Below are 72,089 nucleotides of genomic sequence, written 5' to 3'. Positions count from 1 at the left end.
ACTCGATGGGATTTTGAATAAAGCAAAGTAGAATTTTCCCTTGATTTACATGAATGAGAGTTGTGCTCTTGGAAAATGCACTGCCCATGGAAAGCTGGAGAAAACATTTTGTGTTGAGTATGGAAAATGAAGTTAGGTTGTGGTTTCAGAGAAACAGGCTTTTAACCTACAGGAGTGTCCTGTCGGGCATTCCTAAATCTCTCAGGATGAAGGATAACTATTGTGTGAGACTTTCATATGCTGCAGCATGCCCAGCACGCCCTCCCTAATGGCAGCAGGTCCCGCATGTTATTATGACAAGACACAAATACCCCACATTCACCCAGGAGGTCCCCAGGTCCCATGCCATTACAACTGAGGACCACGGTTTACTTCTGCCAGGAGAGGTCCGTGGGTTATTTCTGCCATATCGGAAGTCGCGTCTAAGTAAATCCCTCCCAACTCTAACATGCAGCAAGCCCGTGATTAAATCTCAAGGCCATTACCTGTTCCCTTCTGAAATGTTACAATTTTTTTCTCCATTGATATTCAAGAAGATACTCAACTTTATTCCAATACTTAAAAGCCATGTTAGCCAGGACACTTGTAGCTTCAAATCATAAGAAACCAACATAAACGTGTGTCGGTTCACACACAGTAGAGGAATTGACTCTCTTTACTTGGAAACCCAAGTGTGGCACTGACTCCAAAACAACTGGATCCAAGAATTCAATTCAGGTTTTGAAGACCCCTTCCCAGTCCCTCCCTCCCTCCCTCCCTCCCTTCCTTCCTTCTCTCTTTCTTTCTCTTCTCCCTCCCACCCTCTCTCCTTCTCTCTCTCTCCCTGTGGGATGAATTCAGGCTCTCTCCTGGTGATGGGCAGATGGCTATTGACCATCCTCCATTCACATCCTATCCACCCTGTGAAAGGTCTCTGCATCTCCTCTCCTCTCTGCACCATGCCCTGCAGTTGTGGGAGGCACCTACAACTGTGAAAAAGTTACTGTCAGGATTAGCTATTTAATGCCGGGGTTCCCTAATAACACGTAAGATCTGTGAAGACGGGACCTTGTCTTTCCTACACATCGCTATACCCACATAGCACTGCCCATTTGGGTCACTGAAAAAAATGCTCCCTGCTAGAATAAAACTGCTCAGTTGGAGCTAAAGGTTGCCCAGCTTTCAGTACTGGTATTTCTCTACAAGACTCTACAAGACTTTCGTAGACATTTTGATGACATGGGCAAAAGGCAGCAAGAGGTGTGTCTTCTGTAATCAGACATCAGGCTGACTTACGGTACTGAGATGTGGAAACAGAATGGAGAAATCCAGTGGGAAGATGCTCTTGCTCCAGATCCACCCAGGGTCTTCTTCACCTGGAATCAGGTAAATTCATCCCCCTCTCGGATTAGTCTCAGGACCATTCTTAGAAGACTGAAGTCAGCATTAAAGAAATGGACTGATTGATTCAATTAGTATATTGCTGAAATAATTTCAATTCATTAGGCCACTTTAAAATTTCATTGTGGTTCCGTGTACACTTTTCATAGTTCTTTGGAATGCCCTAATAGAATTAGGCACTGCACTGAATGGCGGTTAAAGAGCTCTCCTGAATCATAGACTTCAATGCCAGTCTCTACTCTGAGAGCCACTCTGCCACACTTAAAAGCATTATCAACTATTTTGCACATCTTCCAAGCAATAGGGGTTTCTTGTCTTCCTCATGTGGAATAAAAAAAAAAAAAAACAACTTAAGTCTGATTGTACCTAAAATTGAAGCTGCACTGGGTGGGTCAGAATTGCTAGTGTTTAAAAAATGTGAACAACATCCTTAATATAGTTACTGGTGACTAACCCAGTGGGTGTGCCACTCAAGGGAAAACAGCAAGTTCACTTATCATGACTTTGAAAAGCTAGACTTTAGGACTCTGTGCTATTTTCCAACATAAAAATTGTTCAAGGAATTACCCAGAATTTTGTTTAAGAGATTTTTTTAATAATGGAAAATTAGGCATTTAAAGACTTGAGTGGAAAAAAAGTTTAACGAACAAATCAGAAGAATGCAATCTATGCCTCTCTCCCAAATGCCATGTCTTTAAAAGACTGTACCTTTTGCTCACAATCGCACTTTATTGCAATTACTATGGTCAGTACAATGTATACCCAACAGCAAAATAAAGGCCCTATTCATTTCATATTTATTGCAAAACTGGTCTCATAGTTATAACCCATAGGTACACTTTATAAGAATCGCTGAAGTAGAACAAATAGATTAACCCATTGATCATTAGGTGCCTGATCATACCAGGCACTTTGTAAGCATTTTATCAACATCACACTTAATTCACACAACAAATTGCTTGACTGGCATTTTTATCACGCCCATTTTAGAGTTGAAAACACAGAGACTTGGAGAAGCTAAATATCCAGTCCAAAGTCACACAGCTGATAAGGGTGGAGACGGGATTAAAACTTGGTCTGGCTGACTCTTAATCACAGCTCTGAGCTGCCTCTTAGCACCCATGCGGTGTGTTTCACCATACTTAAAGGACAGGGTAGAACTGAGACAACTATGCAACTCTCTTCCTAATAATCCATCTTCTCAATACAATCAAAAAGTTACCCTATTCAGTGACTGCTAGCCTCACCACTATAGCAATGAGTAAAATGGCTGAAAATACATCCTAAACCCAAAGATAAATTTGAGACATGAACGTATAACCTACCCAGATAGAAATGACCCAAAAACTACTTACATGTTTGCTTCTTTGGGCTTCTGAATCTTGATTCTCCTAATGAGACAAGGCCCAGCCTACTTAAGAAATGGAGGAGAAAAAAAGTATGAGAATGCCTACATTAACTCTATTTTCTTATTTACCATATTCTTGCTGCTCTGGCATTGGGGTCCTTGCTGACTGAAGAAGGACTGCCCACCCCAGGGTTCACTAATTTCTAGAGATACCAGACAACTCAGGGACTGTTTCCATTTGACTGCATTAAGGACTCAGGGCAATTACTGCTTCGCTGCCAGGCACTCTGTTAAGTGGGTCCGAAGCATCAAAATCTATCAGAAGAAAATGAAACCAGGTGGTTCCCAAGGAACCAGGTAGTCCACGACAGCCATCTTTCCAGCACTAGAGTAGACGTGAGGAACCTGGGATCATGCTCCTTGACTCTTACATGGCATTTTTGTAACTGAACAGACTAGTTGAAACTTGGGGCATTATCATTTATCTCATCTGAACAAGTGGCAAATGTGTGACATGCATTCAACTTGTTCGTTAATCAGCTATAGTTGTATCTGAAAGCAAAATGTGAAACAAAAGGAATAATTAAGATTTCCAAATTCTACCTTGTTGCTAAGGACAAAACAAAGTTTCTAGGTCAGGATTTCTCAACTTGTACACGACTTCTGTGTTTTGAAGCTGAGAGCTAATCCAAATCTCTATTCTTCTTCAACTTCATAGTCCGTTTTGGATTTTGAAAAAATATATTATGTTGAAACAAACAAAGATAATGGATATGATAAGATGAAGGTTCATACAGTTAAAATAACCGCTTGTGTAATTGTATCAGTGATTTGGGATTCTTTTCAATGGAATATTTATCATTAGTGATTGAAAAAAAAAAGAAAGTCAATTTACTAGCTGGATTTAACATAGCCTTAATGTGGTCTTAAACACAGTAACTGTGAAACAATACTTGATTTGGATTTTTATAGTCAGAATAAAGCAGACAGAATTTAACAAATAAATTTTCCTAAAACCAACCAGTAGATGTCACTGTTGAAATGTACTGGCAACACTTTTCCTACAGTTTTCAGAAGTCCGATAGAAAATTATCAAACAAGTTTGAATAACTTACAACTAGTTCAAACCCACATTAAGAATGCTTATAAATCCACCCTCTTAATTTATAATTCAAAGTAGTCACTTAATTTCTTATTGTTAAAATAATCATTGCAAAATCATTCTAAGCTTAGTGGTACTGTACTTACAAGTGATTCAAATTTAAATGCAAAATAATTTTAAGAATTTTGAAAATATAGTTTAATAAGTCTCCTTTTCAAGGAAAAGATTCTATTTTTTTGTTTTTTTAATATATTTTATTGATTATGCTATTACAGTTGTCCCAGTCCCTCCCCCCCTTTATTCTCTTCCACCCTGCAACCCCCTCCCACCAGCATTCCCTCCCTTTAGTTCATGTTCATGGGTCGTACATATAAGTTCTTTGGCTGCTACATTGCCTATACTATTCTTAACCTCCCCTGTCTATTTTGTAGACCATTTATGCTTCTTATTCCCTGTAACTCCCTCCCCCCACCATATTCTGCCCTCCCCCTCCCCGCTGATAACCCTCCATGTGATCTCCATTTCTGTGATTCTGTTCCTGTTCTAGTTGTTTGCTTAGTTTGTTTTTGTTTTTATTTTTCTAGGTTTGGTTGTTGATAGCTGTGAGTTTGTTGTAATTTTACTGTTGGTATTTTTTGTCTTCTTCTTTTTCTTACATAAGTCCCTTTAACACTTCATATAATAAGGGCTCAGTAATGATGAACTCCTTGAACTTGAGCTTATCTGGGAAGCACTTTGTCTACCCTTCCATTCCAAATGCTAGCTTTGCTGGATAGAGTAATCTTGGATGTAGGGCCTTGCCTTTCCATGACTTAGAATACTTCTTTTCAGCCCCTTTTTGCCCATAAGATTTCTTTTGAGAAATCAGCTAATAGTCTAAAGAGAACTTCTTTGAAGGTAACTGTCTCCTTTTCTCTTGCTGCTTTTAAGATTCTCTCCTTATCTTTAATCTTGGGTAATGTAATTATGATGTGCCTTGCTGTGTGCTTCCTTGGGTCCAACTTCTTTGGGACCCTCTGAGCTTCCTCTGGACTTCCTGAAAGTTTATTTCCTTTGCCAGAATGGGGAAGTTCTCCTTTATTTTTTCAAGTAAGTTTCAGTTTCTTGTTCTTCCTCTTCTTCTGGCATCCCTACAATTAGGATATTGGAACGTTTAAAGTTGCCCCAGAGGTTTCTAAGCCTCTCCTCACGTTTCTGAATTCTTGTTTCTTTATTCTGTTCTGGTTGAATGTCTCTGGTTGAATGTCTCTTTCTTCCTTCTGCTTCAAACTATTGATTTGAGTCCCATTTCCTTCTCATCAATATTGGTTCCCTGTACATTTTCCTTTATTTCACTTTTCATAGCCTTCACTTTTTCCTCTATTTTGCAACCATACTCAAACAATTCTGTGAGCATCCTGATTACCAGTGTTTTGATTGTACATCTGATAGGCTGGCTAATCCTTCGACACTTAGTTGTATTTTTTTCTGAAGCTTTGATCCATTCTTTCATTTGGACCTTTTTTTTTTTTTTTTTGTCTCAGCCTGCCAGTTACATAGTGAGGGGCGGAGCCTTAGGTGTTCACCAGGATGGGGCAACCCAGTTGCTAGGCTGTAACGCTGTATGTGGGGCGGGGTCCAAGAGGGAACAATGGCACTTGCTCAGCTCTCTGCCAGATTTCAGTCCCTTCCCCCACTTCCCACAAGCAAATTGGGCCCCTCTGGTGCTGATTCCCATGTGGGTGGGTTTGTGTACATTCTAGGACCCTGTGAGTCTCTCCAATGAACTCTCTGTGAGCCTGGTAGTTTCTCCCACCGCCACAACCCCCACAGGTGTTTACAGTCAGAGGTTTTGAGGCCTTATTTCCTTGCGCTGGGACGGGGGTTGTGTGGTCTGTCTCGCTCCCAGTTGTTCCTCCCAGTTTACCCACAGGCAGATGTGGGACTGCCCACTGTGCCAGCCACACCTTGCCTTGAGTCCTCTCCACCCCTCCTGCCAGTCTAGATGAATGTTTCTTCTTTAACTCCTTGGTTGTCAGACTGCCATACAGTTCGATTTTCTGTCAGTTCTGGTTGTTTTTTGTTTTTAAATTTGTTGTTGCCCTTCTTTTGGTTGTGCAAGGAGGCACAGTGTATCTACCTACGCCTCCATCTTGGCCAGAAGTCAAGATTCTATTTTTAACATATCAGTTTTTAAGAACTAATACCCTCTAGCTCTATAGATGTCATTTTAAGTGAAAAAAATACTACTTTTAAAGTTTTCTAAGGAAAATTATGTCTAATTGTACCCACCACCTAGGTATAATTAGTGTGGGTGCATGCTCTGATCTGCGAAAGGAGACTGTGAATGTAAGAATGTTTTGAAAATTGCAAATTGGTCTACCGAAGGTGATTTCTTTCTACATGCACAATTTTGTTCTACTTCCCATAAAGAAATGGCTCCAAAAAAGGGAAGGGAACTGAGTTATGAAACACTTTTACGAGAAGAGTGTCACAGCCTTGTCATCACTCCGTGGAGGTAAATATCATTTTGCTACTTGCAAATGACTGGTAACCTGGGAAAACTGGTAAGTCTGACCCCACAGCCCGAGTTCTTTCTACTGAATCACCTTTGATTTAAATGATTTAAACTTTTATAAACTGGATATCTTATATGTTGCTACATTAAATTAAATTCACTGGGATTCAGAGAATCCCATCAATCAGACAAAACTGATAACACATTTTTGTAGAGAAGGATATAATAAAGCAAAAGATCTCATCTAAATTATCTTAAGATTGTAGGTAAGTAGGCCCTAAAAGGATAAGCCAAATGCAAGTTAGAGTTCATCTTTGGATTCTATGATGCATACTCTCTTGGCCTTCACGTTTCTAGAAGAATTGTATGCATATAATTAATTTTGGTGAAAAAAAGAATGGGAGAAGGAAGAGGAGGGAGGAAGAACAGGGAGGAGGAGGGGGAGGGGAGGAGGGAGGAGGAGGGGGAGGGGAGGAGGGTGGAGGAGGGAGGAAGAACAAGGAGGAGGGGGGAGAGGAGGGGGTACGGGAGGGGGGAGGGGAGGAAGGAGATGGGGGAGATGGGGGAAAGGAGGGGGGAAGGGGAGGAGGAGGGGGTAGAAGGAGGGGAGGAGAAAGAAGAAGGAAAAGAAGAAGTAGAAAAAGAGGAAGAAGAGAAAAGAAAGAAAAAGGCCGCGCTGCCACATCACAAGTGCCCTTCCTGCCCAGGCCGAGGCACCAGCCCTACAGCGAAAGAGCACCGCCCGCTGCAAGGGCCGCCGAGTCCCGGTGCTGCCCAGGCCAGCGAGCACCCTGGGCCCGGTGAGGCGCCTGTCGGGAACCAGGGCGGCCACCGCCGGCGCCTCACTTCCAGCCCGCTTGCCGCGAGGTGTAAGGCCTGGAGGAAGCCAGCCGCACATTGTGAGGATTCTACCTATCCCAGCCAGAATACCGAGTTCCTGAGTCCAAAGGGAGGTGTGCCATGTGAAATTTATATTTTTAAAAAAAGAAAAGGAAAATCAAACGCAACTACCAGGAGTGGGGTTCGAACCCACGCGGACATATGTCCATTGGATCTTAAGTCCAACGCCTTAACCACTCGGCCATCCTGGTACAGACGAACGGTGTCGCTTTCGCTCTTCCTACAAGCTTTATTCCACCGTCCTCCTCCCTCCCTCCCGTAGGAATGTCTCGCCGCCACTTTTTCAGCTCTCCGAGCCGGCGCTGGGACGGCCTTCCCGCCACAGCTAGGTTTCCCGCCGCTGCAGCTCTCGGTTGCCCCCGGCTGCCGGGGCCGAACGCAACCGCGGCGGAGAAGGCGCGCTCGGCAGCGGCGGCGCCGGGCGCCTCGTTCAGGTCCCGACCGGTTATGCTTCCGGTTTCGAGGTGCGCCGGCGCGGGAAACAAACACGAAATAAACTTCTGCGTCCCCAGGAACTCGTTCCCGGGGTGCCCCAGACCGGTGGTGCAGGGACCCGGCCCGAGCGTGGTGTTTGGTTTGATTTACTCGCAATAGTATATAGAAATCAGTTGCATGGGCACCAGGGGAGTTCTCGGGGCCCCTGCCGGTAGGTCACTTTAGCGTGTGCCACAAGTAAGGTGGGAAGAGAGCTTTTGTAGAAAATGTGTGCTTGGACAAATGCAGGGTGGCGTCACCCCACTGGTCCCCTGCTGGCCGCAGCGGCACACCTCACTGGCCCTGCGGTGGCCTCCTTCTCCTTTCCCACGAGCCAGCCGCGCATAGACGTTTAGGTTCTCGGAACTGCTCTCCGATGTGCGCCTTCCTGTGCGTAGGAGTTTCAGTTTGCCCTGGCGACTCCTTCTCCAGGGCTCCCACTCCATTTCTCACCACCAGAGCCTCCAGTCCATCAGGGAGTCAAGGATTCTGTGTTCTAGAGCATCAGGGAGCTTGGAGGCTGAAGCAGGACCTGGCAGCCACACCCTTGTCTGTACATCCCGGACTCTTGTGACCGAGAACTTCTATCATCCTGGACACTGCACACATTCACCTCACTCTGCTGGGGCCTCACCAACTGGCTCCTCGCCCACTGGGTCACATTGTAAGAAAGCCTTTGGCCTGCCAGCTTCTAGAAGTCCAGTGATCCCTAGGAATATTGCCACGACCTGTGGAGGCGGTCCCACAGACTGCTGCCCTGGTTCTCCAACCAAGAACGCTGACTGCCCCATAATAACTGGTGACATGGCCCCGACTCACTTTGCCACATTACATTTTGAGACATCAGTGGCTTGCTTGCGTCTGTGTCTTATCCTCAACAGTAACCTCTCCAACTGAGTGTCTGCTGCCCTGGCACTGCAGAGCACATAGACAAGAGAGCGTTCCTTTGTCCTCATTATGCCCTGGTGAGAGAAAAAGGGGAACTCGGGCTCTGCTGGGATCCAGAGGCACCCAAGGGGTGATAACACAAGGGTCACCATTCACCACCCAGCATTTTATTGCACTAAATTGTCACAGGCCTCAGATTTCAGAGTTCAGCTCTCAAGGTACTTACTATAATGGTAATAATAAAAATATATGTTGAGCACTCACAATGTAACAATTATTGCTCTAAGCTCTTTACACACATTATTTAATTTAATGCTCTTAACAACCCTGTGAAGTATTGCGTTCATATCTCCACTTTGAAGTTCAGGCAACAGAAGCCCAGTTACAAACTCAAATACAAGAAGCAGCCTCCTAGCTGTGTGCTCCCCCACCTGGGAGCATTAGCACCCATCGACCTGTTGGATTCTCCATGATCTTCTGGAACACGGCAACACCATATTTGAATGATATTCTCATTTAACCTCCAACAACCAACAAGCCCCTGGTGTATGACTGTTCTGAGCAACACAACCACCTCATAGGGCACCCCTTCACCGTGAGTCTGCAGAAGCCTCAGGATTGTATTCAGCTTCTCCGGCGGCTGTTAAGAATGGGCCTATAGTGCAAGTTAGTCTAATCAGAGTTACAGGTGGTTCCAAACCAGCGGAGAAGAGACGATGTCAATCCGCCGTGTGGCAGATTATATTTTCCCAAAGAGGAAACCATAACAGTAACTCTCATCCCTATTGCTCTTCTTCCACTGTGACTTTGACACCTCTACCATCAGTAGATGAGGTGGGGGGGGGCGATCTGTGTTCCCCCTCACTGATATCACAAGGCTTGTCTCTGTGGCAACATAATGCTATGTGACTTGCAAATCTAGGTCATAAGAGGTGCTATGCTTTGCCTTGTTCTCTTGGGGTGCTTGATCTGGAAACCCAGCCACCACACTGTGAGAAGCCCAAGTAGCTATATGTTTTCATTCAAGCTGACAGCTCCAGCCAACAGTCAGTACTAACTGCTACAGGTACCAGAGAATGAGCCTTCAGCTGCTTCTGGTCCCTAGACATCAAGGGACACCTCCCGCCAATATGGCTTTCCAGCTAAGTACCCAGATATCATGGAATAGGAACATGCTGTCCCTACTGTATATTTTTCTAATTCCTAACTCACAGAATCTATGGGCAGTCCAGAATGTTACTGTTTTGTACTGCTAAGGTTTTGTTTGTTTTTTTAAACGAATCAATACATGAAATTTCTGAGACTGACAAACTGGAATACCATACTGGAGCCCTGGGAGTACCACCCGGAGACTGCCTACCTGAGAATAAAGCCAACATGGGGAAAGCAGAGCCCTGCGGTGAAGAGCCCAAGATCTGGTTCCGCCAGTGACTGCAGTTTTTTCCTCTATTTTTCCTGGATTCTGGGTCAAACTACTATTTTCCAAATTCACTTCTTACATGGGACTAACTGAAAGGATGCAAGGTCTAGATCCTAGCTGCAAGGGAGGCTAGGAGGCAAGCCTCAAAATGGAGGAAATGTCCACAACATAGGAATCAAAAGATGCTGGCAATTGCAAGACATGACAAATATCCATTAAAGTGTTGGAACAAAATGTGAAAAGCACTGCACAATGACATTTGTTATAACTGACAATATTAAGACAGATTTTGTAACACTGAAAGAGCTTCATGTTCAGGAATCACATTTAACATACTTCTTACAGAAAGTACGTCACTCTATCCTTCACTCTGTGTGTGTTTATTTAAACCATGATATTCTGTATGCATTCTGTAGCGGTTTAAAAAACATATCCATAAATGCTTTGTACTCCTCCCTTTAAGAGATGGAGCCTAATTCCCTTCCCCTTCCATGTGGGGCGGACCTAGTGACTCATTTCTAATGAATAATATAAAGCAGAAGAGATGGCATGAAACTTGGTATGAGTTGCATACTATCATATCATCACCCGAGTTGCATCATACCATCATCTGTTTTTCCCAGAACCTCTGACATGCACGGGGCTTCTACATTTACTTTTCCTCTTTTTTTTTTTTATCTTTTCAGAATGAAAATGTCTTTACTAAAACAGATTCAAGTTTAAAGCTTGTATAAAATTCAAACAATATAGAAATGAATAAAGTAGAATGTGAAACCCCATAACTGTAGACCCCTTGACCCTTGGAGATGCTCTCTCACCATCTGAGTTGCTCTCTCTCTTGGATCATGCCCTCTGGAGGAAACCAGCTGTCATGTCATGAGCAGCTATTTGACAAGCCTGTGTGAAGACCAACCACCACACCCTGATTTCCTGACCTAGGAAACTATGTGAGATAATAAATACTTATTGTTTTAAGATGCTAAGTTCTGAGTTACTTTTGTGCAGCTGTAGATAAGTAATATACACACTGGCCAAAGTTAGTTTCTCTAGCTTTGTTGATATATTCACAGGCATACATTTCGTTCCCACACGTATGTATTAAAAGAATGACCTTGCTGACCCTTGATTTGTTAACTTTCCTTCTTCCGTTTGCCTTCAAACTCCTGAATGGATTGCCCATAGTTTCCCAATCCACTCACTTTCCGTTTGTCCCAGAACCTCTGACACAGGGCTTCTACACTTACTTTTCCTCTTTTTTATCTTTTCAGAATGAAAATGTCTTTACTAAAACAGATTCAAGTTTAAAGCTTCTATAAAATTCAAACAATATAGAAATGAATAAAGTACAATGTGAAACCCCATAAATGCAGACCCCTTGACCCTTGGAGATGCTCTCTCACCATCTGAGTTGCCCTCTCTCTTGGATCATGCCCTCTGGAGGAAACCAGCTGTCATGTCATGAGCAGCTATTTGACAAGCCTGTGTGAAGACCAACCACCACACCCTGATTTCCTGACCTAGGAAACTATGTGAGCTAGTAAATATTTATTGTATTAAGATGCGAAGTCTTGAGTTACTTTTGTGCAGCTGTAGATAAATAATATACACACTGGCCAAAGTTAGTTTCTCTAGCTTTGTTGATATATTCACAGGCATACATTTTGTTCCCACACGTATGTATTAAAAGAATAACCTTGCTGACCCTTGCTTTGTTAACTTTCCTTCTTCCGTTTGCCTTCAAACTCTTGAATGGATTGCCCATAGTTTCCCAATCCACTCACTTTCCGTTTTTCCCAGAACCTCTGACAAGGGGCTTCTATACTTACTTTTCCTCTTTTTTTTTTTATCTTTTCAGCATGAAAATGTCTTTACTAAAACAGATTTAAGTTTAAAACTTGTATAAAATTCAAACAATATAGAAATGAATAATGAATAAAGTAAATGAATAAAGTAAAATGTGAAGCCCCATAAATGTAGACCCCTCATCCCTTGGAGATGCTAAGCCATTTTCTGCCCCTCCCCTGCCTTCTCCATGCTACTTTTCTCCGCCTAACTCTCCGCCAAAGTCCAGCATAAATCCGACTGTCCCACCACACATATAAATGTAAAGTAAAATGAGTAAATATAAGTTACACTTACCTGTGTTGCAGAAAATAACTCACACTTGGGGGAGATGGCAAAGCACGATCCTTTATTACGTGCGGGCTCAGAGGGGAATCCCCAATTCTGAGCAACGAGCTCAAGCTGGAGTTTCTTTTATATGCTTGTTCAAGGCAAAAAGGGAAGGGGGAACAACTGCTAAAAGCAAGCAGACAGAAGCAGAAGTGAAGGTCAGTGTTTTGGCCTTGAGACAACTGCTTATCGGGGAAAGGCTGCTGCCTGGGAACAGCTGCTGGTCAGCTCCTACTTAAGAATAGCTACTGCTCAGCTATGTCCCGTCACATTCCCCCCTTTGATGCTATAAGGTGTGTTATCCCTTTGGCATCACTATATACCTGGCTATATGGCTGAGGTCCTTGGGAGGGTTGCAACTGCTGATACTGGTGTTGGTACCACTGGAGGGCTAGCACTTTGGCGGCTGCCCTACGAGTCACTGTGGCCTCAGGTGCTGGACCAAGTTCCGGAGGATGCAGGGTCCCATATGCCTGACACTTCTGGGTCTGGTATTCTATGGTCCTGGATGTTACTCCAGTCCGGTATACCTTCCCTCCCCAAGTGCAGAGGGATTGCTGTGGCTGAACGCAACCTGATGGCATGTCAGTGGAGGAGCTGAAAGCTGACCTTGGGAGATAGTAAGAGACCACTCTGCTGCTGAGCATAATCCTATGCCCGGGGGTATTACATTTGCAGGCTGGGGCTGAGACAGGGGCCGCATTTGTTAAGCAAAGCATACAATAAATCCAAATGCAGAGACCAAGCAGAGATAAACTATTCCTAGGGTGACCTGCTCTGGGGGGATTTCATTCCGCAGGGGCCACAGTCACCAGTCCAATTGTCAATGCTCCTGCGAAGGTGCCAATTAAAGTCAGGTACCCATTAAAGTCAGGTACCCTGCAGAACAATGGTCCATTTCTTGGTGTCTTTTTTACTGGCTGGCATCCTCCGGTGCCTCAGCGTGGGCATTCTAGGCTCAGGCCTAGTCCTTGGGTCCTCGGGATCTGCTGCTGTTTTGGCCCAGCTGTAGTGGATCCAAAGGGTGACTGCTGCAACCTAGGCAATGCTAGTGGCAGTAAGTCTGTCCAGGGCAGTCCAGTTTCCTGATCTGCGTACCCAGCGACTCTCCTGCCCTTAACCATATAGCTGCTTCCATCCATATAGTGGGTGACATTGGGTTGGGCCAGGGGCTTGTCCTGGAGGTCTGGCCGGCAGGCATGGACCTCTTCGGTTACTTTAAGACAGCTCTCCAAGTTCTGCCAGTAAGTAGGTGGCTGGATTGACTTGTTTCATGGTCTTAACATGCACCCTCGGGTTTCCTTGGAGGATTCCCTGGTACTGAGTCAGTCTAGGGTTCGACAGCCACTATGCCCCTGCCCAGCAAGGAGGCTGTTCACTGCGTGTGGTACATGAAGATTGACTTCTTGGCCTAGAGTTAACTTGTCTGCTTCTTGCAAGAGGGTTACGGCAGCAGTGACTGCCCTCAGACAAGGTGGCCAGACGGTAGCGACATGGTCCAACTGCTTAGACAGGTGAGCCACTGGGTGTTGCCATGGTCTGGCAGGCTGGGTCAGGACCCAGGGACTACCTTGTCTCTCTTGTGGGTATACAGATCAAAAGGCCACCCTGGCTCTGACAGTCCAAGGGCAGGAACATTACTGAGTCACCCCCTGATATCTTGGAAGACTTTCTCTTCATTTCCTCCCCATTCTAGGGGCGTAAGGTCCGGACCCTTTAAAGCCTGGTAGTAGGGCCGAGTTCTATAGCAGCAGGGTGTAGGCTGGCTTTTTCTCAGGAGAACGAGCATTTTTCTCAGAAATCAGACAAGGTTCTGGAGGGCATTGACAAATCTGCCATTTTCTGTCCCCGCCCCTGATTACACTGTGAGTACTTCCCACAAGCCTGGTTGCTGAGCTCTGTGCCTGGCGACACTGCTGGAGCCCCAAGGGAGCTTGCCGGCCACTGGGGCAGGCGAACCCGAGGGAGCAACGTGAAGGGCCATGACAGAGGACTTCGCGGATGGCTGTGGGGGCACTTCAGATACACAGCGCGTGCCCTCTGCAACTCAACGTGAAGAGCAGGAGTGTGTTCGGGATGTGCTTCTGGTGTTCTTTCCTTAATTCAGCCAGGCGCTTCAGCAGCGTGTGCGTTCCCTCCCGGCACCGTTCCTGGGATGGGCCACCAGGAGGAGGTCGTCCATGTACTGCAGAATTGTCAGGTCCGTCCCTCCCCTTAACGAGGGGCTTCAGGTCTCCTGCTAGGCTTCCCCAAATAAGGCTGAGAAGTTCTTAAACCCCTGGGGCAGTTTAGTCCAGGTCAACTGAGTCCTGACCACTGTGTTCGGATCTTTCCATTTAAAGGCAAAAATGGGTTGGCTGGAAGGTGCCACAGGAATGCAGGAGAAGGCATCCTTCAGATCAAGGCAGGTAAACCACGTTGGGGGAAGCTGGCTCAGGAGGGTGTACGTGTTCGGGACCACCGGGTGGCAGGTGATGGCTGCTTTATAGACGGCCCGCAGATCCTGGACTGTCTGGTACCCGCTCCCGTCTGGCTGCCATTATGGGTCTGGGCAGGTGTGGCCCTGTGTTATGGAGCCAATCTTCTCTAAGCTCTCACGCAGGTGCTGTAACTCGGGGGACCTGCCTCCCAGTCACATTTTGGGCGGGGGAGTCTTTCTTTATCTCTCTGGCCCAGAGCATGGCCACAGCTATTCAGCATATCTAAGTGACTGGCCGAAGGCTATAGGTATGTCAAATGACTATGCCATGGATTAGCTGTCAAGCTGTTGCTGTACAAAACAGCCCTGCGTGTTCTTGCTCTGTGTGTCCCTCCCCCAACTCACACCTGTGGGGGAAGGGGTGAAGACATCTTAAAATCTCCTGGATGCCTTGAGTTCTGGACCCCATTTCAAATGCCCATTTGGGGTCCTCTCTCTTGGCTACACCCTGTAACAATTTCTCATTTTAGATATATACCCACTTTAAATTTTTAAAGGACAATGGACGAAGGTCTCATCTTCTTGTAACTGCTTCCAGCTGGACATGGACGTTGTTCTACCTACCCGGGGGTCAGGGGTGCCCTGAAGGGGGGAGGGGTGCAGCATGGAGGGAGTCCTTCCTGTAAGGGGAAGGACCTTACAGAATCCTGGTCAGTTGGCTGTCACCAGAAAGTCGCAGGCTTTGCATTACTGGACCATTGGCATCCTGGTCATATTCTGGAGATGACAGATTTGGAAAGAGTTGGAAGGCACAATTAAATCATAACTACTAAATGACAAAGGCAGGAACTTAAGTGAAGAATGGCTTATCTAGAGGAAGGTGTACAAGGTATGCTACACCTATCCAAAACTCTTGTGGCCCATTATACTTTACTTGGGCTGAGGGGAATATATTATGATTTCCCTCCTTTCAGATATCTGAACCCTTTCTGTCCAAGCCATCAAGACAGAAAAGGGAAAATCAGTTCTAAAGTGAAGCCCACAGATCACCCAAACTGCTTACCAACCCAACCACTTAGTTCAGCCAAACCATTGAGTTTCAGGGGGCGATGATGAAGAATGGGCTCCTTAAGTGAGGCCTATATTGCAACCAATTACTCAGGTAATGAAGTCATAGGCGTACGTCTTATGAAAACAGAAGAGCACACAGGTTAATTCACACAATAGTCCCCAAACCAGTCTCTGTGCCTGTGAGACCGTCTTTTGGGAAGACATTCAGTTGCGAGGTCTTTCCTGCAATGACATTCAGCAATGGCAATTTGACAGGTCCTACATACCTGTAAATTGTACATCTTTGATGATATTATAAAACCAGTTTTAACTTTTAAACAAAAAGATGCTTTTAAGACAGTTAGCCGTGTCATTCTGATATTTAATACTGAGCACTGTGATTTTCCTTGAACCACAATTTTTCTCCTTAAGATCACCCTCACTGTTATTAAAGGGACTACTTTGAGTTCCGCTTTTTATTTTGACTGTTTGTTTGCATAAACACACCAAGAGCAGCCTGGATCACTTATGATCTTTAAGTCTGCTTTGCTGGAACTCACACAGGGAACCTTTAGATTGACTTCTCAGTCCACCCCTTGAGGCACAGAAGCAGAGCCACACATCCGCCATCTGGCTTTGCCTGTACCAGTTGTTTTACTCAGATCCTTGGGGCTTCCATTGTGCCCACAGGTTTCTTTTTGGTCATCTTTCATGAAAACCACCTTCATTCCTTCCCTGGAAAGATTGCCATGAACTACACAACCAACCAAAGTACCAGGCTTTTCTCGTAGGCTTACACTAGCTTCACAAGTCAATCCCAGTTCCTCAGGGCTTTTTGGTAATGACTAGAACCCATACATGCCTCCTTCAGATGTGACATTCCAGTCAAAGTCCTGGTTAACAAAACCACTATTAATGACTGGTCTTATTGGTTTTATGCAAAGAAACCTTATGTCTTTACTCACTCCTTCAGAATGCCAAATTCTGGAGGGATCAGGTAGGGAGAAAAATAAAAAGCATGAAGGAAAATCTTTTTCCTTCTGATATTCACTGGGCTTTTCAAAACCTTTACTTTTACAGACTTTCTAAAACATTTACAAACCCTTTATTCTTTCTTTCATACAGCTTCTGATATCCACTGAGATTGTATCTCCATGCCTTATACCTTCTATTACTAACTAACACCACATAATTCCTTTCTAAAACTTTTACTTTTCTATTTATCTTTGCAGTTTCATACAGACCTTCTTCATATATATATATATTTTATTATTATTATTTACTTTCCTACAGAGTGTGAAGTTTCAACCTTTCCTGGTATCCTTAATTTCCTTTTTAGAGCAGATACAGAGCAAAATCCAAAACACAGAGTTCCAGAACAATACACAGGTAGGGGCATTCTCTTGCACCAATGTGTCCATTGGTGCCTCACAGAGACATGCTGCTTTGCCTCTGGCTGAAGCACTCATCAGCCCCAAATGACCCTTCCTGGGTCCCGAGTGGCAAAGGCATTCTCCCCAACTGGTTACAGGCGACCTTTCTTAGGTCTTACAGGTGACCTTAAACAGGTTTTTAAGTGCAGAAGTTTCTGATCAGAAACAACACCAATGTTAGAAATTTGCTCTTTTCCCACAAAACCAGAAAACAAATAGTTGAGGTTTCCTTTACTCCAGGTTTAAAACTTTCACATTCTTTATACATAATTTTACTCATTCAGATTTAACCATCATTTTCTTTTAATCCTGGTTCCTTTCCCACTCTGGGAAGGACTATACTTAAACACAGCATGTGGCAGCCAAAAGTCCCTGGCACTGCAGGTACCTTCCACTAAAATTCCCTACATTTGCAGGGACATCCTGCAGTTTTCTGAAGCTCAGACCCTGCAAACACCCTATAGGTCAGATGTTCCCCCTTGGACCTCAGTTCATGTCCTTCAGAACCAGAGCCATTATTATCAGAACCAGTTACACTGAGAACCAGACTGATGCAGTGCCCACACAGTAGCAGCATACAGCCTATAATCTGAAGAGAGCCCTTAGTCTTGCACCTTGCCCAGTTCCAAGATGGAGGGGCTCTCACGTGACCCATCATCCAAGATGACGACAACCATGCACGCTCCACCCTCCATGGTGGGGCACTCACGTGGCTCGTCCTCCATTTTACCCAAAATGGTGGCGCACCCACATGGCTTGCTGTCCGATCTCCAACATACATGCAATATAGTACTGTGGCAGAACCCCCACCCCCACGATGAATTCTCCCAATCAGCACAGACAAACAAAGGAAAAGGGGATCTTTCGCATGCCTGCCGCAAGTGAGGGCCCAATCAGACTCCGTAAGCCTGGCCGGCTTGTGGAGTCACAGATACATTCACACACACAGTCACACAGAGTTTACAACTTTTCCTCCCCCAGGTAGGAGTCCGATGGTCTGAGCCTTGGCCCAGACTCCTGAATTTTTCTGGTTGAGAGGTGATCAGCCTCTCTCTGGTCTCAGGTCCGGTCCCTGGGGCACTTACCGATTCCGATTGGTGCCTCCAACAATTCATGGTTCGTCTCTCCCCCTCCGCCTGGGTCTTAGAGCGGTCGGGGACTCGCTCAGGAGTCTCCACCCCAGGTAGCCCAAAACAACCGGGGCGTGCGCTCCTTCCCCTTCGGCGGGGCTCCCCCACCCGGTCGCCTTCACCTAAGGCAAAATGCCTGCTCGAGTGAGTGTTGTCCGGTCAGGGAACCAAAATGTTGCAGAAAATAACTCACACTCGGGGGAGATGGGGAAGCACGATCCTTTATTACGCGTGGGCTCAGAGGGGAATCCCCAATTCTGAGTAACGAGCTCAAGCTGGAGTTTCTTTTATATGCTTGTTACAAGGCAAAAAGGGAGGGGGGAACAACTGCTAAAAGCAAGCAGACAGAAGCAGAAGTGAAGGTCAGTGTTTTGGCCTTGAGACAAGTGCTTATAGGGAAAAGGCTGCTGCCTGGGAACAGCTGCTGGTCAGCTCCTACTTAAGAATAGCTACTGCTCAGCTATGTCCTATCACAGCTGCAGATATGAATATGAGTGTAGAAAACTCAGGGAGTTCCAAATAAGACTTTAGAAGTGTCCTCACTCTATATGTTCTCATTTGTTATAATAAAAATTAAGGTATGTGATATTATTAAGAATGTAATATTCTTGGTGACAGCATTTTTGGTCAAAGTACTTACACCATTTAATTTTTGTGTGAAATGTCATGAACTGTAGAACACATATATCCTATATAGTATGCAGAAAATAAATTAATCTTTTTGTTCTTAACTAAGGGTTGCCATTATGATAGCACCAATCTTTCTGAACTGTAGCTACAAGGGGCAGCAGGACATCAAAGTATAAAGGGACAGGCATGTGCCTTTTCTTATGCTTCGTCCACGGCACTACACAGATGCTGTGTGGTTTTTGTTTGTTTATTTGTTTTTGTTTTTTGTTTGAAAATTGAGGACGAGACTCTCCGCCAGCAAAAAGATTAGGACTCACTTTACTGCCATGGTCTAGAGCAGAAACCACACATTCTCACTGTCTCAGAGGTATGCCTGTATCGTTTAGATTGTAGAGTCAATAGACCTAGTTCAAATTCTAATTTTTTTGAGCTACGTAGGCAGTGTGCTCCTCAAGTCTGAGTTTCCTCATCCCTAAAGTAGCAACAGTGATACCTACTTCAGAGAAACGTGAGAAGTGAATAAGGTATGTAAAATATCTAGCAGAGTGCCTGGCTCAAGGTAAGTTCCCATGGTAGTCAATATCTGCTCCTTTTCCAACAGCCACTCCTAATTTGATTTCAGGAAAACTTGCTTCCTCCCCTTTAGCCAGAGGATTAATCATTATTGGTCTAAACCAATAATTTTCATTTCGCCTCTCTCACAGCCATTCAAGGCTGGGGAGGTTCACCCTGGATTCGGGCCGATGGAAGAAAATTCACAGAGCCGTGAGGATGTCTGACACGCCTTTATTCCAGGGTAGGGCGACCCACACACTCTGCAAGCCGCATGTCACCCCGTGGGAAGCCTCTTACATACTAAATGCACACAAAGCCGGCAAGGTGCCAATACTGACCTTCAGCTATATAACAGAGCACCACCCTATGCATGGGGACCCCTGCTCAAGGCCACACAAACACTGCCAAGCCACAGTCACTGAGATGTCCCGAGTGAGGGAGCCTGGCTGACTCTATTTTCCCTACATCGTCTGTTGTGCCAATAATTGGTCTAAGGTGGAGATAAGGAGAAGAGCGGGTGGGGTGTGACCCAGTTTTGGCCAATGAAAGATAAGGGAAGGTTGGCAGAGAGTTCTGGGAACATTTTCCTTTCTGAATTAAAAAAAAAAAAACAGAGCCTCAGGAGTTTGTGCGATTCCTCCCCTCTTTCTTCTTGTGTTCAATGAGATAGTGTGAAATGTAATTGTCAGAGTGCTTAGCCATCCTATGACCATGAGGGAACAAGCCTATGGCTAAGGAGCTAATCCCCAAAGATGTCAAACAGTAAACTAGAAAGAGACTCTACCCTTAGTCACCTCCGTGAAGACCTTAGTGAGCCTCAGCTGACCAGAAGCCACCTACCTCTAACGTGCTTATTTTATGAGATAATTAACATGCCTTGAAATATACGCCAGTGATCTGAAAACATCAGGATTACCTGGGAACTTGTTGGAAATGCAAATCCTTGAGCCCAGCTCCAACTTCTTGCATCCTCCTCGCCTGAGCTGATGGTTCCGAGGCATGCTCAAGTATCAGAGTCCCTGTCATCGCAGCGGGCTTTCTGCACGCCTTACTGAGTGCTCATTCACTGTATGCAGAAGGGACAAAGGGCTCCACAGTGTCCCCTAGAGGTCGCTTCCTCAGTGAACCCCCACGATTGGCTCGATTTCTTATTGTTTACCTCTTTGTCCTATGTAAGCCTGTCTTCTGTGGGCGCACTTGCTATCTTTCTGTTATAAATAGATACATAACTATTGTGTGAAACCCCAAAGCTGCCTTTTCCTGAGGTGTGTCCTGTTCTTGACAGAATCTTCACTTTCACTTTACCGGCAATCTGTCACTTCCAGGCATCGTTCTAACACCCTTTTATTTCAACATCGGCCCAAAGCTTCAACTTCCGGGTTAATTTTAAACCCATGCTTATCTCAGTTCTACTATGAAGAAGTGTGGCCAGTTCATAGTTTTTCACAATTTTATCACTAGACACCATCAACACTAGAACATACTTTCTCACCCCAAGGAGAGAATGGGAAGCCATCTGGTTTTGGTGTGTGTGTGTGCGTGCGCGTGTGTGTATATTTTCACACTGAGGGTTCCAAACACTCTCCAGCACTTCTAGATACCTGGTTGTGCTATTCTGGATTCCAAAAAACAGAGCTGGTGGCTGAGGTCGATCAAGCCATCTTCAGCAGAAGATGACTTTCTGCTGAAATTTGTGGTGAGGCTCTTTCAGAGAGTGCTGGGTCACAGGCCCCACAAAGAGCTGCAAGGTTACTGGGGACATGGACAAGGACCCAGGGCAGGGGGCAAGGGACAAGGTTTACACACCCCGTGCCTGTCCTTTCCCAGCAACGCAGAACTCAGCTACAGAGAAGTCTAAGTGGCAGTGTTGCCAAGAGCTCTTGGACTGTTTGCTGCAGGGCTCTCTACTGCTCCTTGATTTGGCCCTCGACTTCTGTTTTCCAACTTTATTAAAGACATATTTGGTTTTATGAAGCAGCGTTTCAGTATCACTTTACAGGTATTATCTCATTTAATTCATTTAATCCCATTTCCCCCATTTCTCTTTTAGTGTTCTACCTCTATCCCGGTTTCCTCTGTGGGCAGTAAAGGGGCTGCATGCTGAACCCAACAGGGTCGGGGGGGCCTGCGTGGTGGCCTTACCAACTCAGAGACCTCAGTGAGCACTCGGGATGGTCTGCAATTAGACCTCTCCCACTGAAAGCTGGCCATGGCGGGTACTTGTGGCGGGCTGTGAAGTCCTAGGCCGGCATCTTCCCCGACAAAGATCATTCTACACTTTAACTGAGCCTGTCTGTTGTCTTTTTGCATCAACAATAACATACTTTTGGAATGTCTGAGTAATTTCCTTTTTTCCAGACCCCTCACTGCACAGGGCAGAGACCAGAAAACCCCGCACTGTTATTGTTATCATGTCAATTGTTAACTGTTAACTATCCTATACCCACAAATGTATGTGTCTGTTCATTTTACTTCGTATTCAGTCCCAGAGATTTTCCTGCTTTGCTTTCTTCTGCCTCCCTAATCTATGACCAAAGAAACTTCATGTAACCCCCTTATGCCTTCTGCTTTGATTCTGATGTGTAAAATAAGTGGTAAAACTGCCATTTTCCAGAGCATCTTCTCAATCCGATGAGCCTTTGCCTCCTGGCAATTGTCGTGAGTTTGGTTCAAATAAACTCATAAAAAATATTTACAAGTATGAATGTCTCTTATTGTTGACAACTTACTTTATCTTTATTTGTATTTAAAAACTAGATACTATTACTCATATCTTATTGAAGCTATATTTATTCTTAGTTTAACTCAGAATTTTTCTTAATCTATGTTGTTTTTATTTTCACATATGGTAGCTTTTTATTTTAATTTTGCAATTAAATATAATTATTTTATCTCATAATAGTTCACTTTTCATTACATTTCTATTTGAACCCCTTTTTATTTCAATGTTTTAGTTTTCCTTAATTTTCTCTCTTCCTGGTGTTATTTTACTTTAATTTTTTTCTTTTTTTTCTTAGACATATTCATCGGATTTTGTGTTTTTGGTGAGTAAGAAATATGGCCTTGGGAAGTGGCAATGAAAAAAGAATGGCCACATCCTCTGTTCCCACAGCCTTCACCCCGAGGAGGGAGAGGGACAGTCTAACGAGAGGCAGGGTTGTCCTGCAGCCACTCAGCATGGGGCCCAGATGCAGTTAGCTCAGTCATGAAGGGAGAGGTGAGCTTAGACAATGTCAGACAAAGGCACACTCAGATACGCATCATGTATGTTGGGTGACCGTATGTATAATTTATCTTCCGAAGCCAGACACTAGTCAGAGAAGGAGCTTGTTGTGCGGAGGCCACCAGCCTGCGGGAATCCAGTCCCAGGCCATTGACATATGTAAAAGGGATGAACATGCAAGTTCGGACTAAAACTCATTAATATCAGTCTTGCACATAATAGACATTTTTGAATGAACAGCCATATTAATATGATATAAACTTAAATGGAAATCGAAACACAATTCCTCAAGTGTGAAACACTTCCTTAGTGAATGGATTAGGAAAATTCAGACAGGAAATGGTAGCTGCCTTCACAGCTCGAGTATCTGGTGTGCATTCTGGATGACATCGGCCACACATTAGCTCACAGATATTCATCTATTTTTTTAAGTATTAGCAGGAATCCTTTCATTTCATTTCGGGGTGGACAGAAAATATAGGATGGAAGAAGGTCATTCTGATGATTTGCCTCTAGACGGGGCAGGATAATGATGCCATTAGCTGAAGGAGGTCCACGGGGAGGAGAGGCCCTGCGTTTGAGGAACCTGTGGGTCGTTCTCAAAGACACGTCATGTAGGCAGAATATAAAAGTCTGGAGCTCAGGTGCCAGATCCAAGGTAAAGAAATAAATGATAGAGTGAATGACTCAGGCGAATTTCTCAGGTGCCGTACCTACCCTGCAGGCCAGAACCACAGGCAGAGGAGCCGCCCCAGCACAATGCCCCGTGCGATCTCGGCATCCCGTGGTGTGCGTGGGCAGAGCCTGGCACCCACGACTCAAAAACAAGGTTTCTCAAAGGTGAGAAGAAGCGCAGTCTTGCAAGCAGAAGGAAAAGAGTCTAGTTTGGGTGCCAGCCGCTCGGGGAGGTGGTCCATTCACACCCATGGCGCCGGAGTAGCTGGGGAAGGTCCAGGCCGTGTGCTTGCTTCTTGTCAGGCAAACCGGAGAGGGCCGCCGGGATCACCGCTGGTCAGCCTTCTCTCTGCAGCAGGATCTAGAAGTGAAGCCATGGGACGGATGAGATCATCTATAAAGAATGTACAGGAAAGGAAGTGTCAAAGGCAGAACCCTCGGCCAATTCACATGTCAGTGTGGGGGCTAATTTATGTGACCCAACAACCTGAAAAACTGTGTGAGGTAACTTTGTGTTTTGATGCTACCAAGCACGGGAAAGCAGTAATTTTTCTGCTTTTCCTCCCCGCTTTTCTCACCATATCTTGCTGTGTATAATATGTACTTTTTACCCAATTTTTTTTAGGGAAAAATAGGATGTGCATTTATATATGGGTATAATAATGGGTATAATAATGCATGTAGAGTGTGCACAAAATATGGGTGCACATTATACACAGCAAAATACGGTTAGTTGTCTTAACCGCTCCTGGTGATATTTCATAGCCATGTGTGGGGGTGCAGCTATGGAGGAGGTAAATACAGTCAACCAAGCCCATACCAGGTATGCGGTTTTTGGCTAATTACAGCCTCTTTCTTCTGTCAAATAAATCAGAGGAGTTGGTAATATAAATTATGCATGTTTCCTTTCATTTTGCCTTTTCGTTATATTTTTAAGGAGGCAATTCAGTTGACCAGTTGCAAGATGGTGTGTCAATAATTTCAGGAGCTTTAATTTGCGGTGTAAACTGTAGTATGTCTTGTGTTAAAATAATGCAAAAGTAGGATGAAGAGAAGATTAGAAATTATATTTTATCAAATTTTAAGAACAGGCAGACTTTTGTCATTTTTAACAGAAAAATAAAAGGGAAATTAATTAATATGCAAGTGAATTTAAAGGTTTTGAGTTATCAGAAATCAATACAGGCCTTTAAGTGTTAGAAGAAATTTCCAAGATTTCCATCCTACTTACCACATTAGGCCCAGACAAAATTATGTCATAGAATACCATGATACACAATTTTACCAAATTATATGCAGAGGGCATACACAGAGGGGGGGGGGAATAGGAAACCTGCCAACTTCATCTACTTTTAGTATTTTCAGCTTCCACTTTCTAATTTTTGGTCCATTTCAGTCAGGTCTCCTAATCTTCTCCTGCTCTTCTGGGTGTTCAAGTTTATCTGTTTTCTGACCTCTCTTGTATCCTTTCTTTCCTTTTACTTTATTTTTTATGAAACTTATTGGGGTGACATCGGTTAATAGGACCATGTAGGTTGCGAGCATACATTTCTGTGATACACGATCTGTATATTCCATTGGGTGCCCACCACCCAGTCAAATTATCTTCTGTTACCATATATTTGGTCCTCTTTATCCTTTACCATTCCCCACCCGCTTCCCTCTGGTCACCACCATACTGTCGTCTGTGTCCATGACTTTCAGTTTTATATCCCACATATGAGTGAAATCATGTGGTTCTTAGCTTTTTCTGACTGGCTGACTTTGCTCAGAAAGGTATTCTCAAGATCCATCTGTGTTGTTGCAAATGGCAGTGTTTCATCTTTTCTTATGGCTGAATAGTATTCCATTGTAATATGTACCACATCTTCTTTAACCAATCATCTAACAAAAGACACTTTGGTTGTCTCCATGTCTTGGCCACCATGAATAATGCTGCAATGAACAAAGGGGTGCATATATCTTTGCAAATAAATATTTTCAAGTTTTTTGGGTAGACACCCAGAAAAGGGATTGCTGGGTCACATGGTAACTCCATTCTTAATTTTTAACATCACTCCCAGGAGATGGTCTTTCTTTTTATTTTCAGTCTCCAGTTCATTCACACGGCTGGATTATTCCTTTCAAAAATATTAATTTTAAAGCTCTCGTTTCTTATCAGGAAGGAACGGATTTCTCTTCATCATTTTCATGTCCCCTAGTGTGTTCTCTAGTCCATTTTCAATACTGCACTGAAACTCTTGAGTGGGAAGAAATGCAACTTTTGCTGTTAACGCTGTGGCTTTCTTTGGGAAATGAGGACTTGGTGCAAAGTGACGTCACGTATTGATAATGGCCAATGCAGAGTGCCAAACCCAAGAAGCTACCCTGCAGATGAGTTGCAGCATTGAAAGAACAGGCACCTTCTTTCACTTCCCAGTTTTACTTTCTCCTGGGTAAGTGCATGTTTTAACATCTTACCACTTAGTAACAGTTCTTGTTTGACAGGTTTCTTCCATGAGCCAGATTACTAAACACAGATGAAGATTATGAAGAGAAGCCATATTACCTCATCCATGCCCTTTTAAGGGAGTATTAGACCAGGGTAAACCACAGGGCAGGGCAACAGAATAAACTAATGAAACATTCCTGGCTGCAAGAGAAATTCCTGTCTTTGTCACATGGAGGCTAAATAATTTCATTTTATCTAAGGGTAACATTCCTTGTATATCCTCTCTACTCCCTGCAGATTCTTGTCTTGATTTTGCCCACATCCTGTTTTGAAAGAGTCGGAGCACCAGCTCAGCTGCTGGCAGCTGGGAGACACCTGGGGCCAAGCAACAGTAGATGCACCAAGTCAGCTTCCGCAGGGAGAGAGCCTTGCAACCCAGCTGAGCTCACAGCTCAATGGAAGGGCAGTTTCGGGTCTTCCAACCTCTCCTTGGTTTTCCACTCCTGCAGGGGGAGGAATGGTTTTGCAGTTACTTGTCTGCACAATACACATACAGTTGAGCACTTTCGTATTGAATCAGCATTGCAAACCCTAAGGAGTCTGTCTATATTTGTGTGTGGGTGGGGGGGAGGCATACCCCTACAGACATAAGAATAGACTGGGGTACTGCAGGGCATCCTCATAAGTAGAGCCCTTGGTGACTGAGAACAGCTTAGGACTCATGTCCATAGCCACCACCCTGAAACACAGTCTTTTATAACAAGGAGCAGGGATCTATGTACTTCACACAAATGACTCTACTAGATGTCATGTTTAGATAGATAGATGATAGATAGATAGATAGATAGATAGATAGATAGATGATAGATAGATAGATGATAGATAGATAGATATAGAGATATAGACATCTGAAACCAAAGCCAATACATTTTGTCCAAAAAGAATTTTAAATGATCTTTGCTTTATATAGCTGGAAGAATAAAAAGAAAAAATAATCCTTTCCAGATGAAACTTAGTTTTACAGCTGTGTTTGCATCCAACCTGAGCCTGTACCTTTAATAAGGCACGAGGAAGCCCTGGCTGGTGTGGCTCAGTTGGTTGAGCGTTGCCCTGCAGATGGAAAGGTTGTGGATTTGATCCCTGGTTAAAGCACATACAAGAATCAACCAATGAATGCATAAATGAGTGGAACAAAGACCAATGTTTCTCTTTCCCCCTTCCTCTCTCTCTAAAAGCAATCAATAAAAATATTTAAAAATCAAAAAAGCAGCATGGAAAGAAACAAATGCCCTTTGATGTAGGATTGGGTAAAAACATGTGGTACATGTATACTGTGGAATACTACACAGCCATAAAATGATAAAATACTACCATTTGCAACAACATGGGTGGATCTTGAGAACACCATGCTAGGCAACATAAGTCAGACAGAAAAAGTTAAGAATCATATGATTTCACTTATATGTGGGATATAAAACTGAAATCCACAAATGAGCAAACAAGATAAACAAAAGCTCATAGACTCGGACAACAGGATGCTGGTTATCAGAGGCAACAGGGGCGGGGGATAGCAAAGGGAAAGGGGGTCCATATATGGTGGGAGAAGGTTTAACTTTGGGGTGGCAGGCACACAATGCAATATAAAGGTCATGCATCATAGAACTGTACACTTGGAACCTATATAAATTTGTTAACCAGTGTCACCCCAATAAATTTAATTTTCAAGAATGAATCAGAAAGCAGCCTAGCAGAGGAAGCACAGGTTGCGTGGTGAACGGAGGGATGACGCTGGCCAGGAGGGTGCAGCACAGCGCTGTGCCAGCATGACTGAGGACTGAGGGGTGGGTGCTGCTCTCGGAAATCCATCCATCCACTGCCACTGAGATCACGCCTCCCACAGCTCTCCCCACCAGTGACACCAGTGATGAGAGCAGCGGGGACACTAGGGCAGGCCTGTCCCTGGGAGACATCAGAGTCTCTGAAGGCTGACTTGCCGCAAGGAATTCCTTATGGCTTTGCAAACCCCTTTAGATTGCACCGCAGTTTGGAGTGCTTCTTCCTCCTCATTGACCTTCCCAGATGCAACTGCTCTCAGCCTAAGCTGTCTCCCTCCCTGCTTCCCATCATAAGCACTTACCCCAGTAAAATCTTTGCACTGTTTAATCTGTTCCTGGAGTCCACTTCTCAGATGACCCAGCCAAACACAGGGGAAAAGTCCTGAGAAGTGATCCAGGTAAAGAAATAGCCTACAGTAATGGCCAGAACTGCACAAGAATTGAGTATGCAGGAAAGTGTGGGGATGATGTGGTGCAGGGCAGATGTGAGGTCTCATCCATGCCCAAGTAAACTTAGAAAACAGAGGCACTGGTCAGCCTCAGCCAGTGAGCTTTGGTATATGTGGATACTCCCTCATGCCCTCTGTCCCTACCTTGTTCCATAAAAGATTAATGGGGGCCTAGAACAAATCCACAAGTGTGGGTAACCTAGGGTCTGCAGGAGGTATCAGACAAAAGGGGCACATAACTGGAGACCACACTGATAAAAAATATTTAAAGATCCTGGCATAGAAACACTGAAACACATGCATGACATGTATGTTCCTATTACACAGCTTCAAGTGTTTTCTGTTTGGCATAGCTAGACTGGACACAAGCAAAGAGCTGGTCCTATACACATACATATACACATACATATACACGTATATACACATACATATTTTGTATGCTCTGTTATTTTTACCCACTATAAAATATTATGGGATGCTGGGATACAGAGGAAGAAATATGCCTGAAGAGTTGGCTGTAGAACCATGAAAATGTAGACATACACAGGTTCCATCCGGCACAAATAATGCCACTTTTTTTTATTACAAAGTCTTTTTTTACAAAAGCATAAGCATGTAATTCTCTAATATCACAATATCACATTCAAGCACACCATATGACATTTTAGGTGAAATGTTCAAATTAAAACCATAAATTATGCTCTGGCTGGTGTAGCTCAGTGGATTGAGCACAGGCCTGTGAACCAAAGGGTTGCCGGTTCAATTCCCAGTCAGGGCACATGCCCAGGCTATGGGCTAGGTGCCAGTATGGGGCATGTGAGAGGCAACCACACATTGATGTTTCTCTCCCTCTCTTTCTCCCTCCCTGCCCCTCTCTAAAAATAAGTAAATAAAATCTTTAAAAAGACCTATGAATTATTACAACCATATTATTACCCTACCAACCACACTCAAGCAGGCCTTACTTCCCAGACCCCGTATACTAGGAAAAATGGAAGAGGACTGACTAGCCAAGGATGCTTGCAATTAAAATGGAGTATAAAAAAAACTTTTAAAAGAAACACCAAGAATTAAAAAATGATAGTGATGGGACTTGTCTCTCACTCCTGATTTGTCAGTATATCACTGGTTTTAAAGCATCCTATGAAGTTTTGTGTTTTTGTAAAGATTTTATTTATTTATTTTTAGAGAGGGAAGGGAGGGGGGGGGAGAGAGAGAGAGAGAGAAACATCAATGTGCTGTTGCTGGGGGTCATGGCCTACATTCCAGGCATGTACCCTGCCTGGGAATCGAACCTGCGACACTTTGGTTTGCAGCCCGCACTCAATCCACTGAGCTACGTCAGCCAGGGCTTATCCTATGAAGTTTTACCCTGATCATCAGTTCAGGAAGCCTTCTTTATTGCCAGTAAATACATAATCTTTACAACAAAAGCTGCCAGTGTATCAGGACACCTTGCCTCTTCTCTATAACACAAGTTGCTAATGAAGATGCTCACTAGTTACGTGACGGTGAATTTACATTCCAGAGCCTATTCATTTTCCATTTCCAATCGCCCTATTTTATTAATTGCCATGATTTTCAATTCTTCTATCAAAAACAAGTCAACTGTTACTCTGATCACTAATGGATGTTTGAAACCATCATCCTGATTACATTGAGCATGATGCAGAGAGGGATAGTAGGCATGTTACAAGGATAGGGTAGCAATTATGCCTGATGGTAGAAAATAGAAAGGTAGGATTTATACATAAAATATAAGACTTCAGTTATCATATTTATTATTTTTAAGCTATACACAATCTTCAGTACTTTCCTGTGAAGGTAGGAACTTTATATGGTAGAGCCTAAAAAATATTTGCCTATGACATTTAACTATAAAACATTGGGACTGTTTTTAAAAAAAATATGTATTTATTTATTCATTCATTCATTCACTCATTTATTAATTTACTTATGTATATACATGTATGCATATTTACTAGCCAATAGATGGCAACTTTAAAAAAATTGCAGCTAGTTTTACAAAAAAATATTAAAATAATAAAATCATATAAAAATTTATTAGTAGAAAAATACCATTGTGATGCTTTGGAAACTAAGAAACTAAGATTTGGCTATGACACTGTTTAAGGTATCAACATAATTAAGAGTAACTAGTTTGCTTACTTTTACATGTTGAGAAAATCAATATAAATATTATAAATGCATAATATATTAATATGATGTATAAGGTTTAAATATGCATTTCATAGTATACGTAATTACATTATTATATAATATAATATAAAATAATAAATTTGCTTGTTTATTTGGGGGGGCACTATTTATTTATTTTTCCTCTTTTTTTTAATTGTTGTTAAGTAGTTGTCTCCATTTTTGCCCCACCACTGTCCCCCACCCCAGCCATCGCACCTCCCATCCTTGATCCTACCTTTTTTGGCTTTGTCCATGTGTCTTTTATACATGTTCCTTGATGATCCTTCCCCTACTTCCCCGTTATCCCCTCTCCCCTTCCCTCTGGTTACTGTCAGTTTGTTCTTTATTTCAATGCATTGGGATTGTTTTTAAATCAAGTATTGGTACAAGAACACGTTCCTCTTTCCAAGTCATTATCTTGAAAAAACATAAACTTCCTCTCATGATGTCACAGTTCAAACATTTTTAAATTATTGATCAGCTTTAAAAAAAAAACTGGAATTCAGATTATGCTGGACACCGATGCCTCCTAGGTGAGCATGTATTTCTGATATTCCTGGAGTTGTCATCACCTATAACCCATGATTGTGGCTGTGGCTGTAAGGTGAGGCATTTGACTAGCGGGAAGTAATCACCACCTATGTTCAAATAGCTTTAAACCTTTCCCACAATCGGCCCCCAAAGACTCTATTGTTCTTTGTGGTGGGTTCTTTCATTTCATACATGAAATGGCATTACGGTATGAATTTTGCAGATTTATCACAAAGTCTTCTTTTTGTCCTAAATCACTCTTTAGAATTTGTCAAGGTCAGAGCATCCCAGGATTGAGTAAACCAATACTACAGCATCTCTTGGTGGCGCTAGAGCACTCTTTCTTATGGAAAAGATGAGCATTTTAACCACTGCTTTGAGTGGCAGTCAGAGACAAGGAGGGCTCTGTGGGCGGGTTGAGGGGGGACAGGGCAGGATATGGGAAAAGCCAACTGATCCCTTCCCTTCGGTCCACTGTGGCCTGGCCTCCACAGCTGAACTCCTTCTGGGCCTTTGTGATCGGCAGTTGGGGAAGAATCAGGGGAAAGCACTTGCCAAATTGAGCAGAACAGCTGCTTCCTGTTTAACTTTTTTTGAATGGAACATTTAATTTCTTTTTCAGAACATGTTAGGATGTAAGAAGGAATAGAAATACCACCGTGAAAAGTAGTTTTTTCATTACAGAAAAAAAGCCCTCATATTCAGAGATAGAGTCTTGGTTTCTTTATTCCATGTTATGAAAGACGGTGAACAAAAGAATATGTATTTTTCCTCAGGAATTAATAACTATTCGTTTACTCGAGTCCATGGCAGGTCTCTCAGTCTATGAGAAAGTTATTTAATGACAACAATGAACAGAGCACTTAGCATATGTCAGGCATTTCTAGCTTTTACATAGTTAGTCTTTTATTTCTTAAAACAACTTTATGAGGTAGGTCCTATTGTGTCCATTTTACAGATGAGGAAACTGAGGCCCGGAGAGGTTAAGGAGCATGCCACGTGGTAACAGCTAGCATGAGGCAGAGATAGGATTTACACCAAGAAAGTGGAGTCCTGAATCTGTGCTCTCAACTGCTCTGTCACAGGCAGATGTTTACTAACAAGCAGAAAAAAAAGTTCTTGCCTTTTCCTAGGCAAGAGTTCACTAATCTCTTAGTAAAGTGCAATTTTGACGTAATTCTTCAATGTGAAATGTGGGGAATTCGAAAATACACAGAGCCTACAAACTCATTTACTTTCACGAATGGTTCTAAGCAAAGAAAATGCTTTATGGGTTTAAACGAGTCAAATGCATGAATCATTCTCTCTTGTGAAAACTAGCTGGTGGTCTGTATTTACAGTATTTCTTGTCTTCCATGAAAGACAACACTGGAGCTATACGAAGACTTTTTCTTTTAGGGAAAGGGAATTAGGTCAAGTTAGGTCAAAGGTGAAAACAATGCTGGAGTTAGCTGAGAAAGAAATCAGGAGAAATCCGAGAAGAGCCCAGTGGGACTTGGTTTCCACAATTCTCATATTTAACCATGAAATTAAAATTAGATGCAGGGCTGGATTTTCATGGTCATGAGCAGTTTAGACAGTGAGTTGCAGAGTTCGCACACTCGTCTGTCTATTCCTTTCCAAACTTCCTTGTGTGAAGCACCTGAGAATTATGACTGCTGAATAAATTCTCTTGTTTTTATTAAATAATGAGTAGAAAGAGTCCAGAGTTGACTCGGGAGAAAGACAGGAAACATGGTAAATGTGGGTAAGGGCACTGCAAGGTTTGCAAATGAAACCAAATCTCTAAAACATGATGATCTTGCTAAACTATTGTAGGTAACTCTGGAGAGAAAAAAGATACCCCCGTGTGAATTCTTTTTCATTTGTTTCTTCTCTAGTCAGAGTTCCATCCAGATGTTTTGGCTTTAAGCAGCTAGAAGAATTTTTAACACAATGGTTGAAACAGCGAACTAAGACACAAACACATAAAAGGGATATTTATAATGTAATGTTTATTAAACTAACTTAAAAAGAATTATTTTAATTTAAATCATGAAAGGCATGGTCTGCGGTAAAACAAACGTAATATTTTCGAGAATGTCTTTTATTATCTCTGGTTCTGTCTCCACAACAGCTGTTGACATTGGTCTTTATCACCACAACTGACACAGAGTTGTTCAAAGTAACGTTTTGGCCCAACTGGACCAGATATGTGTGAGATGAGCGTGAGATCAGCTCAAAACGAGAAAACCCACACCAACAACCAGAAAAAGTGTTTTTCTTGGTATTTACAGTCTATATGTACAAAAGTAAAAGGAAAACCAGTTAGTCACTATGTACATGTTAGTGAATATCAGTACTCCACATTTACATATGTATGTGCATTTGTAATTACATAAAAAAGATAAATTTTAAATTACTTTTATTTATGAAAAAATATAAAACATGACTGATACACTCACCAATTTGAGTGCTTCTTCAAAACCCAGTGCTTAAAAAACATTTGGGGGGAAATATCCCAAACTATATTCTGAGAGAAGATAATAAAAGTGAAAGAAAATAGTGAGTGTTAAACGTGATTTTAGTAAGTGTGGATGTGAGCCCTGACTGGTGTGGCTCAGTGGCCCGAGTGCTGGCCTTCGAATAAGTATGGAGGCGAGCAGAAAGAAGATGTACTTGTAGGCAGGGATCACACAGCATTAACCAGACAAAGAATCTGAAATGAAAGACGTGAAACTGAACAGAACCAAGGTACTTCCGGGACAGAGTAAATGACATTTGTTTTGATGAGTTCATACTGTTAGCCAGTGCAGAATTGACACCCTCCTAGAAGACGTGTCTGGGACAAGGACCCTACAATATGCTACAACATCAGTTCTTTATTTGGCTTCCGTTAAAAAGGCAAGGGTGCAATTTGCCATACGATGACCTTACACAACTTCAGTGGCTATATCTCTGTACTTACTGAAGAAACATCGGACAGCATCAACTGTAGTCCCAAGCATGGGCTGGGTTGGAATTTTCAGACCTCGAGTTCCTTCTTTCTCTAAAGACTGAGGTCCCATAGGGGTCGGGACAACTCATCCCCATACAGGGAGCCCCCAAATCTTTCCCATTACGCTTCCCAGCCCGTTCAGGTTAGGATAGAGTGTGAGGTCCCAGGCCAGCCTGCTAGTTGAGGCACGGGCAGCAGAAACAGCAGATGGTCCGGCAGGGGTTCTTCTTCTTGTACTCCACGGCCTTGCGCACCTGCGCCTTGGCCTGGCCGGTGTAGTCGAGGGTCTTAGCCACGTTCAGCTCAATAACGTTGAGGGTGTCGGCCTGCTCCTCCACCAGCAAGGCCATCTGCAGGAAGAGCTCGTGCACATCACGGATGCGGCCCTCCAGCTTCAGCAGCTCCCGGTGGCGGCTCTCAATCTCGTTGAGGGCCGCCCGCGCGCCCTTCACATCAGCCAGCAGGTTCTCGGAGAACACGTCCCACTTGCCCTGCTCGAACATGTCCTCGATCTGGTCGCCCGAGACGTCCTTGCCCATGATCTCCAGCTGGCGCTGGATGCGGATCTTGCAGTTGTCACGCTGCTTCATCTCCGCCTGGTTGTACTCGTACATGGCACTCTGGAAGGTGCGGGTGAGCGCGCTGTACTGCGCGAGGGAGATGCGTGCCACCGCGGAGTTTGGTCCATGCCGGGCCTCCGCCTCCTCGCTCAGCGCCTTCATGGCGCGCAGCTTGCGGTGGATGTTTTCTCCACGGGACTTGATGTCCTTGGCAATGGTGTTGGTGTCACGCTTGATGCTGCTGAGACGCCGCATGGACGTGAGGAAGCGGGCGTTTTGCTTTCCCAGCCTCTTCACGTCTGCCAGGAGCTGCTGGTTTTCATTCTGGACGTCCTGGATGTCTCGGTACAAGGACTCCAGGATGTGGTCCGTCTCGAACACGATGTCCTCGTGGGGCGAGTCGAAGTCATCATCTCCGTCTGAGAACTGCTGGTCATACTGCCTGGTTAACTCCAGAAGTTCTGACAGCCGGTCCTTCATTTTGCCTGCAAGTAGACATGCCGGGGTTAAATTCTTCTAGTGACAGTCAGAAATTCACACTGAGGGAACCGAAATAAAATAAAGGAGCACGCTGCTCAGCACTCCCAAGTCCTTATCCGCGGGTGTGATACAGGTGCTGAACGGAGCTAAATGTTCTATGACATTTTGCTTACAAGTAAAGGACAAATGTGACTTAAAGTCATGAGCACAGTTGCCTCTTATAGCCCGTAGGTCTCTGCAGTTCAATGTTACAACAGTCAGTCAGCAATTTAAAAATTTGGATTGCATTGGGAACCAGTCTACTTCTTGCTTTTGAGTTCTCCAATAATCACAAGTCAAAACAGGCAGAAAATGGAAAAATAGGAAGAAAATACTTGCAAAGGTCGTTATTTTTTCAATAAAGAGAGTCAGTTTGCAAGGCTTTGGGGTCAAGTCTAAATGTCTGTTCTGTGTCCATTTCAGCACCGGTGAGCATCTTGGTCCTGCACACTATAACTGTTCTTCAAACAGGGCCGTATACATCATGGTTTAAATGTTTTTTCTTTTAAAAATGTTGTAACCTGGCCAGGTGGCTCAGTTGGCTGGAGCATTGTCCCACACACCAAAAGTTACAAGTTCAATCCCTGGTCGAGGTGTATACAGGAGGCAACCAATGGATATCTCTCTCTCTAGCTCTATCTCTTTCTCTCCCTCCCTCCCTCTCGCTCTAAAAATCAATAAACATATCCATGGGTGAGGATTAAAAAAATTTATAAAATTAAAACATGCTTGAAGTAAAACAACCAAATACACAGAGACAAAAATCTAATAAGGAAGTACAAAATTGCAAGTTGGAATTTCCTTGTTCCTCTGCCCAATATACTTCAGCTTGAGTACTTGTTCAATACTCAGTGCTTACAAATGTTTGAGGGGAGAAAATCAAGATATATTCTAATGGAAGATATTAAAAGTAAAGGATATAAGGAAATAGTTAAGTGTAATGTGATTTTAATACGTAGGAGAGGTGAGCAGAAATAACACATTTAGGCAAGAAGCACATAGCACAAGCCAGATAAAGGATCAAGAATGGAAGACAAAAGATGTACAGTTTTCCCCAAGGCCTCCAGAGGTGAGCATCATTAACAAAACTGCTTTAAAACATTTACATGGAAAATTTCAATCAAACACAAGCCTAGTAGCAATACTAAAACACACATTTATCCATCACACAGTAGCAATATTCGCCCACTTTTAATGACTTTTTGAAACAAGTTGGCAGCTCAAGAAGAATCTCCATGTTTTTATAAGAGTGGTGGGATCATTTTCCTGCTTAACAAGGCAAAATGATGTTCCTCATATCCATATTTTTTCCATAAGAGTAGCTAATATGTATTGGGTGCTTACATAGTGCCAGTAACCAATTCCTAGACACTTTTCAAGGGATATCCTCTTTAATCTTCATGCAGACTCCACAAAGTAGGCTTTGTCATTACCAGAGTTGGCAAGTTGGGCATAGGAAGATTAAAGAACTTACCCAAGGCCACCAGTAAGTGATCATTTAGGCTCCAGAGAACCCCACTTAACCACCATACTCAATTATCTTCAGCAAACGTGCAACAGTGAGTCATGACAGACTACTCTATTAAACGAGGAAATGTCAGATCTGGAGCCTCTTGGGATGGGCCCCAGTACAGGGTCAGGCTGGTGCCCCTTGTGCTGAGCTCGGACCTGCCTGGTGGGAGCTATGAAGCAAGCTGAGGCCAGCTGCTGCATGTGCCAGGCTTGTGGCCACTTGGGAAAGGCCATAATTAGAGCTGAAACCAGCCATCACATATGCTAGCTAGCCTTGAAGCTCCTACCAAGCAGCTCTAATGCGAGCCAAGGCTGGCTGCAACTTTTGGCAGTTCAAGAGTGCTTGGGAAAGACTGTGCTGTGGGCCAAGGCTGGCCTCCGCCCATTTGGAGGGTCAGGAGCAGGCTTGGGATTAACTGCAGCCAGGGCAGGCAGGTTGGGTAGCAGAGGATCTCTGAGGAATGCCATGCCAGGGCGAACAGTGTCAGCCAGGTTAACGGAGAGGGGCAGATTTGGTGCCTGCTTGCACTGGGCAAGCCAGGCGGAAGGAGAGCACAACAATGGAACAAGGGCATCCGCCAACAGTTCCATCCCCGGAGAGAGTTACCACCGATCCCTCCCCTCCGGACTTCACCCGAAAGTTGGTCAATTAAATTCCTCCCTGTATGACCCAGGCACTTCTCCAGCTGCTGCCTCTGCCCTGGAGCATGGAGTGAGTTTGTGGGTGAGGCCTTTAAGAATAGCATCCTGGTCTTCCTCAGCCCTTCATTTCTCTCGGATATAATCCTCACTGGTTTTCAAAGCCAGGTGTTATGGGGACTCCTCTTCTGGGCACAGGTACCCTGATTGGGGAGCCTCACGTGGGGCTCACATGCATTACAACCAACTCATCATCTTATATGACCTGGGCAAATTACATTACTAAGGGGTTGAGCTGTGTCCACCTGTTTTAGTATGCAATTTATTCTACTATGCAAGATTTAGATGGGGCAGAAAATGGATGAATTTTGATGAACAAGGCAAGAACAGATGATACATGCCTTCCCTGCATTTCAGCCAAGACTTAGGAGGCACTACAATGGAAGGAAATGGGTGGTAAAGGGACAGTGCCACACACCAGAACAGTAGCGATCTGCTTGTTGACCTCCCACCAGTCTTGGACAGTTCCCATGCTCTGGGCTGTTCTCTTTAAGCCATGCATCATCTCATTCATAATATGAAGAGCAAAGCAGACTTCAGTCATACAGAAAATGGCCTTGGATGATGTTCAGCGATGGTCATTCCTTCTCAAGACCTAACAACCATAAAGTCACTGGTCCTAAATGACATGAAGGCCTAGGCTCATCCCGTACTCTGGTGAGGAGAGAGGAAGGAACAGTGTGTGGAATGAAAGATTCTCCATGGAGGTGTAGACAAGAAGGTGGCTTTCACCTTGCCTTCCTTCCCACCTTCCCGGGCGCAGCCCAGCTCCAGATGTGTGGGTCCCACTGCCCTAGACAGTCTCCTGGCTGCCAAAGAGCAAGCAGTAGAAAAACTACAACAGAAAGTCAACCAAAAAGGCTGCTGTTCATAAGAATGCTGCCCAAAGCTTTCAGATATATTCCTTCCTGTAGTTACATCAAAATATAAGCAGGCAGAGAAAGAACATCAAGCTAGACTGCACATGTAGTTGCTTGATTCTGAACTGCGAGGCTCTAAAAAGGGAACTACGGTAGATTAGAAACAATAGACAATTATATCGGCCTTCTTGTCTGTGATAAAGACTAGTGTAATAAACATCAGTAAAGTGTATTCATAAAATTGCTAAAAATGAGTCCTTCAGAGATGAAGAACTCAGAAGAAAATTTAGAACCTGCTCCCAGAAATCTGCTTCTGCTTTCTAATTCTCTTTTCAGGCATGCATATCATCTGTCCTGAGAACTAGTTCTCTTAGGGGAGGAAGGGGAAATTGTACAACCCTTCTTCCATTGGGCAATTAGATTTTATGTAAGAGAAAATAAAGAAACAAATAGTGGTAGCTCAGTGGCTCTGTCTTTAGGAAGAAACAGAATCTTCTGGACGGCTGCAAACTTTGCAGAGGCCTGGGCCCTTTGAAGCTTCTGATTCAGTAGATCTAGGATGAGCTGCAGGTGACTCAAATGCACACTGAAATTTGTGACCCATTCCACATATACTTATTATGGCAGCTTTTTAGCCACAAACACCATGCAGTTGCAGGCAACTTACAATAGTCCCCAGGATGGGGCTGACTTGAACAAACAACCGATAGGGAAAGATACACAAAGATAGGGAAAGAAAGGTTCAGAAAGCAGGTCTGTACCTACTTCAGAAGACCAATGAGTAGGGGTGATTACCGTGTAAATAATTCATACCCTGGGTGCTACAAGAAACAACCATGAAAGTCACGGCTCCCTACATGCTTCTAAGGGAACCAGTTGTAAACATATCACATAGTCATTATCTCTGATCATAAAATAGAGGCTTTGTGCCTACCCCTTACCCTAGTGAGAACAAGAAAAAAATGTTAACACATAGTTATGAACCGAATCGTACTCCCCAGATTCATATGTTGAAGCCCTAACCCCAGGAACCAGAACATAATTGTATTTAGAAATAAGGTCTTTGAAGGGATAATTAAGTTAAAAGGAGGTCTTTCTATAATCCATACATTATTATACATTAAGCGATGCATGCATTCAGCAAATTTGTCCTACTGCCAGGGAACAAAATCTTTCCCTTGATTCACAGCAATATGCTACAGTGCTTCTACAAGTCATGGGAACCCTCAGATACGGGAAACACAGTGCGGAGCAAGGCCATGTGCACTCGCGTGAGGTTTACTATGAAGACGAACTTACAGAGCGTAGGAGGGGAGCAAATCCAAAAGCATGGAAGGGCCTTCTTGTTGTAGTTATGACAAGGAAATGTATTAGAGACTATTCTTCTGTAATGTGAATTCAGAAAGTTTAAGACTTTTGTTTCATTTAAGAACTAACATACACATTTAGAAACACACACACACACACACCCCATTCATCTACTAGGGAAACAAAAGATCTTGCCCCCAAATAGGTACTCCCAAAAAGAGCTTCTGAGCAATGCTACTTCAACAATGAAGTTACCACGCTCTGATTTTCAGATTTTATCATCCATCCCTCCTAGGTCCTGATTTTATACCAATTTTTACTGTCCTGTTCAAAGAAAATGGTGATTACAGATTAGAAGGTCTTCATGCCTAGGTTCACCACGGGTCCATATGGCGCCTTCACCAACCTTTGTGTAAGGACCACATGACATCTTTGGGAAAGCTAGAAGAGTGCCCCTTTCTCTGGGGGATACGCCCCAGAACTGGGCAGAGAGGGCTCTCCATGCCCTCTCACCCACGCGGCAGGCACCCTTGTGCTGGGCAAAACCCACACAGTCCTGTGTGGTCACCCTGAGTCCACTTTTCTCTACCACCTCACCCAGTCCCTCCAGCCCAACCATCACCACAAAGATCATGTAGGAGCCAGGAAATCCCAGAGGGCCTGTGCCCCCACCACCTTGGGGGTTACAATTTCAACAGATAAAATTTGGGGGGGACACAAACAGACCACAGCATTCCTCAATCGAGACTTTACATATGGAACAATTATTAGCAACTAGTAACCTAGATGATGAACACATGGAAATCTTTTCAGCATTTAGGGTCATTAACTTCTTTCCCACAATAATTTCTTCATGTCAGAATTTTCCCCAAACACAGCGATGTTTCAGGTTTTAGAGCATTTAAATAGGCAGTAACTCATCTGAAAGGCCACAGAATTATTAAGGCTCAAAGATAATTCTCTTATAACAAAAATTCACTGTGGTTATGACTGACCCAAGGCTGAAATAACCAAGCAGTGATACCTGAAGATAGAAGTTTTACAGTCAGGAGGACAGAAGTGATAGGTAAGAAGATGCTGGCAGGTGAGCTTGCTCAGGCAGAAGGACACTCCAGGGTCAGGGGTCCAATCACCTACACGAGCCTGTCCACTCTTGTCTGCATTAGCATTCACCAACGAAAACCGCTGTTGCTCTATCTTACACTTGATCTGGCTTTGGGCTTAGAATGCGAAGCAAGCTTTTGGCTGGAAAATATAGAAGAAATTTATGTAAAAGGAGAAAATAATGAGTTAATTTTGAGTCCAATTTGCAAATGTGTGTATCTTTGATCAAACTTTGTATTTCATAACTATTCCATGGAGAACTTTTTCAAAAGAGAAATCAATAGAGTTTCCAGAATCATTAGTGACTTTATTTTTCCAATGTGTAATACCAGCTAAGGCCAATCCCACAGAGTTTTTACATTCCTTATTCTGCTCCTCTCTCTCTCTCAGACAAAGTCCTTTGAGTCACCGATTCATTGGCTGGTTATCCCTCATCAATTCTCCAAGGAAATAAATTTTTTGGGGGGCTGCATTTATTTTGTTTTAAAATATTTCTTTCTTTGGTATTAAAATGTCAAACCCAACCTCAGTTATCTCCATACACTGATACTGGCCTTCCTTTCATCGCCCTTACAGGCTGTAGCAGATGAAGAAATTAGATAAAAACCAAGCATTTAACGATGGGGTGCTATATGGGGGTCAGCCACCTTCTAGAATCAAGCCTACTAAGTAAAGCAGGAAAGGAAAACATAATGTCAGTGACAAACAGAGTGACTAATAGTTCACTCTTTATACCAAACATTTGATACACAACCCATCCACAATGTTCACAATAACTTTGTGAGGAGGGTAACACAATTTTCAATTGACCGACGAATGGATTCCGGAAAAGTTAAGTTCCTCATCCAGTCCACCCCGCTAGTAAGAAAGCAGGCTGGGCCTTAAGCTCACATCCAGCCAGATCCTGTGATGATGTTCTGTCCACTCGGTCCTGCACCGGAGCTGTGTGAAGACCTGGAGGTAAGTGGGGCTGGTGTTGATACGAAGAAACATTCTTTCCCACTCTCAGATTCCCTTCCCTCTAGGTGGCTCTCTCCACCTGCTCCTGCCAAGGGCATGGATCCCTTACCAGACTCGTGAGTCTGGAAGGAGGAATTGTCCTTGGTAGCCCTGCTGCTTCTTCCCTCCTCTCGGAAGTGGGCTTGCTACAGAGAACACGTGTTCTCCTCTGCTCCTCTGTGTTTCATTTCCACTGACAGCCACATTCTAATACATCTACGGCATTTTCATGAACCTGGCCTGTGTCAGAACCTCATTAAATGATGGCTATTAACTTTACTATTTTAGTACCAGATAGTATCTGAAGCATGGAAGCATCTAATTGTTACATTATTTCCCCGATGTGATGATCATCAACTCAGATCCAACTTTCTTTTCGTTTCTTTTTTATTTATTTTAGAGAGAGGGGAAGAGAGGAGGAGAAACATCAATGTGAGAAAGAAACATTAATCAGTTGCCTCTTGTATGTGCCCTGACTGGGGACCAAACCGGAAATCCAGTCATGTGCCCCGACCGAGAACTGAACCCTCAACTTTTCGGTCTGCAGGACGATGCCCACTCAACTGAGCCACACCAGCCAGGGCCACATCCAGCTTTCTTGATCTGACCTCCTAAGTGACCCATTCATTCCCCCCAAACACTCTCATACATACTCTTTGTGGAAGGTTGAAAAAAAAATTACCACACATTCTTTGCAGCTCCTGCAAATCAAGAGGTACAGACTTTCTCAAATCCTCAAATTTAAGTGTGCCACGAGACTGGGACCTGCTTTGCCGAATGGTAATAAATGTGATGTGACAAGAGGCTTGAAAAGCACTTGTACACAAGGGCTTGCTATTGGGACCCCTGACACAACCACATGAGGAAGCCTGCGCTTCCCTGTGGGACAATGAGGCCCTGAGCCAACCCATCAGCTGACTGTAGGTACCTGAATCGGCCCAGGAGACAGAAGACTGACTGCTCAGCCAATCCACAGCTTGGTGAGAAACCATAAACTGTTGCTGCTTAAGCCACTAAGATTCCTAGCAGTTTCGTAGACTGTAAAAACCAGCGGATACAGTAATTGGTACCTAGAAGTAGCACACGGCCATAACAAAAACCTAAAACATTCAACACTGACTTTGAGATCAGACAGCAGGCGAAAAGCAGGGAACTATTAGCAAAAACTGGGAAAATGGTATGCCAACGGTTAGTGGAGGCTGCAAAAATGATGAGAAAATTGTACACCAGTCAGGAAAAAAAGCAACCCCTATTACGCCGTAGTAACATAACTGGTGAAATTGCTACCCGTGGCAGCATGACATTAACATGAACACAATGAATTTTGGATCCAGCTGCACAGATCTCCAGACAGAATATTGAAAGTGTTGGTGGCATGCTTCTAGCTGCATAGAAGTTTCTGCAAGACAGATGAGCTAAAAATAAACTATCCAGTCAATAAGCACTATTTGGAGAAAATAGAGAAGAACCAGACCTCACGGCACTGGAAAATAAAGTCTTTTACCTCTCCTTCCTCTTCAACGGGAAGAAAAGGTTTTATAGTAGGAAATGGCCTCAGAGTAAAAACCTCTGTCCTGCGGACCATCTCAGCTAGACACGGGGCTCAGGGACTCCGACAGGTGCTCCCACATAGCGGCCCAGCCCTCAGCCCAAGGGACAGAGCATGGATGTAGGTTTTAGGGTTAGAGATCCCATGAATTCTTAGGAAATCTACCAAGTTTTAAAAGAGTTTTACTAACAAGCACAAAAGCTTGACCTAAAAGAGACAGACACCATTCAAAAGAAAAGAGGCTTCTGCGTATCTGACTTTCTATGAGCAGGAACAAGGCCAAGGAAGCTATTCAGAAGCAACAATGAGGCATTTCTTATGAGAAAGGAAGAATGCTTCAGAGGGCAGAGCCAAAAGCAGCGGAGAACTTTAAACCGGTGAGCCACTCCCGAGGAGAACAACTGGGTCCTAATCAGGGAACGTCCTCTGGCTCGGGAGTGGAGGGACCTAGCCGCAGGGACCTGGGCAGAACCGCTGCAGATGTGATTGTTACTTGCAACCTGATGTGTGCCTCTGTTTCTAAAGGTTTACATGTTTTGCTTATCCTTCCCCTATTTCACCATTTACGTTGGGCCTGTATGAGGAGATACCTTACTTCTAGTCCACTATCTCAGGATCAAGAGGTTCTACATCTGAAGAGCTGTACCTAAGGCGCCCCACCTTGTATCCAGAACTGATGTAAATCGTGGCTAAGACCGTGGACTTAGAGGCGGATGCCACAATGGGATGAGACTTCTGGGAACCCGAGGGTGAGGGTGAGCACATTTTTCTCATAGGAGAAATGTGAATACATTTTACCAAATGCAGACTGTACTTGATTACAAAAAAATGGCCCCAAGTTCTTAGCAGTACCTTTGATCAAGAAGTTGTGTCAATTTCCCTGCCCTTTGAATCTGGGCTTGGCCAGGAGGCTTGCTTGTACAAAGAGGACAGTAGCAAATGTGATGCGAGCAGAGACTTGAACAGCATTCGCACAAGTGGGCTTGCCCTGCCTTACCAGCAGGAATACAGAAATCACTATGAGAGGAAGCTTGAGCTACTAACCCCCTGGAGGATGAGGGTCACAAGGAAAGAGAAACCAGCACCCAGGTGACCCACCCTGTAACTCACCTGACTGTGCCCATGTGAGCTGAGGGACAGAACCACCCAGTACTTACCCTGGGCCACCTACTGTCAGAGAAGCTTTATATGAATTATCTCATTTAATCCTCACAACCATAAGAAGTGACAGTATGATCTGGGGGTGCTTTGTTATACTGACAAAGCTAACTCAAACAGCCCTCTTCAGGTTTCTCTGTTCCCCATAATGTGTGTTCTTCTTTAAGGAGAACCTGGGAGAATGTCATGGATTACAGATAAATCGTAATTTTGGAAAGTAAATGCTTGTGCATTTAAAATGAAAGTTCATTGCTACGATTTTCAAACACAAACGTAAGCAGCACATCCCAAATAATTGTCCTGGGGATATATGTCACCCTCTTGATGATCCTGACCTAATTATGTACCTTGATTTTAATGTACTTTATGTTTACAATATTCTATTCATGTTGCATACAAATGCTATATAATAAAGCACACACCTAAAAGGACCATGTGATTCTTAACATGTCTGAGGGCAGCCTTCCTTTCCTTTTGAGGACTGTGGTCACAACCATGGTGAGAAGAAAAAAAGGCAATGCTAAAAAAAGATTATCTCACACACAAGCAGGCCCTGCAGAAGGGCTCGGCAGACACTGTTTGATAAGGCGGTGTGCTAAACAGGAGTCCCTGGGCTGGGGGCAGGACGGCACAGGGACACTGGCAGCTTTGACCCTGGCTGAGTTTCAGTCCGGTAAGAGGTTCTGCAAACTTGAAGAGCCGGTTTTGAAATGGAGGTGAGTGGTTCTAAGTGTATCTTACGTCTGGCATTCAGATCTCCAAAATGAAGAACCCTCAGCAGGCAAAATGCAACTTCCAAACACAACTCCACTGCCACGTGCCAGACGTTCTTTTGCCTTCCCAGATGGGACCACAGCATTTCTTGCTATTTTACTAAAGAGAATAAAAATCGGTGGGATGCGAACTAGGTTGTAAGAATACCACCTGCTGCCCTGGCTGGCATAGCTCAGTGGATTGAGCACGGGCTGCGAACCAAAGCATCGCAGGTTCGATTCCCAGTCAGAGCACATGCCTGGGTTGCAGGCCACGGTCCCCAGCAACCGCACATTGATGTTTCTCTCTCTCTCTCTCTTTCTCCCTCCCTTCCCTCTCCAAAAATAAATAAATAAAATCTTAAAAAAAAAAGAATACCACAAGCTGATAAGGGCCCTATTCATCCTTCAGAAGGTAAAAGGCAATCGGAATACTTCTTTTTGGAGTCATAGAACCTGCTTAGAATTCCACATCTACTTAGGGAATTGTAAGAGAGTGGCCCAAATGTTGAGCCTGGGGAGATATTCAAATCCCAGCTCTGCCACCACCAGGCCCAGCCTGGGCTACCTTGCTGGTTTCAGGGTTCCCAGCAGCAAGAGAGGTCAATTCCGAATGGATGAGTGCTTTTCAAACCTCTCCTTGTCACATTATTTTGTAGTCACCTTCCCCATACCTTATCTTCCCCGTGTACACTACCTACTACTTAGGGTGGCAGGGAGACGTACACGAGATAGTCCACATAAAGCTCTGAGAACAGTGCCTGGCCGAGTAAGCGCTCTGTGCATGCTACCAATTACTGTCTATTCCGGGATTTCAATTTACTCAAAAACCTACTTAGGGTCAGTAACTATTGTATAAATGTGCATTTGCTAACATACTACTAACAGGCTACTACCCGTCTCATCTACAATCACAAGGGAACACTAACACCTGTGCATTACCATATTCTCTGGGGTTTTAAACTACTTTTGTTCCAATTCTGTTGTTGTAAAATCTCTTTTTCTGAGTATAAAAGTAACCCACGATCTCTGTGGGAAGAAAAGGAAGGAGAAAAATATCAAATGCTATAGAACCGTTCTACGTGGAAAGTACAAATTTCTCATCACCTAACACTACTAATATATATTAACTATATAAATTAACCAATGACCAAGTCTATTACACATTCTTCCAGACTCTCTCCCACCCTGCAGTTTGAATATTTAAGAAACCGCATTCAGAAGAAGTGATCCTGACCATGTGAAACAGAGAACGATTCCCTGGTAAACCCCAGGAGTTCTCTGGAGTCTCATAGTTTGGGGGCCCCTCTCAGGGCCGCAGGGCCACAGGGCCGCAGGGCCGCAGGGCAGGTCCCACAGTGCTTCCCCGCCAACACCATCTTTGTACAGGGGACATCACGGAAAAAGGAACACCAACAGCAACGTGGAATGGGGAAGGGATTTTATACTGGAAGAGAATCTTCACATATTACTTCTCCCTTTAACAATCTCAAGGTGGTTTTCCCAATTCCACGCAGCCCAGAGACTGTGCAAGAGTCCGGCAGTTCCTACGCCAGCCTGAGGGCCAGCTATCTTCCAGGTTCCGTGTTCACAATAAAGTCGGTGCCTAGGTTTTCTTCTGGGAGCAGATCGACCAATTTTAATTCAAGAAAGGCCCATCAAATATCTCCTTCATCAGTGTCTCACACAGGTGAGCCCCATTCCCCGCCCCACCCCATTAGTCAGGTCGTGCTGTTAGTGGTAGTGTGGTTGGTTTTGTTTTCCGGTCAGATCCAGGAAGATGTGGGGAAGAAGTCTTGCTCCTCAGTTAACTGACATGAGTCCTAAAAGCAAATGTGGGGTAGGAGACGATGCTCTGATTCCTGCAGATCATATGATTTAAAATGATCTTCAAAACCAAATAAATCTACTAGTACCAGTTTCTGTATTATTCCTATAACTCAAGGACAGAGTCTTAATGCACTATATACCCTTGGAATATCAGACTAGTATAAGTTGTTTGGTGCCTTGCGTTTACTGTATAAAAGAGGGCCAAGGAAACAAACTCATTTATCATAATGAAAATTTTTATGTCGAAGTGAATGTCTCTTGAAGGCAGTGCAAGATGGTGGTACAAAAAACATGCTAAATTCCCCTCTCCCATGGTCACGCCAAATCTAAACTACACATGAATCAATTTCATCTGAAAAGGACCCGAAAGCTATCTGAAGAGCTCACTACAATAACTGATATGTGTAGGTGAGACAGAGATGTGGTCCCACCCAAACCCCTACCCCTGCCCCCATGTGACGACCCCCCATCAGGAGGAACACAGAGCATCTCGCTGAGTAGCACGGGTGATGAGCCCCATATCAGGCACTCCAACCTTCCGGACCTGCAACAAAGAGATGGGCTCTCAAAACATCTGACTTTGAACACCAATGGGGCTCACAGCCAGGAGACCCAAAGGGCGGGGTGGTGGGGGTGGAGGGTAGAAGGGCAAGTCCTCTCTTAAAGGACTGGCACACGGACTCATTCACCCAGGGACCCAGCAGTTTAAAAAGCACCTAGACCTAGACTTACGTGAAGGAAATTCATTAGCTAATCTTTTTTTTTTTTTGAGGTTTGTGTATTTTATTTAACAACTTCAGGCCACAGAATATCGGTGACTTAAATCCCTTGTATCAACTATATGCATTGTCTCCCAGAGGAAACAAGAAGTAAATGTTTTTCGGAGGCTTCTGTATAAAATCCTCAGTTAACGTCTCCAGTTTACATTAGGATTGTATCTAAAGAGATCATCAGCAAGAGACTCTTCTTTTGCATGTTGCTTTTGCACCTCCATTTCCTGCCTTAACCACTCTTACTGTATTCTTTAGAGCATGATGAGCTATTATATCTGATTCTCTAATGATCTGTGGAAGTTTTCCATATCCGGGAAATGCAATCTTTCTGAATTTCTTGAAACTCTTCAGTCAATCATAATCATCTTTTACGCTGGCTGCATTTTTGGAGGCAGAGTCACTAACCACCAGTGACCTCTGTCAGTCAATGACACCTCCCTTGGAGGCGGCTCACCGTCACCCTGACGCCTGTCATTGTTAGGTGTTTTTTTTCTGTTGACCATACTAATTCTTTCTTGACATCACATTTCTTGAAATATTTTGAAATATTTTCTTTCCTTGAAATATTTTGTTACTTTCTGGTATCATGTCATCATTAACAGAGCCATTTGTTTTTATATCCAATCTTGGTGCTTTTCTCATTTTGACATCTTCCTCTTGTTTTCAAACTTTCTAACTCTAGTTTTGTGTTCTTGAATAACGCTTCCAATACTTCACTCCTTATGGCTAAGTCATCAATTGTCCTCTTTTCTGATCTTAGTTTTTCTGTAGAAAGAGATGTACTGGCAGAATTTTTCACAGTGGATTTTGAATCTGATTCTGTAAGTAAGTGATCTTTCCCCACTGGCTCATTCTGAGATAGATGTTGCTCCTTATTTTTCCATATTGAGGGTGTAGCAGATTGTATTTTTTCCAGAAGGGAACAAGACATTTCCATTCTTACTAATTTAGATGAAGAAATTTCTTGCCTTTCTTCATCCCCTCCCCTTACCTTGGTGGATGGCTGGGAGGAGTTCCAGGTGGAGGTGGTCTGCAGCTGCTGGGAATCCTAATCTCTACCTCCATTCATGCCTGGGAGCTGCACTAGTGAAAGATGCTAGTCTGGGATTTTTCATCCTAACCAGAGTACCTGATACTACAGTATTGTTACCCAAGCTTATTTTGGGGGTTCCTTTACAGTGGATGTTTCTTGTGAAGGCATCCTGAATTTTTGTTCCATTCTGAGGATTTTTATTTCTTTTGGCCTTTCATTCATATCCATACTCTACTGGGCTGGCATATAGGAAAGCCTTGATAAATATTTGTTGAATAACTATGTTTACCAGAATGATTATGTTTTTCAACCACTGCTGATGAGGCGAGGTCTTTTGAAGACAAAGTTGAAAAAGATGGTCCCGGCCCTCAAGGTGCTCACAGGCTGGCAGAGAGAACAATGATAATAAGTGCAATAATAGAGAGACACATGGAAGTGCTTTCTGAGTTGAGTGCAGGGTGGTGAGCTCCATCTGGGTGAGGGGAGGAAAGGCTTATTAGAGACAATGCTGTGTGAGCTTATTCTAAATAGTTGAACAGGAGTTAGACGAGCAGGGAGAAGAGGAAGGAAACAAGGCAGAGACAACCCGCGCAAAGGCATGAACCACTGAAGGCATAGGAACCACAGCAATCCGATGTTGCAGGAGCAAATAAAACATATCAAGATGCCCTAGAAATTTATCAGATTATTCTGTAGGTGACTAGTATTTCCTGCAATGACCTGACTCAAAATCGGCAAGTTGAAAAGGGCTTTCCTTTTGAAAAAAAAATTATTCTCCCAGAAAATGTACTGATTCCTATAATTCTCTGATTCCTCATCCCTCTAATTCCCCTCATCTACAACTATTCAAGGAATTTGGCAACTCTCATCCAGGTATCTAAGTTATTAAAGGGCCCAGCCAGAGCTATCATCACCCTCTCTCTCCAGCAGCCTTGGTCGGAAGCCAGCCAAGGCATTCAGGCCACACCAGAGAGGTGCTCTGAAAGATAAGGGGTGAATGTCACTGTATCAAGCCTGCTGGGATTAAGGCTGAGGTGTTCCTCAGCTCTCCCCTGGTTCCCAAGGCCGCCTGCTAATTGGAAAATACCAGCAGGTTTAGTCACCACCAAGGGCCTAATGGTTTAGGGCAATGGATCTTGAACTCTGTCATGTATCAAAATCATCTAGGGAAAATTTGTAAAAATGCCAATTCATGGGCTCTATTCCTAAGGATTCTGTTCCAGGAGATCCTGAATATGGGCCTGGACTTCCCTGTCTGTTTTGTTGTTGTCATTTGGGGAGGGTGGTGTTTTTAAATACCCCAGGTGATTCTGTTGCTCATAATCTATAGGCTTTAGTGAGATTTGATGGGCTGATTTGGAGCTTTTCAAAGGCTTAAAAAGAAGAGAGAGGAAGAGGGAAAGAAGAGAGAAAAAAAAGTAGCCTAATATCTCAAAACTGTTTACCATTTACAATGTTAAAGCCTAGAATTATAGCGAAGACCAGTATGCACTACACTTCAGTTACATGGACAGCCAAGGGTTTTTGTTAGTCTTCCATATTACATACCACTTCTCCACTTGTTCTGGTCTACCCTCTCCTTTCTCTTCTTCCCTGTCCCTGATCTTCCCAGGATTAAGATTTCTGTCTTCTTGCTGTCTGGTCAGCTATTCTAAATCCTTAAGGATCTTAAACAAAATGCCAACTTTCTGGTTCCATTCAGCAGAGTGATGGTCTAGGTCAGAAAGACACAAACAAGTCCATGCAAAGGAGAATGCCCTCTTCCACACAAATGTTGTGGATGATGTGAGTCTCAGATCCCCTTCAGGACCAAGACCCTTGTTGCCCCAGTTGCCAGAAGTATTATCTGCCAAGGGCTCACAGCTCTAGGAACTGCCCTTAACTGAAGAAAGCGGTTAGCCCAAGACTATGCCTTCAGCCTGGGTGCAGCCACATCCTAGTTAATATTAGGGGTATGATGACCCCTTGTTTAGAGGTAGCAGAACAATTCTGAAAGGCCATCCCAGCTCCAAAGTTCTCTTCTGTTGAGGCCACTGTTGTACGTGTACTATATAGTTCAGTTTCCCCCTCTGTGTAAACCTGCTAACCTCTCTCTCCATGCCAAGTGTTGTTCCCAGAGGACCTACCAATAAACCTCAGAGTCTATTTCCAGGGAATGTCATTGACCTGAGGAACCAAACTTGCCTCCTTCAGTCAACTACTGACTGCACAGTGTAGTGGGTGTTAGGTGGTCACTCAATCTCTCCAGGTGTCTTCCTCTTTATCTACAGAATTTGAATGCAGACAACAACACCACCAATACTTATTATTTTATTTTACAAGGGCTTTATGGGAATTAATAGAGAAAATATGATGAGATCCCAAAGGGGGCAGCCTTCCAATTCTATCCCAATAAATCTTACCACTAACTTAAAAAAAAAAAAACATAACAACCCAAAAATCTGTGGATCACAACAAAAGCAGTCCTAAGAAGGAAATTCATAGCATTCCAGGCCTACCTCAAGAAACAAGAAAAATCTCAATCTAACCTTACACTACAAAAAGAGAACTACAAAAAGAACAAACAAAGCCCAAAGTGAGTAGAAGGAAGGAAATAATGGAAACCAAATCAAAAATAAATAAAACAGTAAAAAAAAACAGTACAAAAGATCAATGAAGCAAAGAGCTGGTTCTTTGAAAAGATAAACAAAATTGATAAAACTTTAACTAGACTCATAATGAAAAAAAGAGAGAGGACCAAAATAAAAGAATAAAAGTAACAATTGACACCACAGAAATACAAAGGTTTATAAGAAAATATTAGGAACAACTATATGCCAACAAATTGGACAATCTGGAAGAACTGGATGAATCCTAGAAACATACAATCACAAAAACTGAATCAAGAAGAAACAAAAATTCTGAACAGATTGATTACAATTAATAAAATTGAAGTAGTAGTCAAAAACTTCCAACAAGCAAAAGTGCTAGACTGGAAGCTTCACAGGTGAATTTTACCAAACATCAGAAGAAAAACTAACACCTAAACTTCTGAAACTATTGCAAAAAATTCAAGAGGAGAGAAGACTCCCAAGTTCATTTCACAAGGCCAGTATTATCCTAATTTGAAAACCAGATAAAGACACTACAAAGACAAAATCATAGGACAATATCCCCGATAAACATAGATGCAAAAATCCTCAACAAAATATTAGCAAACTGAACTCAGCAATACATTAAACAGACTATACACTATGATCAAGCGGGGTTTCTTTCTGGGATGCAAGGTTGGTACAGTATCTGCAAATCAACATAATACAACACATAAACAAAATAAAGGAATAAAATCATATGATCGTAACAATAGATAAGAAAAAGCATTTGACAAAATCCAGCACCCATCTATCATAAAACCTCTCAGCAAAGTGGGAATAGAAGAAACATATGTCAACATAATAAAGGCCATATATGACAAACCCACAGCTAACATCACACTCAATGGTGAAAAACTAAAAGCATTTCCCTTAAGATCAGGAATAACACAGGGATATCCACTTTTACCACTCTTATTCAAAATAGTACTGAAGTCCTAGCCACAGCAATCAGACAAGAAGAAATAAAAGCCAACCAAATTGGAAAAGAAGTAAAAAAAATCATTATTTGCAGATGACATACTGTATATACAGAACCTGAGAGATTCCACCAAAAAAGCTACCAAAATTGATAAATTCAGTAAAAAAGTAGAATACAAAATAAATATCCAGAAATTGATTGCATTTTTATACACTAAAGGTGAACAATTGGAAAGGGAAATTAATAAAACAGTTCCATTTACAATTGCATTAAAAAATACTTAGGTGCTTTGGAGTGATGAACACACAATACCAACATACAGATGATATATATAGAATTGTAACACTGAAATCTATATAATTTTATTAACCAATATCACCCCAATAAAGTCAATTTAAAAATACCTAGGAATAAATTTAACCAGAGGTAGAAGACCTATACTCAGAAAATTATAAGACACTGAAAAAAATTGGAGAAGATACAAATAAATGGAAACATAACTCATGATCATGGATAAGAAGAATTAACATTGTTAAAATGTCCATACTATCCAAAGCAATGCACTTCCTACCCAAATCAAAATACTAATGGCATGTTTCATAGAACTAGAATAATTAAAAATTTTATACAGAATCAAAAAAGACCCCAAGTAACCACAGCAATCTTGAGAAAGAAGAACAAAGTTGGAGGAATGACACTACCTAATATCAAATTATACTACAAGGCCATAGTAATCAAAACAGCCTGATAACAGGCATAAAAACAGACACATAGAGAGTGGAACAGAATAGACAGCTCAGAAATAAACCTACAGTTGTATAGTCAAATAATATTTGACAAAGGAGGCAAGAACATGCAATGGGTAAAAAACAGTCTATTTAATAGATGGGAAATTTGGAAAAACATATACAAAAAAAGAAACTAGACCACCTCTTATACCATATACAAGAATAAACTCTAGGATCTCCAGTCAAGATGGTGGCATAGATAAACATGGCTTGCCTCCTTACACAACCACATCAAAATTACAACTCAATATAGAACAACCATCACTCAGAACCATCATAAATCAAGTTGAATGGAAATCTCACAACTATGGAATTAAAGAAACTGCAACCATCCAAACTGGCAGGATGGGCAGATAGAATAAGCTGGTCCCACAGCCACTTGTGATAGAAAAATCCAGGAGAATATCTTGGGAGTAAGGAGTCCCAGCCCCACACCAGCTTCCTCAGCCCAGGATACCAGTGCCAGAAAGATATGTCACCATAAATCCTGGCTGTAAAAAACCAGCAGGGATTGATTTGGTGGAAGAAACTTCTAGAGTCCCAAGCAGCTCCTCTTAAAGAACCTACACACAGACTTACTCAGACTCACTCCCTCTGAGCTCCAGCACCAGTGTATCAGATTGAAAGGCACCAGTGGTATACAAGAGAAACTGAGTGCCTGGCATCAAGCTGATAGCTGAGGACAGTTTTCCCCCAGATAGAAAGGTGGGGCCCTGCCTGGCATAGCTCAGTGGATTGAGCGCGGGCTGTGAACCAAAGCGTCACAGGTTCGATTCCCACTCAGGGCACATGCCTGGGTTGCAGGCCATGGCCCCCAGCAACCACACATTGATGTTTCTCTCTCTCTCTTTCTCCCTCCCTTCCCTCTGTAAAAATAAATAAATAAATAAATCTTTAAATAAAAGAACATAGGAGTTTAAAAAAATAAAATAAAATGAACTTTTAAAAAAAGAAAAAGAAAGGTAGGCAGAAGCTATTGTCCCTTTTCTAAACCCTATCCCCACAGAGCCACAGAGCTGGCAGGCTGGTGCCATATCTGAAACTCCGTCAACCTGGCTAACACTGTTTGCCATGCCCTGGAGATCCCTAGAAGCTGTCTCGCCCAACTTACAGGCCCACCCAAGCTGAGTTTTCATTTGAATGGAAGGTCTTAGCTCATGTTTCACAACTTCCTAAAGGCTCTCAAACAAGCAAGTGCCAGCCAAAGCAAGCCCTCAGCCACCCATACCTCTTACTAAGTGGCCTCAGGCCCAGCATTAGCAACAGCCAGCCTAGATACACAGCCTGGCTTTGCCTGGGAATCTCCAAGCCTAACACAAGTTGCAGCCCTCCTAGATTACATAATAGCTCAGGCAGGGTGACCCTGGACAAAACACAGGTGGGGGCTGACCTTAGCCTGTACCACCCAGGGAAACCCCAGGGCATGAAGGCCCAGTGGACAGCTACATACCATGTCAAAGCACCACCACCCTGTCCCCACACAGCTGATACTTCACTGAGGGCAGAGGTAGGTGGTCAGTGTTCACAGCCAGTCCTTGTAGCTGACAGTCCTGAGTAAATCCCTCCTATTGACCTGCCAACAGCAATAAGGCTCACCTATAAGAGGGTGTACTCAGCCCACACAAAGGGCAAACCTCAAGCTCCCAAGCTTGGGTGAAACAGGAGGTTGTCCCACAGGACACCTGCTACATTAGGCCACACCACCAAGACATGGAATCAGAGCAGGTCTACCTAATACATAGAAAAAAACACAGGGAGGCTGCCAAAATTAGGAGAAAAGGAAACATAGCCCAAATGAAAGAAAAAATCAAAAGTCCATAAAAAGAACCAAACAACATAGAGGTAAACAATCTGTCAGATGCAGAATTCAAAACACTGGTTATAAGGATACTCAAGGAACTTAGTGAGGCCCTCAACAGCATATAAAGGATCCAGTCAAAAATGAAGGATACACTAATTGAAATAAGGAACAATTTACAGGGAAATAGCAGGAGACTGGATGAAGCCAGGAATCACATCAATGAATTGGAACACAAGGAAGAAAAAAACAACCAATCAGAACAACAAAAAGAAAAAAAAGAATAAAAAAATGAGGATGGTGTAAGCAGCCTCTGGGGCAACTTCAAATGTTCCAACATCACATCATGGGGGCATCAGAAAGAGAAGTGAAAGGGCAAAAAATTGGAACTCTATTTGAAAAAATAATGAAAGAAAACTTCCCTAATTTGGTGAAGAAAATAGACATGCAAGTCCAGGAAACATAGGGAGTCCTAAAAAAGATGGATACAAAGAAGCCCACTCCAACAAGCATCATAATAAAAATGTCAAAGGATAAAGATAAAGAGAGAATCTTGAAAGTAGCAACAGAAAAGCAGTTAGTTACCTACAGGAGAATTCCCATAAGACTGTCAGTTGATTTTTCAAGGGAAACTTTGCAGGCTAAAAGGGATTGGCAAGAAATATTCAAAGTCATGAAAATCAGTGACCTACAGCCAAGATTGCTCTACTCAGCAAAGATATCATTTAGAATTGATGGGCAGATAAAGAACTTCCCAGAGGGAAACAAAACAAAACAAAACAAAACAAAACCTAAAGGAGTTCATCATCACCAAACCATTATTATGTGAAATATAATATATTCCATTTCAAATGTATTATACGAAAGAGACTTACTTAAGGAAAAGATGATGATCAACACTATGAACTATAAAATGACAATAAATACATATCTATCAGCAATTGAATCTAAAAAACAAACTAAGCAAACTAGAAGAACACACACAGAATCATGTATACAGAGAACATTTTGATTATTGCCAGATGGGAGGATGATGAGGGGAAATGGGTGAAGAGGTGAGTGGATTAAGAATTATGAATAGGAAGTTACAGAATACTCATGGGGATGTAAAGTACACTATAGGAAATGGAGTAGCCAAAGAACCTATACACATGACCCATGGACATGAACAATGGTGTGGGGATTGCCTGGGGGACTGTGGGGTGGTAGGTGGAGGGGAGCAAAGGGGGGAAAATTGGGACAACTGTAATAGCATACTCAATAAGATATAATTTAAAAATAAACTGAAAATGGAATAAAGACTTAAATGTAAGATTCAAAACCATAGAACTCTTAGGAGAAAACCTCAGTAAAATCTTGAACATTTCTCTTAGTAATATTTTTTCTGATATATCTCCTCAGGCAAGGGAAACAAAAGAAAAAAATAAACAAATGGGACTACATCAAGCTAAAAAGTTTTTTCACAGCAAAGGAAACCACCAACAAAATGAAAAGACACCCCACTGAGTGGGAAGAACATATTTGTCAATGATATGCCTGATAAGAGGTTAATATCCAGAGTTTATGAAGAACTCATGCAACTCATCACCAAAATCAAACAATCCAATTAAAAAAATGGTTAGAGGACCTGAATAGATATTTCTCCAAAAAGTATATAAAAAGATGCTCGGCATCACTAATCATTAGAAAAATGCAAATTAAAACCACAATGAGATATTACCTCACACCTGACAGAATGGCTATCATCAATAAATCAACAAATAACTGTTGGCACTAATGTGAAGAAAAGGGAACACTTTGCACTATTGGTAGAAGTGAAGATTGGTCCAGCCACTGTGGAAAATGGTATGGAAGATCCTCAAAAAGTTAAAAATGGAACATCTTATGATTCAGTGATTCCACTTCTAGGTATATATCTGAAAACAAAAACCAAGACAATAATTTGACAGAATATATGCACCATTATGTTCATTGTAGCATTATTTCCAATAGCCAAACTATAGAAGCAACCAAGTGGCCATCATCAATAGGTGAGTGGGTAATAAAGCTGTGGAACATATATACAGTGGAATATCACCTGTCATAAAAAAGAACAAAATCTTACCATTTGTGACAGCATGGATAGACCAGGAGGTATTATGCTAAGTGAAAGAAGCCAGTCAGAGGAAGGCAAATACCATATGATTTCACTTACATGTGGGATCTAAAGAGCAATATAAACAAACAAAACAGAAACAGACTCATAGAGAACAGCCTGATAATTCCTAGAGGGGAGGAGGCACGGGGGGCTGCGTGAAACATGTAAAGGGACTGAGAAGTACAGATTAGTAGTTACGAAAGCCATGGGGATGAAAGGTACAGCATAGAGAATGTAGTCAATAATATTGCAATAAGTACACATGGCACCAGGTGGGTGCTGAAAATATCAGGTCCTGGAACATTTTGTAAAGTAAATGATTTTCTAACCATTATGCTATGCATCTGAAACTAACACAAAATAATAGTGAATATAAACTGTATTGAAAAAATATTAAAAATTTAAAAATAGAAAATATATGTCAGAATTCTTTGTACAGAGCTGTGTCATATTGTCAGCTAACCTCACTATATGTCTGATTACCATGCAGCATCAGGGAAGAGGGGAGGGGGCAGTGGGACATCTACTGATACTATACAATTTGGCTTACAGATCATGTTCTAACTCATCTCAAGTCAACAGATTTGGGTCATTAATGAAGACACCCACACACATAATAGAAAATTAGAAATAAAACCGGGAACTGAGGTGTGCATTGCTACAATCCTGAAACTGAAACAGAACAATACTCACTCACTGTTTCCATCAGAAGACAGCAGCAGGGCAATTTCCACTACTCTAGAAGGTCAGAATTCACATTATTACCCAATGAGTTATGCAATGAGTAATGGAATGGCATTTTGAACAGAGAAGCAAGTAAAATAGTTGGGTACATAAAATGAAGACTGCTTTCCTAGGCAATTGAGTATTTTCTGGATTACTCTGATCCACTGAAAAGAAAAATGTAATAGCACACAAATGAACTTGAAAACATCTGATTAGATCAAGAAGGATAGCTGAAAAATTACTAACTCTAAAACTCTGTTTCACATTAAAATTACCAAATTGTTAAGCCTTACCAAGAACTTGAATATGCAAATAATGCCTGATGTCCATAAACCCAGAAGGAGTGATCAACAAATGCCTTACTCTAATAGATGGTTTCTTTATCAGCAAAAGTCACAGATTGTTTAAAACTGTGAGGACCTTAGAGATCTACACGACTTCCAACTTTGCTCTCTGCCCTCAGGGAAAACACAGTCCAATTGAAGAGGCAAGACAAATCCACTTGAAATATTAACCACAACGTTTCCCTTTCTTGTCACCTGAACAATGAATGAATTACAGGGAGAAATATAGGAATGCAGACCAACAGACCAACATGCGGGCTGCACCACTCCAGAAGGCTGTCGGTCTCAGATAACGGGAAACTATAAATACATATCTTGATTTCCTAATAAATCTGAAGAAATGCTGAGTGAAACATTCTCTTGAAGCGTGGAGAAAACACATAAGAACTTCAAACTTACAATGAGTTTGCTGACTTGATTTAGGTACAACATGAACTCAGCACTCATAATCCTTAAGTGGCCCAAAGCGGAGGCCTCTGGGAAAAAGACCACTAGACCCTGGTTGCCGAACAAAAATCGAGATTTAAGGTAGGTTAAGAATCATGAAGCAATGAGAACAGTGAAGAGTTGGCGCCAGTTTAGAGGGGGAAAGGCGGGTGGCGTTGTCAGTCAAAAATACCTTTGTCAGGATCACAGGAGTCTTCCTGTGTGTTGCGAACAGCAAGCAGGGCCTGAGCCCAGGGAACTTGAGCCATTGTGCTCAGCCCAAACTAAGAAGACAGGGGACACAGCAGGCCAGTTTCACTTAATAAGATTCTGGGAGTTAAAGGCAGGAGTGGGCCCCAGGCAAGCACCTGCTTTAGGGTAAAATCAGAACACAACAGGCCCCAGAAGGCAGATCACAAACCCGGAGTGTAAGGGAGTTGTTAGGGACCTGCCTGCATTTGTTAACGAGTCTTCCAACCTTGGACCATGCTCTGGCGATGAGTACCCCCAGGCCAGCCTTTCTGCTTCCCCTCAGAAGGTACATTACAGGTCTTAGCAACAAAACTTGGCGTGCGTCTAAGAAACACAAAGCGCTCCACTTGAGTGTTCGGAAAGCGAGGTAACCAAGGCAGTTCTAAGGACACAATAGTTGAAGCTCTGGGAACCTTCTGTCACGGTGAGTCTCCATTATAATGCTTAAAATTCCTGATTATTCTAGGCTCGTTCTAGATCAACCAGGTATATTTTTGGGTGTAGGTTTGGGCAGGGTGGCCCTGTGGCACATCACAGCCATTGCGGTGGGGGTAGGGTGGGGTGCATCTAATAGTGTATTGGGCTTTTCCTGGATGAAGGTAAACTGTTGGGATCAGAGCAATGACTCCAATTTGAGTTTACCACAGTGCCCAAGTTCACTCATTCATTCACTGATTCATGGGGGCGGCATATCAGAGCAGAATGGTTCTGAATGCGAGTTCTGGAGCCAAATGCTCAGGATCGATTTCTGACTTTATTACTTTCTTCATCTGTCAAAAGCAGTCAGTTATAATACCTACTTCACAAGGTTGCAGTGAGTAGTTAGTAAAAGACCGAGTTCACATAAAGAACCTAGAAGAGTGCCTGGCACTGATAAGCACTCACTGAATTTTAGCTATTATTACTCATTCATTCAAAAATTTCTAATGAATGCTGATAATGTGTCAAGCACTGTATGAGGTCTTCATTATCTTTCTGTTCATTTTCCTATTCTTCAACGTATGTCCCCGTCTTAGTCATCAGCTAGGAATGTGGGAGTCACCTTAAACTCCTCCCTCTCCCTCACCACTGCCACCCACTTCTAAAGAGGGCCGGGTTTCACCTGTTCAATATCTGCCAGCTCCTTCCCTCTTTTCTGTTCCTCACTCTCACTGCCTGACTCAAACCTTCATTTCTCTTCTCAGACATTATAGCAATCTCCTCTGTGTCTCCCTACAGCTGGTGTCATTCTCATACAATGTATTCTCCATCTTAATTCTAAATTGTCTTTTTAAAACACATATCTGACAATATCGTTCACTTGCTTGAAGTACTTCATAAGATAAACTCACAGCTCCTACCCGGCACACAAGCCTTAGTGATATGGCCCAGCCTCTCTCTCCAGCCCTTTCCCCAGCCTTCACCCTGCACCCTCATCAAACAGGCTGGGGGAAGGGTTCCCTGACTATATGACACTGATCCTGCTGCTGAGTCACCCGTCTTTCCACCTTCCTGACAGCACCCCTCCCTCTTACATTAAGGTTCATTATTTAATCAATACATACTTCCTAACACTTACCAGGGGTAGGGTCTGTGCCAAGTTCATGGAGTGTGATGATGATCACACTCAATCCTTTCTTTCTCATGGAAAAAGTGCCTTTGAGTCTCACGAGGGAGAAATGAACTATAAAAATTCAGGTAAAATGGTCTCAAATTTAGCACTGGTACCCTTAGAGAATTTGAATATATTTTGGCATCAAGTCCAAAAGTAGTTCAGCTGATTTCAATCCCAACAGTAAGCTATGACACAGTGGGTTTACTCATTTTGACTCATACAGCTACAATGTGTTGGAAAAGATTAATGTGACCTATAAAGACAATGACCAGAAACTTACTTCAGTACAGTGTTATAAAGTTACAAGCCATTAATTCATCACAGAATAGGTGAGTAACCAAGAGTTTCTGTGGTTGTCTAGGGGTGATAACAGGCTGGGTTTATTTTACATGGTTATGAAATAATACAAAATATAGTTAATTCAAACAACTTTAAACATCATGCTTTCCTAATGAATATATTTTACATCATTTATTGAATAAACACCTATCCGTAAGCACAACAGGCTGCTTACCAAGACAAGTAGATGATTCAACTCAAAGCCTTCTTATGCTCCCAGCAATGGCGACCCAGTTCATTCAAAGTCCCAGACTTGCACAACCGTCAGTCACGTCAGAACAGAAGCCCTGCTCTGGGCGTTGATTTGTCATCGTGCTCACCTCCTTCTGTTGGACTTCCCAGTGGATTGCTGACCTTCCACACTGGCCTTCAGGGCCCTTGTGGGCAGGACCCTGTCTTGTTCATGACTGAGCAGAGCTCAGGGAAGAGTCTGGCAGAGGCAGGGCGCCCGATCACTCCATGCTGGGCTGCCTGGGCTCGGCTCAGCTCCGGCACAGATGCTGTTCCCTTCTCTCCCGTCTACTGAGATAACATACGTTCCTTCCTAAAAGCTGCTACCCCGCTGCAATAAGTCCTATCAGCTGAAACACTTTAATTTCTCAGTTCCAACTGGCATCCATCCTCTTTAAAATTTTTTGTGTGGTTTTAGCACTAATTGGCCAATGACAAATGACCCGAAATATTTTGATTCAGAGAGCGGTCCACAATCACTATGTAAAATGACGTCTCTACCATACCGTGCCAGTGAAAGTAATAACAAATCAGTCATTGAATTATGAAATCAATTGTCTCCTGGGCCTCTGTGGCAAAGCATGTGATTTCAATGGTTATCTGACATCAGCCTAGTGACCCTAGCTGGTACGCTGCACCAACTGGCAGGCGCTTTCGGAAACTGAAAACTTCAGCTGTTACTTCCTACACCACCGCCCCAGTGCAGCAAGCAGTGCGCCCATTTCACAGCTCAGTCTTCTTTTCAATACGGCGAGTGCAACCCTCACTTTTCAAAAGTTCATTAACAAAGTCTCGCAATTAAAAGAGCAGCGTGTGACTCATTTTTGGATACCCATGTGGAAATAACAACTCCTCCCTTTGCTGAGAAACGGCTTAAACAAGTGCACGAGAACCACAGGAAGTAATAATACCGATCTCGCCGGTGTCGGTGGACCTCCAATTCCCTCCCGGGCAGTGGGAACCACAAAGGCGCTGCCACTACTTCTTGTCTTCAGGCCCCTAAAAGAAGTCTCCCGTGGGCTTATAAGGGGCTGCTTCCAAGCTGTACCAGTTCCTCCCTATTTCCTGGCTCCTTGCTCATGCTGGGAAGTCAAGAAGTAACCATTCTCGTGGTATTTTTGAGAAAGTGACCGAATAGGAAGTGAAGAGGTGATCCAACCTTAGTAAAGCCCTCCACTAATTACAAAAACGAAAAACAAAACTCCAACCTTTGGACTTAAAGTAGAATTAGTCTTAAGCGAATACTCAAGGGAAGCTTATCAACAGGTGTCTGAAATAATTTCTAGAAGCCCTAAAAGCGCAGTCCCTCGCCCAGTGGGAGAAATAAGCCCTCCTTCTGTATGAGAAACCCGCTGTTCCCAGACGTGGACAGTCGGCGTGAGCCCCGGGGCCACACCCGAAACCCCCCCTAGAGCGTCCCAGGCGTCCCGAGCCAGAGTCCCCCGTCCCGGGGAGCCCCCATCCCACAGCTCTCCGTGCACAGGTTCACGGGCGCGTCCTCGCTCCCGGAGCAGTTACGGAGAGAAAAAGAGAAAAACGAACCAGGAACCGGCTGGAGCGTGAGAACCGAGGCGCCCGGTCCTGCGCGGGCGCTCGTCCAGCACCACCGGGCGCCGTCAGAGTCCGGGAACCTGCTGCGCGACTCCGCACGCCTCTGGCGGCTCCTGCTGCTCCGCCGGACCTCCCTCCGCACCGTCGCTGTCGCAGCATCTGGGCGCTGCCGCCCGGCCCCCTGGGCGTCAGAAGCCCTCACAGCTGGGAACCAGGCCCCGCCCCCGGGAGGACCGCGCTGGGTCCCCGCCCCGCCCAGAGTAGGTGCGCTCCAACCCCCTGGGAGTGGCCTCCTCCCCTCCCCTGCCCGCCCCTTCGCTCCAGGTACTGCCCGCCGGGCACAGTACCCTCCCACCCACGGAGAGGTAGGCAGGACTTTCCCTGGGAATCCCCACGCCGCTGGTGACGTGGGCTCGCTGCTCGGACACTTGCCGCTGGGTTGCAATGTGGGTGTGACCGCGCGAGGTTGCGGCCGCCCTGCACCTGCCGCAACTTCTGAGCTGGCGGGAAGTCCGAGCACCACAGCGAGGCTGAGCAAGATCTTGGTCTTCCCAGAATCCACCCGATCGCACCTCTCTGGGCCGGCCTGACACCAGCTTTGGTTTTCCTAGAACCCACCCCACCGCACCTCTCTGGGCCGGCCTGACACCAGCCCGGTTCATTCATTCATTTGCCACCCGTCGAGCGTCCACTCCAGCACTGAGGCTATAGCTGTGGTCAAAAACACCGCAAGACTCCGCCCTCAAGAGCCTGGCATTCCCATGGGGAAGGATAAACAGATAACTGTATATTACGTGAGGTATTCTATGTGGGGTGCATTAGTGGTAAGGACCTTGAAAAATAAGGTTGAAAAGTTCTAAGAAGTGCTCAGAGAAGAAACAAGCCTACACCGATGCAAGGAAATGCAGGAGCTCCCTATGGCCACAAGCTGGGACAGTCTGAGCTACAAAACGAACTAGTATTGGATTACAACCCGAAGTACACAACGACATCCATGAGTCCACGATGATATAAATAAGTGGTTGAATAAATAAGTAAATGGTGGAGAAGGGATAAATCGCCCCTGCACAAGAACTGTATGGTTTGCTCACTGTGACTTTTCCCCCCAAAAGCATGGAACGGGGAAACGGAGTAACTCTGCACTGGAGAGACCTGGAAGCCACTCCCTCAGGCCGGGTGATCAAGGTCAACATTAACAGTCATGTTCATATTAATAGCTGTACTTTTGATATGACGTGATGAAAATGTCACTTTTCCTCTGTGGTCTTCCTCCCCCAAACCCACAACCCTAGCCTTACCATTAGAGAAACATCAGACAAATGCCAATGATGGGACATTCTACAAAACACCAAAAATCCCTCAAAGCTGTCAACATCATCCAAAGCAAGGCAAATCTGAAAAACTGCCATAGCCTAGAGAAGCCTTGGAGACACAATTCCATGTAATGTAGTTACCTATGGTGGGGTCCGGGGACAGAAGGACATTAGGTAAAAACTAAGGAAAACTAAATAAAGTGTGGACTTCTGTTAATAGTAAAATATCAAGACTGGTTCCTCAGTTGTGATGATGTACCACGCTAATGTGAGATGGTAATGATAGGGGGGAATGGGAATGAGGTTTGTGCAAGCAGGGGTGTCTACCCTTTTGGCGTCTCTGGGCCACACTGGAAGACAGGTTGTCTTGGGCCACACATTCAATACATTGCAACCCATAATCACAACAAAAATCTCATAATGTTTTAAGTAAATTTACGATTTTGCACTGGGCCGTCTTCACAGCCATCCTGCGCTGCATGTGGCCTGCGGGCCTCAGGTTGGGCACCCATGCTTCTCAATTTTTATGCAAATCTAAAACTATTAAAAAAAATAAGTTTATTTTTTAAAAAAAGCAAAATAGAAAGGATGAGGCATTAGAATATATGCCAACTCTTCCAGGATAAGAAAATGCTTGAGGGAGAAAACAAAGGTATTTGGGTTAAGACCATTTCAAGCTGGAGGGATCCGTAAAGGTAAAGGCCCAAAGGCAGGTGCAAGCTCGGCGTCTTGGGATAATATCAGTGTGCTCGGGACAGAATGAGAAGGGACGGAGTGACAAGTGGCGAGGTGAGGAGTAGAAAATGAAATGTGTAGGGCCCTGGTGGTCATGATGGTTTTTAAATCTTACTTTGCTTGAGAAAGGAAGCTACGAAAGGATTTTTAGCAGAGGAGACCTATGCTGTGCTTTTTTTTCTACCATTGTGTTAAATATCGGTTAGGAAGCTCTGATGGTTCATTGCACGTGTCAACTTGTCTGGGCCATGGGACTCCCAGGTGGTTTGTTAAACATGGTTCTGGGTGTGCCTGTGAAGGTGTTTCTGGATGAGAATACTTTTGAATGGGTAGACTGAGTAAATCAGGTGGCCCTTCCCATCATGGGTGGGACTCCTCTATCTGTTGAAGCCTAAATAGAATAAAGAGCAAGATAGGGGAGCATCTTTTCTCTCTTGGCTTGACTGTCTTTAACCAGGAACATCAACTCCTGCCTTCTACTTGCCTTCAAACCAGAACTTACACCCTTTGCTCTCCTGCTTCTTAGGCCCTCAAACTCAGGCTGGGATTAGATCACCAACTTCCCGGGACCTCAGCTCGCAACTTCAGATCATGGGACTTCTCGGCCTCCGCATTTGAGTGAGCCAGTTCCTTATTCATTCTCATTCTCTCTCTCTCACTCTCTCTCTCTCTCTCTCCTCTCTCCTGTTTCCCCTTCTCTCCCTCCACAGATGGCTAAGACTGGCATAGAAGAAAAGGAGGGAACCTGGCCTCTAGGTGCAGAGGCTCTTAAATTGATGAAAGAACAGAAAATAATCCTGAGGAAAACAGTGAGTCACCAGTCACCGCTAGGCTCCTACTCATGACCCCTTTACTATCCTCAAGTCCAGATGACGGGCTAGAGGCCACGTGAGAACCACCTCTGAGTGTGGGAGGCTTCCAACTCAAGCCAATATAAACGCCAGTTTTCTTCCCCTAGCATTTCCTTTTCACTCTGATTTGCGTGAAAATTCAGTAAATCCATTAACCCATGAAAAATGCTAAGTAAGCTTAGAAAAATTACCTGAAAAACAATGCAACAAATAATTCATAGGAAAGCAAGTTTCTTGTTGGTCTGTAAGCTTATTTTGCTGTGCCTGGTACACAAGCAGGGTAGAAATCAAGTGGTGGAAGTTGTACTATTTTGATTTAATTAAATGTTTTGCCTGCCTGTAATTCCTTAAAGGACACTGTTATATTCTTATATTAACCCAAATTGCAATTAAGTGAAAACTTTCCTCTTGTATATTGGCAGACTTGTAAGAGTCCTGAAGTTTAGCATGTGCTGCCTGCTGTATGCATATAAATAGAATGAGAAAGAGAATGGGCTGTAAAAATCTGGTGTAGAGGCAGAACTGATCTGCTTAGTAGCTCTTAAGGGAAACCAATATTTCTGCAACTGCTATTATGCATGACAAGTTGCAAAAGTATTTTAAGATGAGACTGTTACTCAACACTCATTTCTGGCAAAACCCCTTTTGCACCATGGCCCTCTCCTGCGGAACTGATAAAAGTGAAAGAAAAGTATAAGCAGAACATAACAAATAAGCCATGCCTTTTACATATGATAGTTTAGTCATAAACCTTTAAATATTGGTTTTGAATGTGAATAATTCACTGAGTTCTCAACAAGTGTCATTTTCACAAGTAGGCTAAACAATTTTTACATCTACATTTTGTTCATTGATGTGAATTTGTGCTATCTGTTTAGAAAGTACATATTTCTACATCAAAAAGCCTTACTCTGGGGCTGAGACGTGGTATTCTTCTCTTTTTCTTCCTCTTCCTCCATCTCATCCCCTTGCTGCACCTCCGTATCTTTGTCCGTCTTCTGTTTCCTTTAACACACTCCCCAGACAGACTGACTCCTTCCTTCAGTATGGTCTACAGCTTCTCTGAGTTCATGGACCATAGCCATCATCCCTTCATGACCCTTAAGAAAATGTAAAAGTATAATATTGGCACCACAGAAAACAAACATCTTTCAAAATACATTTTTAAGATGAACCTACTAAAAATAATAATGAAAACATTGAAATCTGAACAGTGAACTCACAGATTCAGTAGGCAAAATCTTTTCCTTGAGAATATCCCCTGCCTTTGGGGTGATGATCTTGGGGAGGCCTTGGAGAAGCTGGCAGATGTTCCTCAGTCCACAGCTCCTTACCTTGCTGTGTACCCCGAGGGCGAGGAGGAGTCTTTGGTACAAGCCAACATGGCCTTGCATAACCAGCTGTGGGTGTTGAAAGCAAGCCACTCCGGCTGATTTCTGCCAGCCCTATTTTCTGCAGGTTGGTGATGAGCAAAGGTACTTTATGAAACAGGAAACTTTTGCCACAAGTCTACATCCCCAGCTGCCTGAAGACACATTTACTAAACAAATGCCCCCATGCAAATCAGAGTTGATTACTGGCAAACGTAAGTGGGGGACATAACCTACCCAAACCCATGTCTTTCATGGTCCTGGTATATCATCTCGCCAACTTCAGTAATGAGTAGACCCTTCTTCAAGGAGGAGAAATGTATGGCACCCAGTGCTGACAAATTATTTCACTCTACTGTTACCCAAATAGTAACCATATAAATACAGTGTTACTTACATAAATATGGTGTAAATTCCTATGGCTACAAAATATAAAATCCAAACCAATCTACATATTAACAGGACACAATTAATAAGATTAACATAAACATTGATTTAATGTTTTGTTGAAGTGAAATCAAAAACGTTTGTTCTGAAACTAGAAAAATGCATTGGAGTATTTTGTACTTGTTATCTGTAAGGTTCTTTCTACTTTAAGGCAATAGACACTCATTTGAATGATCCTCATTATCATTGCTATGATTTTTTCCTTCAAAATTCTATGTGCATCTTGAATCATCAATTCATAAATGTTTCAGCTTTGAGGTATAATTGACAAATAAAATCATAAGATATTTAAAGTGCTCAAAGTGTGCATGTGATATATGTATACATTGTGAAAAAAGTCATTAAAAGGTGATGTCTCCACCTTTGTTCTATGTCAAGATTTCTTTAGCTATTTAGGGTCTTTTGTGATTCCATACAAATTTTAGAATTATTTGTTCTAGTTCTGTGAAAAATGCCATGAGAATTTTGATAGAGATTGCACTGAATCTTAGACTGCTTGGGTAATACGGACATTTGTAACTGAGCCCAGGTTCAGCTGCCTATTGCAATGAAAACCAAACTTGCGACACAGGTGTTAGCGAGAAGGAAAGTGATTTACTCGAGTGCCAGCATCTTGAGTAGATGGGCAGACTCCTGTCCTCAAAAACCCATCTTAACATCTCTGGTCAAACCAGCAATTCTTCTAGGGAGCTGGTGGGAATTCAGAAGGGACAACACCCCCAGGGGGAGAGAGGACATCCTGTTTCTCTTGGGAGTAAGGGGAAGGGGGACGGAAAGGGGAGTCACACAACTTCTGCCCAAGCTCACTCCCTTCATGTGGTTTTACCTCTCCATTTGCATCAGCATTCCATAAAGCCACCTGTGGTTTTTGGCAGGCACCAGGGGACCTCCCAACTGCAGTGAGAACTGAAGTACAGGACTGATTAAATACTTTGATTTGTTACAAAATACATAACTTTGATTATTAGCTGGGAGATACTAAATTATGGTTACAACTTAACATCTTAGTGCAGGCAGAGGTTTTTACAAAGAGGAAGGAGAGGGAGAGCAGAACAAAGAGATTAGGAGAGGGGTGGCGGACATGCAGGCACAGAGTGTCCTTGCTGGTGCTGGCATGGACCTTGATGGTCAGTGTTCTTGAGTCAGGACTTCGAGATTAGACTGTTTCTTGGGTTTACACAGGTACTGGACCTGTAGATTCCAGTAAAGCATACTTAGAAAAGAAGCTTTTAATGTGTAAACTCTAGCTTTGAGAGATAAACCAGGTTAGAGTAACAAGATATAAGAAGTATAGTGTATTCATTCCCCATTACAATTTTAACAATATTAATTCTTCCAATTCATGAACATAGATATCTTTCTGATAATTTGTATCTTCAATTTCTTTCATCCATGTCTCCCAGTTTTCAATGTACAAGTCCTTCTCTTCCTTGGTTAAATTTATTCTTAAGTATATTATTCATTTTGATGAAATTGTACATGGTATTGTTTTCTTAATTTCTCTTTTGATAGTTCATTATTAGTGTATAGGTACACAACTGATTTTTGTATATTAATTGTGTACGCTGCAACTATACTGAATTTGTTCATTCGTTTTAACAGTTTTTTGGTGGAATCCTTAGGACTTTCTATCTATACTATCATGTCATCTGCAAATAGTGACAATTTTACTTGTTCCTTTCCAATTTGGATGTCTTTTATTTATTTGATGTATCTAGTTGCTCTGGCTTGGATTTCCATTACTATGTTGAATAAAAGTGATGGTAATGAGCATTCTTGTCTGATCTCAGAGGAAAAGTTTTAAGCTTTTCACCATTGAGTGTGATGCCAGCTATGGGCTTGTCTTACAGAGTCTTTATTATATTAAGGTACATTCCCTCTATACACCCATTGTTGAGAGTTTTCATTATGAATGGATGTTGAATTTTGTCAAATGCATTTTCTGCGTAATTAAGATGACCACATGCTTTTCATCTTTCATTTTGTTAATGTGGTGCCCCACACTGGTTGATTTGTGTGTGTTGAAATATCCTTGCATCCCGGGTATAAATTCCACTTAATCATGGTGAGTGATACTTTTAATGTATTGTTGAATTTCTTTTGCTAACTATTTTTGGTAATTTTTATTTATGTTCATCAAGGATATTGGCCTGTCATTTTCTTTTCTTATAGTGTCTGTCTGGTTTTCATATCAGGATAATGCTGGCCTCATAAAATGAGTTTAGAACTGTTCCCTTTTTTCATTTTTTTGAAAGAGCTTGGAAAGGATATTCATTCTTTTCAAAATGTTTTGTAGAATTCACCTGTAAAGCCATCTGGTCCTGCACTCTGGTTCATTAGGAGGTTTTCTTTACTGATTCACCACTTTTCGTAGTAATCAGTGTGTTCAGATTTTTTAATTTTTTATTATTCAGTTTGGTATGTTATATGTTTCTAGGAATATATCTCTCTTTTTTTTGGTTGATAAATTTTTGGCATATAATTGTCCATAGAGTCCCTTATAATCCTTTGTATTTGTGTAGTATCAGTTGTAATATTTCCTCATTTCTGATTTCATTTACCTGACTCCTCTCTTGGTTGTTGAGTCTAGCTAAAGGTTTGTCAGTTTGCTACATTTTTCAAATAACCAGTTCTTAGTCTCATTGGTCTTTTCTATTGTATTTCTAGTGTCTATTTCATTTATTTCTACTCTGATCTTGGTTATTTCCTTTTTTTCTACAAACTTTGTTTTCTTTCTTTTAGTTATTGGAGGCATAAAGTTAGGTTGTTTATTTAGCCTTCTTTTTTAAGATTTTATTTATTTATTTTTAGAGAGAAGGGAAGGCAATTGACTGGTTGCCTCTCACGCACCCCCAGCTGGGGACCTGACCCACAACACAGACGTGTGCCCTCACAGAGAATCAAACTATTACAGAACAGACCCGGGGGGGGGGGGGCTAAATGATATACTATTACCAAGTGATCCCATCCTTGTTCTCCAGAGTCCCCCACCCCATACTAGGTTCACCTTTCCCACCTCCAAGGAAAGACGTCTCTCAATGCCAGATATTGGTGAAAAGGAAGGGGATTATTTAAAGAGTTATACGAACTTAAGAGTAATAATGTCTTCACTGAGATCCCAAAGTCCTTTAGAATACCCACAAATGCACAGTCCTTCCTCCCCCTCTTCCTAGTCCTGGGTACTGTATCTCAGAAAAAGAAATAGAAGCCCGTGGTTCTTCTCTGCCTGAGCTGTGTGGTCCCAAAAAGATGCCACATGGCTACCGAGCCTGAGTTTAAATCCCAGTGCCAATCTTCCTCTGCAGCACCATTTCCTACTCCTCCCACAATTGGCCACAGCTGCCAGCATTCCCATATTTTTCCAGCTTTACTGGGCTGCCATAGTAAGTCTGGGCAGGTATGGCTCTGTGGTGTGGAGCCAATCTTCTCCAAGCTCTTATGCAGTCTCTGTTACCAGCAGGAGTTGCCTCCCAGTTACATCTGGGTTGAAATCACTCCCATCCCCCTGGCTCAAAGCATGGCCACAGCTGTTTAACATACCTATGAAACCAGTTCAAGGTTATAGACATGTTAAATGACCATTCTAGAGGTTATCTGCAAAACTGTTACTATTCAAAACAACCCTCAATGACCCTGCTCTATGAGTCCCATCCCCCAGCTCAGACTTGTGGGGGTGAGGACATCCTATATATTTTTTTTCTAATATTTCCTGGATACCCTGAGTTCTGGACCCCATTACAAATCCCTATTTGGGGTCCCCCCTTGGCTACACCCTGTCACAGAACCAGTGATCTTTCAGTTCATAGACCAGCACTCAGTCCACTGAGCCACAACAACCAGGGCTGGCCTCCTTCGTTTTTCTTAAAGTAGCCATTTATTGCTATGAATTTTCCTCTCGAACTGTTTTTGCTGCATCTCATAAATTTTGATATGTTGTGTTTTTACTTTTATTTAAGACAATTTTTTAGTTCTCTCTGATTTATTTTTGACCCAATAGTAGCTCAGTAGTATGTTGTTTGATTTGCACATATTTGTGAATTTTTCAGTTTTTTCTTCGAATTAATTTCTAGCGTCATACATCATAGCTAGAGAAGACATGGCATGATTTCAATCTTCTTAAATTTATTAAATTTCTTTTGTGGCATAATATATGATCTATCCTGGAGAATGTTCAATGTGTACTTGAGAAGAATGTGTATCCTTTTGTTGCTGGATGAAATGCTCTGTAAGTGTCTGTTAAATCCATCTGCTCTAACGGGTAGCCTACATCCAGTGTGTCCTTATTGGTTTTCTGTCTGGATGACATGTCCATTGTTAAAAGTGGGGGGATTGAATTCACCCACTCTCATTATATTGCTCTCTACTTCTTTCTTCAGCTTTGTTCATGGTTGCCTTATATATTTAGCTACTCCTATGTTTGGTGCATAAATATATACAAATGGAATATCCTCTTTTTGGATTGAGCCCTTTATTATTATCAAATGACCTTCTTTGTCTCTTATTACAGTTTCTGGTTTAAAGTCTAATTTGTCTGACATAAGTATAGGATACCCTGCTTTCTTTTTGTTTTCATTTACATGGGATATCTTTTTACTTTCAGTGTGTGTGTGTGTGTGTGTGTGTGTGTAGTGTAAGTGTCTGATAATTAGCTTTGGTTGTAATGTAATTGCCTGGCATTAAACTTATGATTCCTGAGTCATTCATTTCAAAGACATTCATCTCAACTAAACACAAATAAGGAGCCAGACCACTTAACCCAGTAAGTTCCCCTTTTAGAAAGCCCTGGGTGACCAAGATAACTGAACTTTGAGTGATCCTGCTTTTCCATTTCATGCTTTAATTCCCACTCTTACATTTCAAATTCACCAATAAAGAGTGAACTTGTAAAACCCCAGGCACCCATCCTCAAACCTAATCAAAGCAGAATCCTAGTGAGTGCATTCTCCCTCTCTCTCCCCCACCCCACCCCGTCTCCTCCTCTTCCTCTCTCTCTCTTTTCAACGTGTGACCTTGCTGCTGTATGGCCCCAGTTGTGGCATGTACTACATAGGATTTATGAGTAATAAAACTTGATTTGTAAAGCTCCCAGATTATTACTGCTGAGGCGTAATTTTTATATTTACCTTTACAGAGAGATTTATACTTCTATTTGTTTTTCTTCTACTAATTAGCATTTCAGCTTGAAGAAGTTCCTTAAACTTTTTTTTATAAGGGCAATTTAATGGTGATCAAATCCTTTAGCTTTTGCCTGGCTGGAAAAC

The 72,089-nt window shown here is 43.0% G+C and overlaps 1 protein-coding gene, 1 long non-coding RNA gene, 1 other non-coding gene and 1 pseudogene across 3 annotated transcripts; all 4 read right to left on the bottom strand.

The window, feature by feature from the left end:
* Positions 1 to 7,335: 7,335 nt before the first annotated feature.
* TRNAL-UAA lies at positions 7,336 to 7,418 on the bottom strand. The gene has a single exon. It is a non-coding gene; the product is annotated as a tRNA-Leu (tRNA).
* A 9,467-nt stretch (positions 7,419 to 16,885) lies between these two features.
* LOC118499929 lies at positions 16,886 to 21,946 on the bottom strand. Its single transcript, XR_004902465.1, has 3 exons — positions 21,846 to 21,946; positions 20,160 to 20,165; positions 16,886 to 16,897 (listed from the first exon to the last, which is right to left on the bottom strand). It is a non-coding gene; the product is annotated as an uncharacterized LOC118499929 (long non-coding RNA).
* Positions 21,947 to 32,817: 10,871 nt separating this feature from the next.
* On the bottom strand, positions 32,818 to 62,302 carry STX11 (syntaxin 11). The gene is made up of 2 exons (XM_028509952.2): positions 62,104 to 62,302; positions 32,818 to 34,763 (listed from the first exon to the last, which is right to left on the bottom strand). Exon 2 carries the CDS (start codon positions 34,756 to 34,758, stop codon positions 33,895 to 33,897), a length of 864 nt encoding a protein of 287 aa, XP_028365753.1. The 5' UTR covers positions 34,759 to 34,763; positions 62,104 to 62,302; the 3' UTR covers positions 32,818 to 33,894.
* Positions 45,486 to 50,589, bottom strand: LOC118500359 (annotated as a pseudogene).
* Positions 62,303 to 72,089: the final 9,787 nt, after the last annotated feature.

This window comes from Phyllostomus discolor, chromosome 4 (assembly GCF_004126475.2).
Source record: "Phyllostomus discolor isolate MPI-MPIP mPhyDis1 chromosome 4, mPhyDis1.pri.v3, whole genome shotgun sequence".
Lineage (NCBI taxonomy): Eukaryota > Metazoa > Chordata > Mammalia > Chiroptera > Phyllostomidae > Phyllostomus > Phyllostomus discolor.
This window is presented reverse-complemented; position numbering and strand designations above follow the sequence as displayed.

What these genes read in the sequence shown, in the direction of transcription:
- STX11 (XM_028509952.2), bottom strand. Translation starts at nt 34,758, where the DNA reads ATGAAGGACCGGCTGTCAGAACTTCTGGAGTTAACCAGGCAGTATGAC.